We start from the raw sequence: 72,089 nt of genomic DNA on the forward strand, positions 1-72,089 counted from the left end.
AAGTGACATTTTATTAGTTAATGATCTTAATTCAATGCCCAAATTCATCTTAACTTCCTCTTCTCTTTCTATTTCCTCTCATCTTGATTTTATTATACTCCTATTAAACCATTCTTGTAAGTATTCTTCATGTATAGGTAAGACTTTTTCCAATGTTTTTGAGATTTTCAAAAATATGTCATCTAATTTGATCATTATGTTTGACAACTCTAGTTCATTTTTGGGGCTTTTAGGAAACTATAGTAGGGTTGGAGCCTCCTTGCTACTACATTCCCCTTAAAACCTTCTTAAATTTTCATAGTCATCGATACCCTATTTTATGTTGGTTATTATATGTTATTCTTTCTCCAAACATGAATGTGCTTTCTTTAGTGTCTTCCACTCAATTTCTAGATTCTCTTTCTCTTTGTCCTTAACAACACCCACATTGGTGTGCTCAATAGCACCCTCATTAGTGTGCCCAATTCCCCTCTTCTTTGCATTTTCTATCCTTTTGTGGTGTCTCTCTTCTCTATCAATAATTTTCCTTTGTCTTCTCTCCTCATTGTTTGGGTTGGCCATTGTCATTTTTTTGTGCTAATACAATTTTCTCCTTAATCTCTTGTGTATTTATCTTATCTCCTTTTTCCATGGGTGTTTTTGGTTTGGGATTACATTACTCATTTATTCTTTCCCACGGTAGTTATCTGGCAACTATTTTATTGGTCACATCTCTTCAAGAATCCCTTTCATAATTTCCCCCCTTTTCATTCCTCATCCCCTTTGTGCCTAAAGCCCTCTCATAAGGTAGAATTCAAAAGGACGATTTTGTATATTATCATATCCTTTTCATCTTCTTCTTTTCTTCTTTATCCATTTTAAGATTTTAAATTTTGAAAATTCATCTATTGTCCTTAGTAAGACCTAACTAGGGTCCTAGTAATAGAATCAATGTTAGCAAGAATTTTGGGGGGACACATACCAAATTTATGAGCCCCAATGAATTTATTAGAGTTGTAGTTTATACCTAAACTTAGCCCTATTAAGGGAACAAGGAATTAGATCTAGAAATGAGACTAACTACTTAACAAAATATAAATAACATACCATAACACATCATATATGAAATCCAAAAGTATTTGTATTATTTATATTAATTTAGTATATCATATACATCCTTATAAGTCCTTATATACTTTATATACATTCATATTATATTTATTCATATACATTTATCTATGTCTTTGAAATTACATTCTTCTATCATATTTTATCTCTCTCCCTTTAACATTTGAATCTTATGATATACTTATATCTAGGGGATGGGATGTGACCCATATCTTCCTAATCATATGCTTTGCGAGATTGATGTAGTAAGATGTAGGAGGGTCTCCCAAATCATGTTTGACTATTCCTCTTCCCTACCAAAATTAATTACTAGTCACAAAAAAATAAAAAAAATAAAAATAGTGATGGCATTACCAACAAACTAGTATCAGTGAGCAACATCCTAACAATAGCAAATTCATTCACTTTAAGTAGCAATCAAAATTCAGACTTCATTAAAAGTAGTAGTAGTGGTATTTTAATTGATAACAATTAGCAAGTGTTTGTATTTAGAAATGGTTCCCAATCATATGTCAATTCATCATAATTCTTCCTTCTGAGCCATTGTGAGTTCTCTATTGAATCTTTTGACAAAAGTTTTTTCACACTAGGATTTTGACTATGTTTTGTCAAAATCAACAATTCATTAAAATTACACATGTTTTTTCCTTTTTCCCTTCAACGTCATTGATTCAACTATGCACAATACTTCTAACAGTCAAGGATGGTAGCGACGATGGTAGCGGTTTGCAGAAGGATGGAGGTGTTGAAGGTGATAGGGATGGTAGGAATGATCCAAGATAGACAATTAGTTTTCCACCCTTTGCTGGAACTGTCAAGGATGCTAGAACATAGAGCTATTTTGCGGGCTCTCATGATTCAGGGCCTTAGGTGGACTTAGGTAAGGAGTTGACTTTTAACAATGGTATGTCCCCTCCCGAGGGGGATTCGTGTTCTGGTGGGGGGCCTGGTAACAAAGCTCAAGATGGTCTTGCCTTGGGGCCCAGCGGTAGAGTTTCTGTCTCTAGCAAGAAAACGTAGAATTCAAATTTGAATTTGGGCAAGAAAGAGGCTGGGGGCAAATTACCTTAGGTTTCTCTCTTTGGGGTTAAACCAAATGGTAAATCCTCTTTTCTCCCTATTACGGTTTCCTCAGATCCTAGTAGTGGTTGTGTTTCAATCTTGGTCCCTGATCCGGTCATTAACCATAACATCCCTCTGATGGCTTTATCTTTGGTTGGGAAGTTTATGGACCCAAGGCCTAATATCGAAACTATTAGAGAGTTTGTGAGAAATAAATGACATTTGAAAGGGCAAGTGGAGGTAGTGGCCTTGCCTAAAGGTTTCTTCTCCTTCTCCTTTTCATGTGAAGAGGACATTGTTGATGTTCACTGTGGCAAGCCTTGGGTTATAGGAAAGTCATCGTTGGATTTAAAGAAATGGACTCCAAATGGCATTGAATCTGGAAACTTCTATGAGGTTGTTCTAGTTTGGGTTAGGCTTCCTAGGCTCCCTATGGAGTTTTGGAATGAGGATGTGTTCAGAGGAATTGCGAGCTCTTTTGGGGAGTTATTATCGATAGACCAAATGATCGCAGCTAGGAAGAAGCTAGTTTTTGCCAGGATATGTGTAAGCATGGCTCAATCCATCAATCTTCCTTCTTCGATTGAGATTCTCTCTAAGCTAGGGAAATGGGTTCAATCGATTGAGTTTCAGACCCTTCCCTTTGTTTGTTTTATTTGTAAAAAGTCGACTCATTGGGCAAAAAATTGTCCGAACAATGCTATGAAATCAAAAGGAAAGGCAACTTTTTTTTGGAAAGCTATGAGGGATCATCCAAAAGGAAATAATCCCAAGGAGACTTAGAAAACTAAAGAAGTGGGGGATGGAAATAATTTTATCCTAGAGGGTGGAGGGAACCTAAAGAGGTAGATAGAATTCCCCAACTTGAAGAAAAATAATTGGAAGCGACTCGATGTGAAAAAGGAGAAGAGAATGCTAAAGATCTAGCACAAAATGTAGAGAATGACCCTAGCTCTGCTAGAAAAAAGGACAATAGAATAGAGAATTATCATGAGGAGATCCCAAACTCTCCCATCTTGTCCTTGAAGGAAGCATTGAATAGACTGAATGATAAGATGTCTTCTCACTCAAATGAATTAATTAGCTGTGTTAAATTTACATATGCCCCTGATGCCCTGGAGTGTATGGGGAATGCTTCCCAACACACATTAAAGGAGAAAAACCAAAGTCTAATACTTGAAAAAGGTAATAGATGGAAATTCCACAGGGAGACATTATGATTCGGGCCAGGAGAATTTGAGCGTAGAAGAAACATATTATGAGGACGACATTGGGTTTAGTACAATCATCAAGAAGAAAAGTTCCAAGAAAAAGCCAACACCTAGAATGACTACTAGAAACAGAACAAGAGCTTATGTGGGACCAAGAGGAAGGGTTGGGAAGAAATATTCAAGATGGCACAAAGAGCAAGATAACAACCAAGATATTTTAGATGGGATACAATGAACTATCCCTGAGATTTGTAAGAATCTAATCCCTAGTAACCAATGAAGATAATATCTTGGAATATGCGAGGGCTAAATAGCTCTCATAAACAAGAAATTTTGCATAATTTTATTAGAGATCATAAACTAGATATTGTCTTAGTTCAAGAGTCGAAAATACCAAAGGATAGAGTGGAAAATTTGAATTTCTTCACCTCTAATGGTGTTCATGGTAATAATTCTGAAGGAGCTTTTGGAGGAATTGCTTCATTTTGGAATCTTAATATTATTAGTGGAACCTCTGTTTGAGAAGATTCTAATCACGTTGCTACTAAATTTCACCATGTTAGAGATAATTTTAGCTGGATTCTTTCAAACATTTATGCCCCAAATAGTAAATCAACTAGAAGAAAATTCTGGAAGTCTGTGGCTGAATTTAGGGATAAATTCACAAATGATGCCTAGATTGTTATGGGTGATTTCAATACCCCAATCAATGATTCATAAAATTTTGGTGGACCCCAAGTGCAGCTGGATAATAAATTGGATCTTATGGAATTTATAAATAATCATGGTCTGATTGGTATGGAACTTAAAGGCGCCTCCTTCACCTGGACAAATTGAATAGTTGGCAATGACCTTATACAGTCCAGACTTTATCATGCCCTGGTCTCTAACGATTAGTTGTGTAATTATTTGTGTTCTCTTTCTGTGCTTTCAAGAATTGGTTCTGATCATTATCCTATTAGTTTTGTTGTTGACTCTTTTTCAAGGAAAAGGAATTTCCCCGTTTAGATTTGAGAAATTGTGGCTTTCTCATCCTTCTCTTCATGATAAAATCAAACAGTGGTGGAATATTGGTGCTAATGGTACTGCCATGTTTAGAGTTATGAAAAAGTTGGGAGAAGTCAAGAAGTACATCATAAACTAGAACAAGGAGTCCTTTGGGAATATATTTGTCAACAAGACTGCAATCTAGTTGGAGTTGAAAGAAATCCAAGATAAAATCTAGGAGGAAGGTTATAAGGATGATTACCTAGCAAGAGAAAATGATATATTATCTAAATTCCATGACATTATCTCTAGGGAGGAGGAATTTTGGAAGCAAAGGTCGAGAGCTAATTGGCTTGCTTCTAGTGATAGGAATACCAAGTTCTTCCACCTTTCTACAATGAAACACATGGCATCCAATAGAATCAACCATAATTTTAGAAATGGTAGCAAGTTTGAATCTGAGGATGATACTAGTTGTGAAGCAGTCTTATATTTCAGTAACCTTTTATCTGTTGACACGAGACTGATACCTAAGGCTCAACAGTGTCTTATTGATGTTATTCCTTGCATTCTTAATGAAGAGCATAACAAAATGTTGTCGGCTATTCCTTCTAGTCACCAAATTAAAAAAAATGTTTTCTCTTTTGAAGGCAATAAGGCTCCTGGTCCTGATGGCTTTCCAATGTTCTTTTTTACAACTTTTGGGACATTGTTGCTGAAGATGTTTGTAATGCAGTGAAGGATTTTTTTCGGAGTTAGAAGAATTTTAAAAGATATTAATGCTACATTCATTGTTCTTATACCCAAAACTCCTGGTGCTGATTTTTTTGATGTTTTTTCATCCTATCAGTCTATGCAATTCTTTTTATAAGATCATTTCCAAAGTGCTCAAGTCTAGGTTGTTGATTGTTCTTCCTCTTCTCATATCCTCCCAGTAGATTGGGTTTGTTCTAGGGAGACAAATATTAGATTCGATTGTTACTGTGCATACAAATATTCATTCTCTTGTTGAATCTAAGAGACAAGGTTTTTTGTTGAAGTTGGATTTGTCGAAAGCTGAACATAATGGAATTTTCTTCTCAAGGTCTTGGTGGCTTTTGGTTTTGGAGATAAGGTTTTGGAGCTTATATGACAATTAATTTCTATGACCAACACTTCTATTATTGTTAATGGTTCACCCTCTCATTTTTTCAGTCCTCTAGGGGAATAAGACAAGGGGACCCCATGTCCCTCATCCTCTTCACTATAATAGCGGAAAGTCTTGGAAGGTACTTGAAAAATATGGTAAGAGATGGTTGTTTAAAGGGGCTCCACCCCTCATCTGACACAACAATCTGTTCGCATCAATAGTTCATTGATAATACTATATTGCTAGGAACTTCTACAATTGGAGAGCCCAGAACTTTCAAAAAAATCCTCGTCACCTATGAAGAAGCTTTAGGATAGCTCATTAATTAAGTTAAATTTTCCCTCTTTTTCTTGAATACTCGAGTTGAAAGCCAACAAAGAATAGTTAATGTACTGGGGTGTACACTTGGAGACTTTCCTTCAATCTACTTGGGTCTTCCTTTAGAGATTGCACTGCAAGATTCTTTCTGGATGTCTCTAGTTGTTAGATTTAATAAGAATCTTGCTAGCTGGAAAGGTTCTATTCTCAATTAGGTTGGGAAAATTCAGTTGTTAAAGGCGACCTTGTAGAACCTTCCAGTCTATTCCCTGAGCCTATTTAGAATCCTAGCTAAATTTGTTGATTTAATTGATAGTATTCAAAAGAGATTCTTGTGGTCAGGAGTTGAGAATAAAAAGAGAATTCCATTGATTACTTGGAATGAGGTGTGTAAACCAAAGAAATTGGGAGGTCTTGGGTTGAGGGATATTAGATATTTTAGTGAGGTGCTCTTGGCAAAGCTGAAGAGGGGAAAAACCAGCAAGGTGGCTTCAAGTGGTTAGTGCACAAACACAACACTAAAATATATTCAAACATGAAACATGCATAAAAACACATAAAAATATGAAGATAATGCTTATACCTTGCAAACCTTTACCTTCTCCCTCGGATTGAGCTTTGGTGAAGTTGAATAGCGCCCCTCTTCAACTTGATTGGATGGGCTCCTTCTTGATGGATGTGGAATGCTCTCCAAATGCTCAACAAGGTAAGTGGATTATTGGATTGGATTTGAGTGATGGATAGGAGGATTTGGATTAGAAGATTAAGGATGCATGGATTTGATAGAGGCTTATGAAGAGGATGAGAGAATAAATAGGGAGCATGGTGATGCATGAGAAGTAGATCTAATTTATGAGGAGAATAGGCTCCAATTTATAGATTGGAGAAGGCCAATGGAGGGCCAAGATTGATTTGATTATGAAGGGTTGAGATTGATTTTAGATAGAAGGCATGGATCAAGGGTGCCTTGGGAAAATAAACAGGAATATAAAATTCCTTGGGAAAAGGGGGGAGAAATTTGAATTTCAAATATGAGGAATTAAAAATTCCAAAATAAGGATGCATTGAGGGATTCAAAGAAATTTGAATTTCTTTGAGAGACTCGATGTTGATGTGACATGAGTGGGAATTAAAAATTGAGGGATAATGATAATCATGATTATGAAAAATTCTAGAAGGATTAATTAGGCTAATGAGATTAGGAAAAGTGATTTGTAGGAATCACATGACTAGGTTAATTAATTTAAAATTAATTAACTGAGTGGGTTTAGAGGAAATAATTATTGGAGAGGACTTTAGAAGAATAGGGGAATAATTAATTTATTTGATAAATTAATTATTGGACAATAGTGACAGGATTAATTAAAACAGATTTAATTAATTCTGAGAGGGATAAGGATAATACAATTAAATTAATTAATTATGTTGATAGGCTTAAATTAATTAAATATTAATTTTAGGTGTCTACTTTTTGCCCCTCTTTGATATAGCGCAGTGAAATGATATTATATCAAAGAAGAATAAAACATAGTGGAAGAAAAGGATAAGGACTAGTAGCATGATGCCCTAGTCATGAAATGAGGAAGTAGTGGTATGCCCCTTCAAGGGGACATGCGAGTTTAAAGAACATAGGTGTGCTCTCGAAAAGGAATTAGAAGAATAAGTGATGAATATAATGAAAGAGGGAAGTAGGATAAGTTGGAGTGTTGTGAATGAAATGAGACAAAGAAAGAATAAATAGATTGGATTTCTTGTTGAGAAAGTATAGAGAACAAACCTAGATTTGATATTGCCCTGGATAGTCTACACCACTGATTATAAGAACCAGGATGATATGAAGATCCGAGGTGTGGATTGACGCTTAGTTAAACAGGAATGCCTTGCACATAATCATGCAAGTGTTGATAAACACTAATGCAGGGTTGTCGGTTCGTACAAGGAAGACCTTCAAACACACCATGCTATGAAAACTATGCCCCATTATATACTGGCCAAGACATACCAAGATATAGGATGATCAAGGCAGTCCTGAACAAGTATAGTCCTGGGACACAAGATGAAAAACAAAGTGAAAAACTCAAGCATGCAAACAACATGCACATGACCAATTGACATCTCTTGCCAAGAGTAGGATATGGATTTGGATAAGTTGTCGGACTAGGGAAGGATACATCCCGATGGGCAGGTGATGGATTGATTGGTGGATGAACAAAAGACAAGTTGGATGTACAAGATCTGCAGATGAGAGGATCGTTGCTTAGATTGGATTAGAAAAGTATGGATGGGTTCTTGGATTAGGCACAAGTCAGTGCGAGCTCGGGTAGATGGGAAAGCTCAGTTTGATGGATTGGATAAAATTGGAAGAAGGATAAATAATTATATAGGATGGAAAAGGGGGATGGATGATTGAATATGATTGGATTGGGGATGGGATTATAGATTGAATTGGAAGAGTTGGTGAATATTGACTGGATAAGATAGAATTGGATTAGAAATTGGATAGGATAGGGTGGACTGGTGGATAGGATTTGATTGAATGGAACCAGTGACAAGGGAGAACCAAGGATTGGTAAAAGGATGGATGAATGGAAGGAGGAAGTTATTATTTGGGTAGATATGGATAGGAGATGGAGGAATAAAGGATGAAGGGTAGGGTGATGGAGACCCAAGGACTATGCTACAAAGGAGTGCAATGCCCCACACTAGAGGTAGTGGAATTAAGGATGGTGGATAAATATGTATGAGTTTGAAGGATAATATGTAATGGATATGGATGGTAGAGGATTAAGGCTTGTGTTTTTCAAAGCATGCACACATATACATTGTTTTGCCTCTTATATGATCAAGATGAAAGATAGGAATGGAGGATTCATTTTGATAGGATGAGGGATATGAGATGGAGGATATGGATAGGATAGTCAAGATCAAAGATAGGAAAGAAGACTGGAATTAGATATGATGTAGATGGATGGGAGGATTGTGTGGATGAAGCTTGCCCCCAAGTGTAGAGTGCAAGGGGATGAGGGGATTACACATGACGCTTGTTTGCCAAGTTTTCATCATGGTACTTACCCAAGGCACCACAAGAAGTGGTTTTCACCATTGGATGAAATGATTTTTCTTTACTTTTTCCTGGTTTTTTTTTTTGTATTTTTCTTGATTTTCTTATTTTTTTGAATTTTTGGAATAGTTTGGATGGATAAGGATGAGGATGAGTGGATATGGAAGATAGTGGATGCGTGAAGGAGGAAGGGGGGACTCAAGCATCTAGTTCCATAGATGGTATCCCTTAGTATTTATTTGAACTAGAGGTATGCTCATAGATGTTGGTAACAATAATTGGGGAGATGAAATGGATAGGAGATGGAAGATAAGGATTTTGAAAGGATTGGACTAACAGAATGGGATTCTGAAAAATGGATGGGGTTTTGAAAAATTTGTGGAAGATCAACATTGGCACACACCTTGAAGGGTGTTGGAGTAGTGGAGGAGATTGTTTTGGATTAGATGGAGGGTAGAGTGTGGATTTTGGGAAATGAGGACCCAAAATAGAAGAAGGGGATGATGGAGTTGGGATGGTGGATTTTGGGACATAAGGACCCAAAATGGATTTTGAAGATGGAGGAGTGTTAGATGGAGGATTGGAGGATTTATGAATGGATGGAGCTTTTAGATTAGCAAGTTTGGATTCCGATTTTGATTTTGCTTTGGGATGCATTGCTTCTTTGGGAATCCACATAGTTTTTGATTTTTTCTTTTGGGGCCTTTGTGGCCTTTTTTATTTTTCTTTCTTTTGGATCACATTTTTCTTTTGAGCATGTCATTTTGAGAGGACATGTTGATCCTTTGATTTTTGTGGATTTTGAGCTTTATGATTTTTAGATTGGGCATACAAATTGCTTGCAATAGCAATGGGATGGGTGCATGAGGATGAAGGATTGATGGATTTTATGGATGGGATGGTGGAAAGTGAGTGTTGGGAGGCATCCAAGGATGTGTGCCTTTGTTTATCTTTCTTAGGGATTATTTGAGCTGATGGAGTGGTGGATGGAGGGATGTAAGGACCCAATATGGATGGAAGGGATGGAGGATTGAGCATCAGAACATAGGGGCCCAAAATGGATGGAAGGAATGAATGGTTTAGCTTTGGAACATAGGGTCCAAAAATGGATGCGGAAGATGAGGAATAACAGGATTTTGATTTGTATGAGAGAAATTTGGATTTAGGAGGAATAGAGGATGTATCAACATCTTGAGCATTATCTTGAGGACCTTCATTATTTCAGAAACAAGATGCAAGTCCTTTTTGAGGGGGATGAGATGTGGAAGGAAGATTAGGATATTTAGATGGATTGGGATCATGACATGGAGATGAAGGGATAATTTGATCTTTATTAGGGAGGGTATCATGAGATGGAGTGGGAGGGGTGATTGGATCATGAGATGAAAGAGGATCATGCGATGATAGAGGAATAATATGATAATGAGAGGAAGTGGATGGGATGAGATCATTAGATGGAGTGGAGGGAGATGCATCATGAGATGGAGAGATTTCTATGCTAGCATGCTTTGGAACAAGCTTTTGGCATGTTTGGAGATTTCTATGCTAGCGTGCCAGAATGAAGAGGGGAAAAACTAGTAAGGTGGCTTCAAGTGGTTAGTGCACAAACACAATACTAAAAGATATTCAAACATGAAACATGCATAAAAACACATAAAAATATGAAGATAATGCTTATACCTTGCAAATCTTTACCTTCTCCCTTGGATTGAGCCTTTGGTGAAGTTGAATAGCGCCTCTCTTCAACTTGATTGGATGGGATCCTTCTTGATGGATGTGGAATGCTCTCCAAATGCTCAACAAGGTAAGTGGATTATTGGATTGGATTTGAGTGATGGATAGGAGGATTTGGATTAGAAGATTAAGGATGCATGGATTTGATAGAGGATTATGAAGAGGATGAGAGAATAAATAGGTAGCATGGTGATGCATGAGAAGTGGATCTGATTTGTGAGGAGAATAGGCTCCAATTTATAGATTGGAGAAGGCCAATGGAGGGCCAAGATTGATTTGATTATGAAGGGTTGAGATTGATTTTAGATAGAAGGCATGGATCAAGGGTGCCTTGGGAAAATAAACAGGAATATAAAATTCCTTGAGAAAAGGGGGGAGAAATTTGAATTTCAAATATGAGGAATTAAAAATTTCAAAATAAGGATGCATTGAGGGATCCAAAGAAATTTGAATTTCTTTGAGAGACTCGATGTTGATGTGACATGAGTGGGAATTAAAAATTGAGGGATAATGATAATCATGATTATGAAAGATTCTAGAAGGATTAACTAGGCTAATGAGATTAGGAAAAGTGATTTGTAGGAATCACATGACTAGGTTAATTAATTTAAAATTAATTAACTGAGTGGGTTTAGAGGAAATAATTATTGGATGGGACTTTAGAAGAATAGAGGAATAATTAATTTATTTGATAAATTAATTATTGGACAATAGTGATAGGATTAATTAAATTAGATTTAATTAATTTTGAGAGGGATAAGGATAACACAATTAAATTAATTAATTATGTTGATAGGCTTAAATTAATTAAATATTAATTTTAGGTGTCTACAAAAGCAGGTTTGGAGGATTTTTTCAAAGAGAATGGAATGGAATTCAGTATTACACAACAAATACTTAAGTCAAGTTACTTCTTTCAAGGAATTCATCACCTCTGATTATTTGCCCCGTGGATCCTATCTCTAGAACATCACCATCAAGGTTAGAAGTCTTGCTGCTAAAGGTGCAAGTTGGAAGCTACGTAATGGTTCTAACATCAATTTTTGGGGAGATCCCTGGATTGGAAATGAGCCTCTTTATCTCATCTCTTCATTCAACCCCTTTAGAGAAGAGTTATTAGAAGATTTGGTCACATGGTAGTGGATTATTGGAAAAATGGTTGCTGGGTTGATCTAGTTCAGATCAAACCTGAGTTATGCCCTCTTCAAATCCTCCTGAATTCAACATGTATGGACCATTCAGATGATCTGATGGTGTGGAAAGCTAATCCTTCTGGTTTGTATTTGGTTTATTTTATCTTTGCTATTTTCTCTCAAAATCATAACTCCTCAAGCCCAATTTGGGCCAAGGCTTGGATTAAAAACCTTATCCCAAAGGTGAATATCTTTACATGGATTCTTCTCCAAAACAAGATCCTTACTATTGACAGTTTATGCAAAAGGGGATTACATCTTCCCAACATCTGCCTCCTTTGTATGGCTGATGCAGAGTCTGTTTCCCATCTTTTTATTAGGTGCCCCTTTTCTTAGGAAATTTGGGGGAGATTGCTTCAATTATGGGATCTATGTTGGGTCTTCCCTTCCTCTATGCCAGATTTGTTCGTTCAATGGAGAGCTCCTAGCAAAAATAAAGTTATCAAAAGACTTTGGTCTTATACCCTTCCTCATCTTGTTTGGGGCATATGGAAAGAGAGAAAAAATACATTTTTTAGAGACTCTGCAATATCAGTTGAGACTGTGAAGGAAAATTTCAATTGTCTTAATAGCTCCTAGTTGAGAAATGAGGTTCAAAGTTGCACTGATTATGATTATAAGGTTGCAAATCCTTGGCAAATTCAAATGGATATTGTCAAAGTTTTCAAGCCAATAAGAAAGCAACGTGATGGTACTTGCTGGCATGAGCCTGCTTCGTGTTGGGTAAAAACGAACTTTGATGGGGTGGTGAAGGGTAACTTGGGTCCTACTAGGTATGGGGGAGTGATTAGGGATAGTAGTGGCAATTGTATTTATGTTGTGGCGCTCCCCTTGGGTTGCCATACAAACCACATTGCTGAAGCCATTGGAGCCTATTGGGTCCTTTCAATTGCTAAAAAGATAAATTACACTAAGGTGTGGATTGAAGGGGATTCCAAAAATATAATTCAGTGCCTCAAAAAAGAAGTGAATCCTTCATGGAATATTGCTAATTGGATCGACTTATCTCATAAAATTATTGACTCTTTTGATAAGTGTAAAATTTACCATACTTATAGGGAAGGTAATAAACTCGCGGACCATTTTTCCAACCTTGGAGTTAAAGCCCATGATAAAATTATTTGGTGAAAAGGGGACCATCTGGATGATGAAGCGAGGGAGTTAATAAGGCTAGATAGCCTTACCAGTCGAGAAGTTAATGTGCCATGATTATTTCTAATTTGGACATGACTCATTTTGCAATGAGCATTAGTTGTGAGTGTTGTGCGAGGGATAAATCATAGGTATTATGCATTTATTACTATTCTAGAGCCTTCTCCTCACACGTTTTTTGGGCGTGATTATATTCTTATTGCATTCATTCTCAGTTTGGGGCCATTTCTTGTTTGAAAAACTCTTGTGCTTCAGCCATTTGCAGACTTCTTTTTGGGCATAGTGGTGGTATTCAAATAGGTGGGGATCTGAAACGAGTGGAGCCTATGGACTGTATTGTGCTGGAAAAACAATAAACTATATGGAGAATCCTGGAGAAAGGTGGTTTCACCACCTACATTAAAAAATTGCATGGGGTTAAAGCCAAGGTGACGAGAGGGTTTGTTAGAAATTACAATAAGGGGCCGATTACCCTTCTTGGAAGGTAAATTGTAGTGAATGAGGGCCTTATTGTAGTTGTCACTGGTCTCTCAATCGACGGGGCAAAGTTGTACAAAGACAAAAAATTCTCTGAAAAGGCGGCTAAGCTTTTCCCAAAAGAGGAGAAGGAGAAGAAAGACCTAGTAAGATACGAGACAACTAACTATAATACTATGAAGATTAAGACCATTTGGGGCGATGTCCTACTCTCGATGGGCGATATACCAGATCTTTTGCTTATCATTTTGCACTCCTAAATCACTTTTGGCACAAGGTGAGAATTTATTTTCCCTTCTTTCTTGCATCCTCATTGAATGCTAGTATCACTGAACATAAGAAGGATTTTGTCAAAAACCATGTCTTGCATGAAGGTTTTATCCTTTTTATTTTTAAATCTATTAAATCTTTGCCACTTGTGTCTTCCTCCCCTCTGATGTTAATGTCGACTCTAATGATTCTCAGTCCTTGAAGGATGATTACTACACCAACATTGATGATGATGACTTTTCTCCCACTGCGTCTCCTTCGAAAACTAAAGGGAAAGACATTGCTACCAAAATCCCTAAATCTAAAAAACATCATAGTTCCAACTCCCCTTCCCCTATCCAGAATCTTCAGTTGGGTGGGAAGAATGATGGATTTTTGGTTGATAAGTCTTAGAGCCAAGGTAAGCTTCCCTCCTCTTTGGCTTCTAGTGAATCTTGTCTTGACCAAAACATGGAGAGTTGCCAGTCCTTTCTGAGTACATTTGATCCCTCCTCGCATTTTCTCAATTCTGAGAAGGAGACTATGATTGATGTCCTGGCCTTAGCCAGAGATGGGGCAGTCAATACCTTTAAGATCTTTAAGTGGATTTTCCATGAGATAAAGGATATCTAGCTGAAACAAAGAGCTGACAATAGCAACTTGGAGATAGTTAAAGATAAGGTTAAGAAAATGGATAATGCACAAGTTTCAACTAAGAATAGCCCTTGGTCTAACAAGGAGAAGGCCTCTGTTATCAATTTCCTTAAGACCACAATGGAAGCTTTTGATAACTTCAAAAAAGACTATGAACTTAGGATGGCTACTCAGGAAGAGAAAATTGCAAAAGATTAAGGAGTCCATCAAAGTTGTTGTTAAGACTAGTCGTGGTGTGATTGGTGCCATGTGGAAAGCTTCAAGAACATGATTTACAACCTTGAAGAGTAGTTTTAGCTAAAAGATGTGGTGGATGTGGAAAGCAATAATGAACAGGACATATCCATGGGCCCCAGTAAAAGGACAAGAGGCAATTTGAAGAGAAAGGCAGTGAGACCTCCTCCTGAGTTTTAGAAGCTTAAGAAGATCACCAACACTGATTGAGATCGAAAGAGAGATGGAACATTCTATGAAGCAGCTAGAGTAGTGTTGGTTTTCTGCTATCCTTGTGCTGGTTCTAGTTCTATTGGTGTTTTTGTGTCTGGTTTTATCTGTTGGTATCTGGTTTTGAAATTTTGACTTGTTTAGTTAATACCTCTTTGATGCAATGTTGCTTTTTGTTTTTCTATAGGGCTAGTTGGATCTTGTGGTCTTCTTAGGCTTAATGCCTTGTTAAGTCTAGGCCACTCTCCGCTTTTTTGTTAAAGGGTTTCAGATCCCTTCAAAACCTAAGTTTGCCTTAATAAAAAATAATTCATTAGATATAGTTCCTAATTTTAGTGACCTTTACTTATATTTTTCATAAATATATCAATAATAGTTTTAAAAAAGATAATTTGGTAGAAGTGGTGGTGTAGCTCATAGTGAAAGGATAGGATTGAAGAGGACTTTCTTCAAAGTGTTGAGCTTATATGTTTGGGTTTTTTCAATAGTCGGTGTTACAACGATAGTATAAGGATATTTTTTTCAAAAATGACTTGCAATCGAATTGAGTAAAAATGGTCATTTCAAAATAATTTAGGAATTAAAAGAAATATAGGAAGTATTTTAGAAGAGATAACCTTGCCAAAAATTATGGTGAATTTAAAGAAACATGTGGTTTCAAATAAATTAAAGAGAGTGTGCAGATATCATTGGATGAGTTCATCAAGATGCACCACAATGGACTAGGCTTGAGAAATATGGAACACAAATTATTCTTTAAAATTCCTCCCCAAAAGATATTTTTGTGTCATTTTTGAATCTTACATGGAGTCATATTTTATGCTACAAAATGGGCCTTAGTGTTTCAACGATGCCAATTCTTTTTATGCATAAATGACACCCCAACTTTAATCCATTTGCATATGTACCTTACAAACATCCCATTTGGATTTGACTATATAATCTACCTTTGGAATACTAGCCTATCAAGAGTCTTAAAAAAATTGGAAATGGTTTAGGAATCACTAATTCTATATGGAGATGGTTGAAGGAAATTTATTCATTTATTTCAAGGTTAAGGATAATCTCAATTCATGATATTTTGAAGTAGATTGCTTAATCTCTTCATCAGGAAATTATATTCAATTAGTGAAGAATGAGGAAAATAAATTATTTTCCCCCAAATGTAGAAGCAAGAAAGAAACGAAATATATTTGTTCCAAAAAGGAAATAAAAGCCAAAACATGGAGATGGGTGCCTAAGCCTAAGCCAAAAATAATTTGAAGCATTAGGATGAGATATTACTTGCGAAGGAAACTTTTGAAAATTAGGCCATATGTCCCTAAGGACCATTCCTTTAAAACGACAATCATTCATTTTTTATATGCTCTAATTGAAGAAGATGTATAAAAAATTAAGATGACTAAAAAAGTTCAAAGAGTGATATGGATGATAAACTATGAATATTTGATCTTATATGCATTAGACAACTAGCTTCCAAATTACTCTCTACCAATGGTCTGTCAAGAAATAAGCAAGGAAGAAATATTAACAAACAAAAAAGGGAAGATTTTGTGATGAGCAATGTAAAACCAACAATAAAGGAATATGAGGGGTGTAAACATCCCTAACAAGTGGTAATTAATTAAACACCTTTTTGATAATATGTTAGTTGATATCATTATATTGTAGGACAATTTTTTTGTTGTTGATGTGTCTCTCTTTCTTAATTATTATAGAGGTTGGAAAGGGACTTGTGTGGATGCTACCAATGTTGCTAGAAGTTTCTTAGTTCCTTGATGTCTCATTTGAGTTAGTGTTGATCTTTCTCTTCCAATTGGATGTGCATTAAGGTTAGTAGTTGTCTTTCTATTTTATCTTTCTTTTTATACAATGTTTATGGTTCTAAAAAATATAAGACAAAATACGAGTTTGGAATGAAATAACCTCCATCTACTCATTTCATACTAGAAGACTTATCCTTGATGATAAATTTTATGCAATTATATCAAGGGGTATCTTTCTAGTGATGTTATAAAAATTCTCCATTCACTTTATAAATTTTTTCTATCATATATGATTTTAGAATTTTTAAAATTTATATCAATATTTTTTTAGTTTTAGCTATATATTGTAAATTTAGTATTCTTCGTTAGAAAATTATTATGAGACTACCAACTTCCTGAAATTATGGAGTTAAAGTATTAAGTCCATGATTACAAAATTAATGGTATCCCTTATAAAATCTAATAAAAATTCTTAGCAAAACTTGCTAAGATATTTTAGGAAGCCACCTCTATGGGACCAATATTTTCAATTAAATTATTTACAACCATTCAATAAAATTTTGTTTTTAATTTGAATAAAAGCTTGTAATATTTTAAACCTAAAACCAATGCCAAGAACCATGTGGCGTGATGGTGCTAAGGTCACATGTACCTAGCGATCCCTTCCATACAAATACATAAGCGACCTAACTCTTGTTTGTTTAAGGGGATTAGCCTCTGAAATATAATCAACAATAAATAGGAAGGTAGTGGATCATAATTGCTAATGCAACCCACACTTACCCCATCCTCAAAGTTTCTCTGCATCTACTTCCTTATATACAATCATTCAAGGTCGTTTGCATTGACCTAGTGAGGAATCACATCACAAAACAAGACCAACACTTGAAAACAAAAAGATCCTAGTTTAGCCACCCAAAATCATAAATATATACAAAAAGGAGATTCAACTCCAACAATAATGTAAACATATGTGTGCTCACTTGCAACACTAAATAAAACATAATTGCAATAGGTACGTGAAAGAGTAAATTCAAAAATAGTGACAGAACTAATACAATCAAGATAAAATAATTTTTTTGGCCCATATAAGCAAGATAAAAAGACTCCAATAGTCGAAAGAAATTTGGCAATCCTCAAAATTACATATTACGTAACTACCTGAGTTGAAACTAGCCACTAAATAAGGAAGGAGAGAAGTCACATCATGACTATCATGACATTCCTTCATTTGTGCAAGTGGTATATGTTCAACCCAACAATAAGAATAATAACTCTAGTTGAAGTCTCAACCCAAAGTTTGGACATTCACTTGGTAAAGTCACTATTTCCATAGCTAGTGTTCATTTGATTGTCAACCCAGGGACGTAATACTTGAAATGGGTTTGCACTATATATGCACTAAGTTCCTGCAATAACTACTCTGCATTACTGCAACAACTAACATTATGCGGAAAAGATAAGCAAGAATTGAAACTATTGAAAGGCTATAGGAAAACTTCTGCATAAATTCATAAAACAATACTGGCTATGTTCAATGCTGATAAACATAAATTACTCTGTTTTGGGTTGGCTGCAGGAATAGTCAGTGGATCTATTTTCAGTGGTTGCAGGAACAGTCAATGCAAGAACGTCTACTGCAGCTAGGGAAAGAAAACTAATCTTAACAACTGCACAGGAACACTCACCAAGTGGGCCCCCTTGGGTGAGTGATTCCAGGCTTCCCAAAAACAACTCTAAATGCTCAAAATAACATATTTTTATTCATCGTTCTTTGGAAGTCATTACATAATTCAATATGAAAACAAACTCAAAAACACTTGTGAAAAATCCTCTACTCTTCTTTTTCCCTTCTCTTTCTATCTAACCTCGAGAGGAGATAAAGAGCTTATTTTTAAAAGAAATCATCTACTGTAGACAACACAAATCACACCAAAGAGAAGAGGCAGATAATTGATCGAGAAAGGAGATAGTTGGAGTTATGCTACAGGAAATGCAGATCTAAACGGAACCACAGTCATAACATACTGTGGCGGTATTTACAACTTCAATGTCCACTTAAGTTAGACATCGGTAGTATGGCTTGATTGCTTCTCCTATGCCGTTCCTTACTCTTTTCAACATTTCTACTGTTCGATCCTTCAGTCATCTTCTTGAGTATCTCTTCCTGCAACTGGCGTGATAGGCTAGCTTCCACTGCATCATGATTTATTCCCTACACTTCAAAAAGAAATAACATACAAGAACATACATACGTATTTTATTTAATCAGGACATCTGTTAATTTCACATATGATATTGCCCTAAACAATCCGCATGGCAATAGGAATAAATGACATGGTTGCAAGAATAAATTGGCAAAGACAAAACATGCTTTAATAGTTTCAGACTAACATCTAAAATACATATAGTAAACTTCTGAAACATCATTACTACTATGTAAATCAAAATACGAAAAAAGCTAAAGAGTTCTAAGGATAAAAATATGACAATGTCTCAACTCATCATGCCCCCCAACTTTAAGATCTTGTTGATCCTCCAGCAAGTGGAAAATTTCTAATTCTTGCACTAACTCTTAGGTCACCAATGGTTCCTTGACCTGTTCCTCTCGAAGCTAAATTCCAGTAAAATCCTTTCATCTTTTCCAACCTGGACCATTTGGCTTCTTCTGTAACTGCTTCATAAGGCTTATCTGTAGTTTTACATCCCAATAGTGGCCACATAAGAATAGGAGGTTGAAAGATCAATGGTAACCAGTTATTGGTCTTCTCTCTACCCAGTTGTATATATTTGGGGGCTCTTTGCATAGCTACCTGGAAATTTGGTAGTGAATGAGGCTCTCCCTAGTTCAATTCTTCTAGCAAGTTATTCCAGTGCTGAGTTAAACCATCTATTATAGCTGCACTGTCAATCTAAACTAAATGCTCATATACCTGGTATATTTCTTCCCTCATCGGCAGTACTAGATTCCTAACATCATGCCTTACCAGTAATTTATGCCATTCATAATAAAGAACTCTTGGCTCTTTTGCTTCCTTTCTCAATGGCAATGGACAATCAAATTCAAAATCCTTGTATGCTCTGACTTGTGCCCCCATGTTGATCTCATTTTGAATCCATGACATTAAAGATTTTATATGGATATCACCTATATATAGCAAATGATTCCACTCACTATTTGAAGCTACAACATAGTTATGTAAATAAAATTCACATAACAAATTTTTCACAACTATTGGAGAAGTCTGGTAAGCATCATAAAATTCCTCAGGGGTTTCTAAAGAGGGGCTCAGGTCCCTGACAATGCGGTTCAATTTGAAATTCAAATACCGCTCCCTTAAATGCATAGCATAAACCCTTGGTGGTGCTCTGCATTGCATCAATTCGGGGACCATACTAGTGATTGTATCAATTTTAGCCTCTAATTCTTCAATTTTGTTATCCCTCTTTTCAATTTCTCTTTGTTGTTTGTCAATAACCCCTTGCAACCTAGTCCTCTCTATATCCCATTGTCTATAAAATGTTAACACAATAGATAAACTTCTTAGGGATGATGGAGGTCTAATAGGTGTTACCTTAGGCTATGGAATCTCTTCAATAGGTTCCTCAAGCTGCTCTGCCACATATGCAAGATTTGATAGTCTATCTACATCATCTTCCTTCTGGATTTAAACATCTATAGGGCTCCCTTCTTCTGATGTTTCCACTGAAATAACCTCTGTCGAATCACTTGTTGGATGAGCCTTCCGGGTCTTACTCTGAGTTCTTCTCACATAAACCTTTGTAGTGGCTGCAGGAATGGTTTCTATCTGTGGCTTTGCTGCAAGAGTTTTTCTTTTTGACCTACACCTCTTGGCCACAGGAGAAACTTGAGTTGCATGCGGCTGAACCATAGGTTCTTCAACTACATTAATTATTTCCAATTCCTTCCCTTTTCTGTTAGAAGATGATGATTCTCTTTGAAGAGAAGTGGAGTGTTGCTCCACATTTGTCTCAACCATCTCTTCTTCCATAATAACCATAGCTCTTTCAGTGATGAGCAATTCATTCTCTGCAGACACTATAGGAGAAGAGGGTTCTTCAATATTTTCTTCTTCAATTGGTGGATCATCTGCAACAGGAGCATTTTCAACCCTAAACTACAATATGTCTTCAAATACCCCCCATTCCATCTATGAAACATCTCTAAGAGAACGTTCTACAAGCAATTTAATCAAACCATGATGGCTGACATAACGATTTCCATTTTTCCATGTTTCTTTAGCACTTATGGAAATGAGGTGGTATAGAAAATTGGGGACATTCACTCTCTGGCCATGCCATAGACGACTAAGCAATTTAAAATGTGGTGAATGTAGATTTGAATACCTCCCTTCGCAAGTAATGTATTTCATTACATATAAAGCCACCTGGGGCCACTCTGCTGGTAGGGAAACCCTCCTGGTTCCTTGCTTGTCCACCGTTAGAGGTCCATCTATGGGAAGTGTAAACTCTGCTCTGGTGCTTCTGGCGTCTTTTGATTCTAGAAACAATTCTCCTTCCTATGGCAACCCTGTAACTTCAGCTATTTGTTGCTCCGTAGCAATGACCCTTAATCCTTTAACAATAGCCTCTCCTTTGTTGAATGAATGCATAAACTTTGTGGCAATTGCTTCATTATAATCCCTGGTTTTCAGAAAGTAAATAATCCAACCATGCTGCCTATAATAATGCTCACAAAGAGCATCCTGCAGCAATGCATCATGGACTGTTGGTTCATGGCGAATTGGATCTCCACCCATTTCTTACTTTGTTAGTATAGCAAACTCTGCAGCTGAGAAACAAAGAACCAAAATATCCTACAGATTGAAAATTGAAAATTCCATACATATCTCCAAATTTGGTGGTAGAGTTTATTACTTCCTTGTGTCAAAGAATATCTTGTTAAAGAAATGATGGCAAGCAATCAAATCAAGGTACCGAAAAGGATGAATAATTACCAATTTTGGAAACCGAACCATAAAACACCCCGCAACTTAACTTAGCACTTGTCCACACAAGCTGACAAGATTTAGGGGAGTGTACGCGAATTTAGGAAAGGCAATAATCATAATGAAATCATAAATGCGTAATTAAAATAAAATACAATATGTACATACTTGCAGTCGTACGAAAAGGAAGGCGAAATGAAATGAAATGGCAGATAAGAAAATGAGATGGGATGACGTGGATGAAAATTTTATTTATGGAGAAGAATATTTCCATAAGACATGGAAATATTTTTATGAAATGATGCAAGAAGAATTATGAAGCAGCAAGCATGCTCACTGCAGTGGCTGCAGGAACCTTACCTCCATTACTTTGGTCAATTGTTGAAGGAACTTGATCAGTGGCTACAGGAACCTGATCAGTTGCTACAGAAACCTGTGTTTGATCCTTCTTAGCAAATTGCTGCAGGAACTCCTCTTTACTGGCCGGCTTATGATAAAGACACAATCAGTGACCATTCACCAAAAGCTTAAACCGAACTGGGTCAATTGTGGTCAAACAAACAACTCCATTATTGAAAACTTCCTCAATCTCACATGGACCTAACCATCTTGTTTGCAAATTTCCCATAGTATCTTTATATTTGGAGTCATACAATAGTTCCCAGTCACCGGCTTTGAAATTTTTCTCTTTGATATATTTATCATGCCACTTTTCTCTTTGATTTTGTATTAGTTCTGTCTACTAGACAACCATTTTTCTCATTTCATCCAAAGCATTCAATTGTTGAATACGTTCCTTTTGTGCTTCAGAAAGTGTCGTATTTAATTGCAAAGCTGTCCTTAGAGTTTTATGCTCAAATTCAATAGGCATCATTGCTGCTTTTCCATAAACCATCTCAAAAGGTGTAAAGCCAATTGGTATTTTCTCTGTATGCCCAAATTGCTTCTGAAAGCCTATGAGACCAGCCTTTTTTATGAATAGATATTGTTTTGGTAAGAATAGCCTCAAGCTCCCTATTTGTAACCTCTACCTATCCATTAGCTTGTGGATGATATGGAGTAGATTTTATGTGCCTTATATTGTATTCATTGACCAAGGCTGCAATCAATATTGAAGTAAATTGTGGGCCTTAGTCTAATACAATTTCCCTTAGTACTCCATATCTTGTAAATATCTCCTCATAAAGAAACTCAACCACCTTATTATCTCTTGCATGTTTCATGGCACGAGCTTCCACCCATTTTGCTACATAATCTGTACATACCAAAATGTAGGATTTGCCATTAGAAGGTGGATCAATTGGGCCAACAAAATCTAATCCCCATTTATCAAACGATGCAACTAATATTTGTGGATATAATGACATCTCATCAGATTTAGTAGGTCTCCCCATGCGCTGGCATCTATCACATTTTCTTGTATACTGTGTTGCATCCTTATATAATGTGGGCCAATAATATCCTGAATTTAGTATTTTGAGTGTTGTTCTCTTAGAAACAAAATGTCCTCCACACGGCTCATCATGACATGCATGTAGGATATCATATGTTTCATATTCTCTTACACATCTTCTCATGACTTGGTCAGGTCTAGTATAAAACAAACAATCAACAATCCATGAGAAGTTAAAGCTTTTTTCTACTAACAACCTTCTTTCTTTAGGAGAGAAATGAAGTGGCATTTTAGCAACAGCTAAATAGTTGGCAATATCAACATACCAGGGAGTGTGGGCTTGTATAAGGAACAAATGTTCATCTAGAAAAGCATCATCTATTGCTGTAGAATCTTCCTATAACTGAAGTCTTGAAAGATAATTTGCAACCACATTGGACTTCCCTGGTTTATCTACAACTACGATATCAAATTCCTACATCAACAATAACCAGTGAGCTAATCTACCAGTAATTGAAGGCTTATTCATGAGATATCTGATTGCGGTATGATCAGTATGCACAAATATGGGATATCGTGTGATATAGTGCCTAAATTTGTTGAGTGCATATATAACGGCTAACATTTCCTTTTCAGTGACTATGTAATTCAACTCAAGTCCCTGCAAGTTCTAGCTAATATAATATATTGCACTTTCCAAGTTATCAATCTTTTGTCCTAATATTTCTCCTATTGCATAATCAGATGCATCTGTATGAATTTGAAATGGTAAAGACCAATTTGGACCTTTAAGAACTAGTGCTTGGGTCAAAGCATGCTTAAGCTTCAAGAAAGCTTCATTGCATGAAGAGGTCCATTTAAATTCCATATCCTTGGTAAGTAGTGAATATAAGGGACTTGCAATTTTGCTGAAATCTTTGATAAACCTTTTATAGTATCTAGCATGACCAAGGAAACTTCTTATATCTTTTTGCTTCACCGATGCATTGATATGTTGAATGAATTCAATCTTTGTTGGGTCAACCTATATTCCTTTTATAGAGATATGATGACCAAGGACTATTCCTTCCTACATCATGATGAAGCACTTCTCACTATTTAATGACAAACTATAGTCCTCACATCGCTGAAAAACTTTTGTCAGGTTCCCCAATGCTTGTTCAAATTCAGAACCATAAGTTGTAAAGTCATCCACATAGATACCAATTGTTAGGGTTTCAAGCAGATCCGAAGCAAATATGAACTAACAATTATATGCAGATTTAAATACAAAAGATAAAGAAATAAAATAGGACACAGATAACACAGAGATTTAACGTGGTTCACCCAGAATGGGTTACGTCCACCATACACAGTCATCCAATCATTCTTATTATCCAACAAAAATAGTACATCAACCTTACAATGCCTTAAGCATCCCAGTCACTCATAACATGCATTTTTAGGGCAATAAACAAAGTCGGCCTTTTTAGGGTTTTATTACAATGTCCGTTTTCATCAACAAAAAATGGCAAATTTTTTTTCTCGGGGGCTGCCGCCCCCGAACCCCTGCCCGAGGCCCAGCTTGGCCCCGGACCCCGGTGAGGATACGTGTTGAGTGTACAGTACTTTGCTGATCAGTCACCACATTTCAACACCTTTTCCTATATGAAAGTTCAAATAAAATATCTTTTTCAATTAAGATGTATTTACCTTCAACCTTTGATTCTGATTCTTCTTTCTTATATTGAACTCGCAAGATGTATCTATCACCCTTTTTCCTTCCATCATCTTATTTTTGAATGCTTCTTCTTTTACTTCTTCATTTATACATTTATTACTTGTCTCCCAAGGTTCCTTGTATGTAAAACAAAGCCTTTTTCTTCTAAGTTCATTTTTGGCATTATCTTCCATCCGTGTAATAATTGCACTTCTATTATTTTATGTAGGCACGGTTGTATGAAATGACTTCTTCTAGAATTATTTCACAATTTTGTTCTTCATCTTTTTAGTACCTTGATTATTGTAGTTTCCTTAACCTCTTTTTTGAGGTTCACTCTTCCTTTCATGTTCTACATATTGCCTACAAGATAGTTTAAATTTGATCTCTTCAAGTAGGGAGTTGCAATATGTATGCCATCTAATAATTTTTTTAGGATCAAGACCTTTATAATTTTCATAGCATGTCATATTGCATTTGTTCAAATGACATATCTCTCCCAACTACTCTATAACTTTCATGCCATCTTGCAAATTTTTAAGTTTATTCACCAAGTCAATTAAACATTAAAATGTTTTTTTTTCATAATTTAAATTTACAACTTAATTTACCGTATAGGTTGGCAATATCATGCTTCGATAACATTGTAAAATGATCAATAAAATATTAATGATGCTAGACGCTTGAGTTATGTCGAGTTGTGTTGTCATTGATGTCAACCTATCTAGTGTTGGCATTGATGTCACTTGGTGTGGAGAAAATGTTGTAGATGGCTTGGAAGTAAGTGTTTAGATGTTGTTGTGTTGTCTAGTGGTGATGTTGAGTAAGTATGAGGCATTTCTGGAAGGGCGGTGTAATGGAAATCTCAATACACAGGAAAGAGTAGTTAATGTCTTTATGAAAGAATGCTATACATTTCTTTGGTTCTTATTGTTCATGGCTTGTGGTTATGGATAGAATGTTATGATAGATATGCATATTGCACTATCAGGTTTTCGGGTCCTCTGTTAGTTAGATGATGAGTTGGTTGTTTCTATTTTTTGATAGTGAGGTTGTGTGTCAGAATTGGTCTAATGAATGCTTGGAAGTTCTCGGATTTATGGATTCAAGTGTTGGGGCTTGGAGGACATGTTCATTTGGTTTGTGCAGTGTTCTAATTCAGTTTTCTAGTGCTCATTTGATTGGCACATAAAGTTATGTTTCTCTTTGTTTGACATGCTCAATTTTGTTGGCTTTTGGTCAACTCAATTGGGTTATCTTATGTGGATCATGCTCTTTTGGTCCAAATATGTATTGAAGGTTGAGTTTGGATGTTGATATGGGTCTCATCATGGTGTGTGTAGATCTATATTGTGTATTTTACATTGGGGGATGTTTTTGGGCCAACTTGTTAATGTGCTTTATTGTTTATCTATGTGTTTCATTTGATGTCGAATTTCGAGGATGTGTTAGCATGTAAGATTCATTGGAATCATTTTAGAAGCATGTTTTGTGATGTGCTTTGATCCCCTCTATCTCCTGAAGTGGATTACATTAAGTGTTATTGGTCCGAGTGGCCTAATTTATGTAATATTGTATATTCTATTTATGGCTGACCTAGTTGAAGGTTTTAATGAATGATCCTTTACAAATAGATGTGCAAATGTATGAGTTGAGATATGTAATATGCATGAATTATTGTGAAGTGGATATTGTTGGTGTATTATTTATTCATGTTGGATATAATTATACTTTACTTAAGTTTACTTAGGTACATGCTGTTAGGGTTCCCATAGATACTGAGAGGGGGGGGGGGTGAATCAGTATCTGACCGATAATGAAATTTTCTTAAAACAGAACATGCAAAACATAAAGTAACAGTATACCGGTATGCAAGAATTAATGTAATTAACAGAATAAAAAACATCCACATGAAAAGAACACCATAACACAAGATGTTTAACGAGGAAACCCAGTGTGGGAAAAACCTCGGTGGGATTTGTGACCCACAATATTCACTTACTGGCCAATAAGAGAATATTACTTACAATAGGGGCCTGCATATGCAGGAAGGCCAACTGCCTAGAGCACACTGTTGAATAAGAAGTCACACTGACTTACAATGAGGATTATACAAATCCAATATTTTGTACTGCTTTACAATAGCATCTTCAATGCCAGATTCAGTACTGGTTCTTGCTCTATTCTTTACATATACCCTTGATCTATAATTCACACATTAGGTCTGCCTAATAATTTTCTTTTTGCTTCCTATACATCTCTTACAAATGTCTACAATGATCTCTTTTATATACAAGAGTCATTTTACAAATTGCCAAGTCGGCTTACAATAATAAACAAAATATTACATATCAAAAATCCTGTCGGCCTCTGTGTCGGTACCGGTGCCAGTGTAGAGTGGTCTTGCTGATGCTGGTGCACTGTCTTGCTTGAATAATGCTTTGCCCGTAGAATGTCTTGCTGGTGCCATAGGATTGCAAGGTTGCCTGTGTAATGCTTTGCCGGTATAATGTCTTGCTGGTGCCATAGGATTGCAAGGTTGCCTGTGTAATGCTTTGCCGATATAATGTCTTGCCGGTGCCATAGGATTGAAAGGTTGCCATCAATGACAAAACCTTCAATCACACACAATGTCTCATTGGAGTGTCCATATGCCAACACATGCATATCGTAGTAGTTTTGATATGAGACACTTAGAGAGAGGTGCATACATTGGGAGTGTGTATGTAGGAGAATTTACACCTTTTGTGGTCTTATCTTGTTGTTACACCCCACCTTCAGTGGGTGATCCACCTCATGTGGAATATTTTACTATTTCTCCTACCTACCCTTACCTACCCTTGCATCTCATTGAGCCACATGTCATCATTGTGTTCTCTCTTGTCTCTTAGCCTTGCCTTTATAAGCAGACTCATCTACATTGTATGTAACTTTTGATGATCTAGTTGATCAGTATATGCATCTTGATTATAATACAGTTTATTCTTATCAAATATTTTGTCTCTTTTGTTCTATTCAATGGGTTCTTGATCATGGCTATTTTCAATAAATTCTCACATGGTATCAGAGCCTAGAGGTCTTCATTGATTAGTCTATTTGGAGACATTTTGGAGGTTTCAATTTCGGATATGGGGAGTTGCTCATTTTAGGTGCGTCCTACGATGATTTTGACCTCACCGTTGAGTTTGGGAGGCCGTTTCCATAAATTTAGATTATAAATTTGCCTATATTGGGTAAAAATCGATTTCAGGGTTATGGAGGAATTTTTTAGCCAATTTGGCTAGGCGGTACATATTTATTAAAAAAAATTATGTAATTTTATGCAAATTTTATTTTAATTTCATAGTTTTTAAATATTTGTGTATGTTTTATTGAAATATCAAAAATAAAAAAATATATTCTTTTTACAGGGGGGTTTCCCCCTTGACCTCCGTACTCTGTCGCAGAATTTGTTTGTGGGCACCGTGGCCCGTACCTTCGCGCACTTCCTCTTCCCCTATCCTCCATGACTGACCACCCTCAGACAACCCATGATCACCCGCTGGCTACAGATTTTGTTGGGGCCCTTGCTTTCACCACTGTCCCGGTAGTCGGCCCCTCTAACCATAGGTGCTAACCTCCCTTCTCCGTCGGTGTCCTCGCCTCCTCCCAACTTTGATAGCTTGTGGCACAACCTGCAACTTCCAGCCACACGATGACATTCCATTAGCTGGCATCCACCCAGGCAACACTGACCAAAGAGCCATGTGGCCTACACAGATTCGCCCACGATTTGCACATTCGGAAGCCACCTTGGTAGACACACGACGTATTTTTGCACGTAGAGGAGGACACGTGGCACACACCCATTTGGCCATGTATTGTACGGGTACCCCAATTATCCACCACACAACTCTATCTATTTCAGCCACCTCATTGTATTGATCTGCCACATAGACAACCACGTGTTCACCAGGTCATCAGTATGACTTGTCTAGTCAGCAATCACATTCAGCCCTCCACATCATCTTTTATATGGTACACGTCACATGCCACATCAAATTTTTCGTACTGCGACATCATTGTACGAAGCACATTATATTTTGACACGTCTCCATTTTCATACATTACGAACAACTTAGCAGGGGGTGCGACAACAGATGAGGGTCAAACAACCATCAATTTTAAGCTCTTGAAGTGCTAATGTTAGCCTGTGTCAGCACCTTTTTTGAAATTTTTGGACCCCCTCACCATTTGTTTTTTTGATTTTGCAGTTCAACTTCAAGAGGTCGTATCTTGCTCATTTTAGCTCCTTTTTTAGTACAATTTTTTTTTATTTGGGCTAATTTTTTGTGCTCTTCGTAGTGGTGGAGGAATTTTCTAATTTTGATGGACATATTTTTTACAATTTGTAGTTTTTGATGACTATACCTGTCTAATCCTCAATTTTGCAACTTCAGAGGCTTCGTTTGGGATCATACGACCTCCTTTTCCGGTGCCATTTTTTTTAAAGTGCATAATTTTTCGTATACTTTCATAATCTACCATCAATTTGTAGTTATTTTGAGTAAAAATTGTACTTTGAGTATTTGGTCATATTTGGCCTATTTGGTACTTGTTTTTTGTTTGGATCTCAGTTTATATCACTTGCAGTATTTGTTGGGGTCTCTTATAGCCTATTTGAGGTAGTTGTAAAGTTGAAATCAGAAGTCCACCTTGCCTTGTCTAACAAGTGGCCCATTGTATACGCACTAAGTATAAAGTGCCAAATCATCATTTTGAGGGGGGGTTTCTTGATTGAGTAATTTGGGGGGGGGGTGTCTTGTGTGAATGTGCCTCTCTCTATCTTGTGTTTTTTCATTTTGGTGCTATGGGTTCTGCTAAATTTCCACTTTTAACTCCTCATAATTATGCATCATGGAAGCTTAAGGCATGGAGTAAAATAATGGAAAAATGACTCATTCATTATGTAAATGGAACAATAATAACACCACCTGATCCTAAGACCGATCCTAACGCTCAAATTGAATGGCTCACAAAAAATGTATGACACTTGGAACTCTTAGAAATTATGTATCAGATGACCTCATTTTTCACATTGATAAGTGTACTTTAGTTAAAAAGGCTTGGGATGTTTATGAGAAGTTGTATGACCAAGTTGACGAGATTAAGAGATACAAGCTTGATAGTGAACTCATAACATTGAATCCCAAGGATTTTGATACAATCCAAGATTATGTCACAAAATAAAATGAGCTAAGAACAAACCTAAAGGATTGTGACATTGACAAAAAGGATGCTCAATCGGTTTACAACTTGTTGGACAAGCTTCCATCAAAGTATGCAACCTTTGTCTCTAGCTTTCACACCCATCAATTGGCTCAAGGTGCCTCCTACACTCCACCATCTTTTGATGCATTCATGGAGATGTTGATACTTGAGCAATCTAAGTTGACCAAGATGGGGATTCTCAAATCTTCAAAGTCACAACCTTTGGTGGCTAATAAAGGGAATCAAAGCAATCAAGGAAAAGGAAAGAACCAAAAGAAATATAAGCCTAAGCCACAACAAGATGGAGCATAATCCTCCTCTCCACAACAAGGTGATTCTACATCCTCACCTAAGAGGAAAACATATAAGAAAAATATTTTTTGTGCATATTTCAAGAAGTCAGGACATGATGAACAACATTGTTACAAGAAGGATATCGATGAATTAAAACATATTCTTGAGAAGAATGAAATCAGTTTGCCTTCTAGAATGTCTACTTCGACTTCTTCTTCCAAATAAAAGGATAAAGGAAAGGATAACTCTTTTGGGACAAATAAAGGAAAGGGACAAGCTCTTTGTGGTACTACAAATCATGATTCAGGGAGATGGCTTCTAGATTTAGGGGCTTCTCATCATATGGCATCTTCCAGTCTATGTTCTCTTCATTTGAGCCTTGCACCATGCCAAAATTTTTGATGGGAAATCATACATACATGGATGTGATTGGGAAGGGATCTATTGTCATTTGGAATAACTCCTTCAATAATGTGTTGTGTGTACCCCACTTGAAAAACAATCTTCTTTCCATCTATCAAATCACACATGGTGCAATGAGGAAAACTATGGAGTTCACACCTAATTCAGTTATCATTAGAGACTTGGAGAGTAGAGCTATCATTTCGATTGGGGTGGTTGATCATGCATCTCGATTGTACTTCTTTTCACATTTTGGTCCTATTGATATGGTTGATTCTTCACATGATGATTTATATTTTGAGGAGAACTTTGGGTACTTGAACTTGGGTGTTCTCACATGTGACCCCATTCTTGAACCTTGCATTTCATCTCCTCCTATTGATATCACACCACCTATTGCATGTGATGATGCAGATGTTGTGACAATTTGGCCTTCTTGTGAGTTAGTGCAATAGGATATTCCTTGTCTTCCATCTTTAGTTGATTGGGATGACTACTTGACAGACATTGCAGGTTTGTTTGTGGAGTCCTACAATCTAGATTTGGGAGACATCATTGATGATATTCATCTTATCTTATCTTTGATGATCCTTCTTTGATTGTTGTGAGGGAACACTCTGACCCTCTTGTGCGTTCTCTACATGTTCCTTCTTTCGAGGTTGACATGATTGTGGATACTTTTGTACAATAGTTGGAGGAGGTCTCTTTATCCTTAAAGGAGACATATGAGTCTTTGGATATTTTTCTCCACTTATCTCCACTAGATCTTGTAGTACCTTTTTCAGCAGTGTGGAGCAGTTCACCACCTTTGGAGGGGGTAACCGTCAACATCGACATGGGGACACTTGAGCAGTTTTTAGAGACTTCATTCATCATGAGTTTTTTCCTACATCTTCCCTTCATGATTGGGGAGACTTCATGGATACACCTTTGGTTTTGTTTCTTCCTAAGGGGAGGAACATTGTTTGACATTAAGCTTCAAGCTTCTACCATTGGTGTAGATTCTACATTGAGGGGGGGATATTTGGTCTCTCTTCTTCTCTCATATGGGGGGGAATTTTTCCTCACATGGGGTTTGGTCCTTCACATACTTCTTTAAGAGTTTCTTTGTATATAGTTTTCATCTCTCTTTTGGGGGAGGGTTTTTTCCCATTGGGTTTTTCTTTCTTTCCCCGCTTTATGAGAGATTGCATTGGTTTGTATGCATTTGCATTTGTCCATGGGTACCTAACATGGCCTTGTAGTTGAGACCCATCTTGTATTACTTAGTTGCATTGTAGACTTAAGTGCATTCCCCTAAGTTGCACTTAAGGGGGGTGTTGGTGTAATTATTTATTCATGTTGGATATAATTATACTTTACTTAAGTTTACTTAGGTACATGCATATCATAGCAATTTGCATATGAGACACTTAGGGAGATGTGCATACATTGGGAGTGTGTATGTAGGAGAATTTCCACCTTTTGTGGTCTTACCTTGTTGTTACATTCCACCTTCGGTGGGTGATCCACCTCATGTGGAATATTTTACTATTTCTCCTACCTACCCTTACCTACCCTTGCATCTCATTGAGCCACATGTCATCATTGTGTGCTCTCTTGTCTCTTAGGTTTTCCTTTATAAGAAGGCTCATCTACATTGTATGTAACTTTTGATGATCCAGTTGATCAGTATTTGCATCTTGATTAGAATACAATTTATTCTTATCAAATATTTTGTCTCTTTTGTGTTATTCAATGTTCTCTTGATCTTGGCTATTTTCAACAAATTCTCACAGATATGAATGATGTACAAGTAGATTTGGTGTGATAGATGTGCGAAATTCAATTTGTGAAGAGGTTTGATGATGATATCTTCAGTTGGATAGTGTCATGATACAATGGTTGATGTCAGATGTGTTTTCCATGCTAAGGGTCATGATATCTTGTTCATTTAAATTCATCCATTCCTTGTACCTTTCAAAAGACAATGAGCTCCTTTTGGTAGCTTGTGTATTTCTTTGTATCTTTCTTTAGGATATTAGTAATGCAAGTACCTTGCATCTTGCCTTAAGGTTGTACACCTTAGTATTGAAAGTCCATTCAGGTGTAGTGAACTCCTTGGTCTTGAGCCTAAAATATTCTAATTTTTTCATATTGTGAGTGTGATTCTCACTGTGGTTTTTCCTTGTTTAGGGTTTTCCATGTAAATTTGGTGTTCATCTATTTATTGTGCTTTGTAATTTCATGTTTCATGATTGCAATAATAAGTTAATTGTGGTTCAAAGTTTAAAAGATCAGAAATAGAACGTTTTAAGGTCCAGACTTATTCACCCCCCCTCTCAGTCATGTGGTGCATTGAATAATTGGTATAAGAGTGAGGTTCCTCTTAAAGAAGCTTAAATAATCGAGGAAGATCTAGAATGACATAAGAAGTTAATTACAAAGCATCAAAGCTTGATGACATAAACTAGTCCTATTGGAAGGAAATGATGTAATATCATTTGGAATCTCTATTGATTGGGATATGAGATATTATCAAGATTGGGTATATTACTCTAAGAAATGGTCCTCAGACTCTAGATGAGATCAAGGCACATGAGAATAATGAAAAGGCTAGACTTGAAATTATCATTTGCTTAAGTGATTTAGTTTTTATCAAGGTTATGGGGTTGAAGTCTACTAAAGAAATATAGGAGCTTAGTAGTGTATATGAAGGCAATTTGAAGACAAAGCAAGCCAAGTTGACAAATCTAAAGCATAAATTTGAGAACCTGAGGATGTTTGATGATGAGAATGTTGAAGTCTATCTACATCAAGTTAATGAGATTGTGAGTGAAATTAGGGATATTGGTGGAAAATTAAAAGAAAATAAATTTGTTAAAAAGTTAATTAACACTGCCTAAATGCTACAAAGCTAAGAAGTATGCCATTTAAGAAAGTCATGATATGGATAAATACACTTTGGATCATCTCTATGGCTCACTCTCTACCTTCGAGATTGATGAGCTAGATGATTTGTAGAAAGAGAAGAAAAAAATAACATTCAAAGGTACCAAGAAGATTGAAGATGAACCTAAAGCAAGTAATGATATGGATGAGATAAAAGAAAATTTGGAGAGAAGACTTAAGAAAGGAGCCATAAAATATAAAGGTAAGTTACCCTTCAAATCTTTCAACTATAGAAGAATTGGTTGTTATGCTTCTCGATGTACTTACAAGGAAGATTATAGCAAAAGATATAATGATGATAATATGAGAAACGATAGTTATAGATGGAATAAAAGAAATAAGAGAATAGATGATAGAGACAGGCCTAAGATTTTTTTTAACTCAATGAAGACCTATTCATCCAAAGAAGAAGATGGTGATGACTCAAGTGAAGAATCATTGTTTTTATCTATAGAGGAGAAGAATAATGAAAGGTCCAAAAATTTGGATGGAGAGAAGATCAGTGAAAACCCAGTGAGTATGAAGATTGCAATACATGCAAAAGTAGAACCTAAAGTGTGGATAATTGATTCTAGCTATTCAAATCATATGACAAGTGATAAAGGAACATTTATTGATTTTGAGAATTATGATGGTAGATTTGTAAATTTTGTAGGTGAGGAAGCTACATTTATTTGTGGTAAAGGAACTATTTCTAAGACTGGCGATGTTTATCATGTTTAAGGTCCGAGACATAATTTTTTGAGCATGAGCTAGATGTGCAACAAGGGGTATAGCCCATATTTCATGGATCTAGATATTAAATTAGAAAAGGAAGTTCCGAGAGATTAGTTGCAAAAGGTATAAGAACTAATGGAAATGTCTACTATGTGAAGGATAATAGTGGAAGCAGTTGTTTATTGGAGTAGGGTAGTAAATCTTGACAGTGGCACAAAAGGATGGGACATATCAACTTTGAAAATATGGTGAAGATTAATTCTACTCATTTTCTGAGGAATTTTCCAAAGATTATCAAACTTATTGATACTACGTGCAAGGAATGTTAGTTGGGAAAGAAAACCAAGAGGAAATTCAAGAACAAGGAGTATTCAACTTCAAAGCCTTTGGAATTGATTCATACATATCTATGTGGACCTACAAGGACAAGATGACTAAATTGTGAAAGGTATTTTATGTTGCTAATTGATGACTATTTCATAATGATATGGGTTACTTTTTTAAGGGAAAAGTTTGAGGCATTAGAGAGATTTAAATTCTTCAAATCAATGGCTGAAAATTAAGTAGATGTTAAGATCAAATGTTTAAGGTCTGATAGAGGTGGAGAATTTACATCAAATGAGTTTGATAAATTTTGTGAAGAACATGGTATTAGAAGATATTTTTCTACTACTAGGACCTCCCAACAAAATGGAGTTGTTGAAATAAAGAATAGGTCTATTGTTGAAATTGATAGAACTATGTTAAAAGATGCTAACATATCTAATGTGTATTAGAAATAAGCTATGCATACTATTTTTTATATTCTTAATAGAGTACAAGTAAGAGTGAATCACATAGAGACACCTTATAAACTATAGAATGGAATACCTCCTACTGTCAAGTATTTCAAAGTCTTCGAAAGCAAGTGCTACATAAGGAGAGATGAGGAATATCTAGGGAATTTTGATGCAAGGTTAGATTAAAGATTATTTTTGGGATATTCTACAAGAAGAAAGGTATACCAATGTTACAACAAAATACCAAATAAGATTGTAGAGAGTGTAAATGTCAAAGTCAATGAAGAACGAAATCGAATTGAGATTGTACTTGAACTTGAGACAAAAATATAATTTATCCCTATTGTTTTGGAAGAGAAGGTTTCTCTAGAAGATAAAGAAGAGACAAGGGAAGAAGAAAAAGAACTTGAACAAACACCTAAGACACCAAAAAAATATGTGTGAAAGAATCATTTAGAAGATTAAATTATTCGAGATAAGAATAAAGGAGTTTAGACAAGAAGAAGGCTTGTAGAAACTAGTAAACAAGTAAATTATTGTTTCTTATCTCAGGTAGAGCTAAAGACCTATGTGGAAGATAGCAAGGATGAAAGTTTGGTAAAGGTGATGGAAGAGGAACTAAATCAAATGGAGAAGAATCAAGCATGGGAACTAGTACCTAGACTAGCATACTAAAATGTGATAGGAACAAAGTGGGTGCTCTGGAGCAAGCTGAATGAAGATGGAAAGTCACAAGAAACAAGACAAGATTGGTTTGTAAGGGCTATTTACAAGCTGATGGTATAGATTTTGAAGAGACATTTGCTCTAGTGGCAAGGATGGAGGCTATAAGGATGTTTCTTACATTTGTTGCATATATGAACTTTATGTTATATCAAATGGATGTCAAGTCAACATTCTTGAATTGAGAACTTGAAGAAGTATACATTGAACAACTAGATGGGTTCAAGTTGTTAGAAGATCTGGATTATGGTTTGTGGTATAAGAAGGATGATGATTTCACTTTGAAATCATATAAAAATATTGATTGGGTCAGATGTGTAGATGAAAGGAGAAGTACAAGTGATGGTGCATTTTTCTTGGGAGACAAATTGGTCTCTTGGTTGAGTAAGAGCAGGATTTAGTGTCATTATCAAATGTAAAAGTAGAATACATTACAACAACATCTTGTCATACTCAAGTCATGTTAATGAAGAAAACTCTTACATATATCAAGGTGGTGTATGATGAGGCAATTCTGATTATATGTGATAATACAAGTGCAATTAACATTTCAAAGAATATGGTGATGCATTCAAGGGATAAGCACATTTCAATTTGGTATCATTTCTTAAGGGAGAAGGTTGCAGAGAAGGAATTCAGATTGGAGTATGTGTCTATTAAAGAATAGATTGTAGATATATTTACTAACTTAGCCTTGGAGAAATATATTTTCGAGTATCTTTGACAAAAGTTAGGGGTTATTACTCCTCATTCAAAGTAGATGCATTTATGTGGTGAATCTTTCTAGGAGGATATTAAAGACTTATCTTTTGTCTCCTAGATTGATTTGGTTGTTGCTCTCAGAGGGACTAGTCTAGTGTGTGGTTTCTTGGTTGCAAGAAAGTGGTTATAGATGGAGTGTTACAATAATGAGAATTATTCATGGAAGAGAGAATGAGAGTCAAGTTGAAAATGAGAGAGTTCAATGAAGAGTTACAAAGGGGAGAGATTTTGGTAGAGAAGTTGTTGCTCGTAGTAGTGTGCCCTTTGTCCTTGATGTCAAAGGGGGAGAGTTCAATTCAAAATTTAATGTGTTGTTTTTGTTGGTGATACAAGTATTGAAATCAATGAAAAAAGGGGAGAATGTTGGAAACTTGAGTTATGTTGAGTTGTGTTGTCTTTGATGTCAACCTTAACAAATAAACCCCACCCCCAATAAAAAATATATTACTTGTAGATAAGGTAGGTATACCTCTATATTTGTATAGAGGGATAGAGTTTGACTCCCATTTGATCTACAGATATATATTGAACACGACTCCTCAATTATCAGTACCCCCAACCAACGAGGATAGATATATATTGGCCTCCTTTATCGAATATCATTTTTTGATAGAGGCAACTCTTTCTATACTCAGACAAGGTATACAGATCAATGAAGGGACTCATGCTCTAGTTTGAAAGCAAAGACAACCCTCTTTTTCCACCCTCAAGGGGGATTAAAGAGCTCAATTTCTTTGATCTAGAGTGGGAGGAGCTTCAACACCTATGTCACTTGGTGTGGTGTAGATGTTGTAGATGGTTTGAAAGTAAGTATTTGTATGTTGTTATGTGGTGATGATGAGTAAGTATGAGGTATTTTCAGAAGGCTAGTGTAGTGGAAGTCTCAATATGCATTAAAGAGTATTTAGTGTCTTCATGGAAGAATGCTCTGGATTTCTCCTGTTCTTATTGTTCATGGTTTGCAGTTCTACATATAATGTTTCTGATCTATGTATATTGCACTATTAGGTGTTTAGGTCCTCTATTGCTTAGATCTTGAGTTGATTGTTATTGTTTTTGACAATGAGGTTATCTATCAGAACTTGTCTAGAGAATGTTTGGCAGTTCTTGAATATATGGATTCAAGTGTTGGAGCTTGGAGGACATGTTCATCTAGTTTGTGTAGTATTCTAGTTCAATTTTCTAGTGCTGGTCTGATTGGAAAGTGAAGTTATGTTTCTTTGTGTTCAACATGCTTAGTTATGTTTTCTTTTGGACAACTCAGTTGGGTTATCTTATGTGGATCATTCTCTTTTGGTCTAGATATGTATTGAAGGTTGAATTTGGATGTTGATATGGGTCTCATCATGGTGTGTTTAGATCCACATGTTGGCGACAAGGCAAAAAACTGAGAGGGGGGTGAATTAGTTTTCACAGAACTTTACTTAAGTTAAACTCAATTTCAGATCTGATTATTAACAATGAAAGAATAAATAAACACTACATCAATAACACAGATAACAACAGGATTTTTGACGTGGAAAACCTGGTTAAGGGAAAAACCACATGGTGGGATGCTACCCACAATAAGATGATACCCTGCTAGAAGTATATGATATATTACAATGGGGAATACACATGCATTCAGGCACACTACTTAGAGCTCACTACTCAAAACATAATAACAACAAGGGCTACAACCTTGGGGAAGACTCACTATCTTACAAAAAGATTTGGATTATATCCGGAAGATCATGAACTGATAGAGTATAATCTCCTAATGCTTGGTTACAGTTCTCGTTAAGCTCATATATTGCTCTGCTACACTTCTTTTACACTTTTCCTCTGCTACCAAAAGATCAAATCTTTATTTGTACTTTACACATACTCACAAATACCATAGATACATCTACAACATGCAATCATAATACTTTATACAAATCATCAACCTATATTTCAAGGCCGGTTCCCACAATACAAATTACAAAACATGACCACACACACTACAATAACACATACCGACCAAAAGTTTGGGTTATGTAAAAGGTTCGGGTTCCTTTCAAAAACCTATTTTTACTTAATCAAAACACATACCGACCAAAAAAATGTTGGATAAGACATAGTATGAACACAAATCACTATTGCGAACATGAAACACCTCAAACTTCCACGACATGCCACAATCAATATGAATGTCACATAACACCATTAGATCAATCAAAACATCATTAACATGCATAATGATCAACACGGACCACCAAAAAAAATATGGCATGATCTAGAAACATCCACAAGCATCATGAATTAACACAATAACAACTGCAACATCACCACTTACTATAATCTTCATCATCAATATACCAAACCTTAAGAACACTAACTCAACTAACCGTCAAATTGAAAGATACACTTTTGAACATCCAAATCACAAACCATCTGAATTGAGGACACACCAAAATTTCCCAAACACTTTGCTAAATCCGCAAACAAAGATATTGTGATCCCAAAGCAACGTAGAGAAAAATACAGAATATTGAACATCATTGAACAACGAAAAATCAATCACAATACTGGATCACGTAACTCAATCAAATCATCATGTGGACAATTGAAACTTCTGCTGAATCAACTAGAGATACTTATCTCAAAACCCTTTAATCTGTAGCAACTCATTTGAAACACATTGGCCAAACCAACCTACTTAATCTAACTGCAACAATGGAACACATAGAGGAATATGTTGACATCAATGACAAAACATTGTTCTAGCAAACTTCTCAACAATATCCAACAATCTCCCCCTTTGACATTGATGGAAACATATGATGTGAAAAAAAATCAATGCAAGAAAGAAAACAATTAGCTCCCCCTAAGATCATGCACACAACTCAATAAGTTTTTTTGCATAGCTCTCTCTCTCTCCCTTCGACATCAATGCAAAAAGCATATACTACACAAATCTCTCTCATAAATTTGAATATCAAAACTAACAAATCTAAACATCTAAATTACTGACTTCTCCCCCTGAGTAGCAACCACCACATACCAATCCAGATCATAAGATATCTCTGTGAAATCCACCAGATTGATACAAATCCATGCATCTTAGTTCTTATTTGAAGGGGCAATCACCCCTAGCTTCTCCCCAAGATACTCAAAAGAATCCTTTGGAAAAGGATTTTTGAATTTATTCCTTCAAGTAGACACATACTCCAATCTCACTTCCTTCTCATTCACTTTCTCTCTCAAGAAATGAAATTTTATTGATATATGCTTAGCCTTGGAATGCAACACTGAATTCTTGGAAATATTGATAGCACTAAAATTATCACAGTATATAGCAGTGGGCACATCATAAAAAAATCTAATATCCTTCAACATCTACTTCATCCATATTACCTATGTACAATTACTAGCAACAACAATGTATTCAACCTCTGCAATGGATACAAAAACAACATTCTGCTTACTCATCCATGAAACCAATCTCTTTCCCAAGAAAAATGCACCACCACTAGTACTGTTCCAGTCATCAACATCACCTTCCCAATCAACATCTATAAAAGCACTCAAAGTAAAGTCATTATCTTTAGGATACCATAAACCAAAATCAACAGTTCCTTTCAAATATCTGAAAATTCTTTTTACAACATAAGATTCTCTAGGATTAGCTTGAAATCTAGCAACAAGACAAACAACATTCATAATATTCGGTCTAGTCTGAGTCAAATAGAGCAGTCCACCAATCATAGATCTTTATCTAGTTTGATTTTCTTTTGAAGAGTCGTAATCCTTTACCGATTTACATCCGTTCACCATAGGAGTTCCAACTAGCTTTGCATCATCCAAACCAAAATTCTTCAACAACTCCTTCACATACTTAGATTGAGATATGAAAATACCTTTACCCGACTATGCAATTTACAATCCCAAGAATAATTTCATCTTACCAATCATAGACATTTCAAATTCATTCTGCATATCATCAACAAAATTCTTGCACAAACTATCATCTCCACCAAAAATAATGTCATCAACAAATACCTCAAGAATCAAAAAGTTATCATGATCAATCTGGAAATACAAATTACTATCAACAGTACCTTTATTAAATTCAAGCTTCATTAAATACTTATCCAATCTGGCATCCAAGCTTTGGGAGCTTTCTTAAGTCCATATAGTGCTTTTTTCAATTTGCATACCATATCTTTTTGATTTGTCAACAAAAATCCATCCGATTGCTCAATGTAAACTTCTTCTTCTAGCTCACCATTAAGAAAGACTGAATTGACATCCATCTGATAGACTTTGAAATATTTGTAAGCAACATAAGCAAGAAATAATCTAGCAACTTCAATTTAGCTACCAAAGCAAAAGTCTCCTCAAAGTCAATTCCTTCCATTTGAGAATAACCTTTACAAACAAGTCTAGCTTTATTCCTAACAACTTCACCTTGTTCATTCAATTTATTCCGAAAGACACATTTAGTTCCAATTACATTTTTATCATTAGGTTTGGGAACAAGAATCCATGTATTATTCTTTTTAATCCGATTCAACTCTTCTTCCATTACTTTAACCCAATTTTCATCTTTACAAGCTTCATCAACATCCTTAGGTTCAATTTTAGAAGTCAAGCAATACTCTTCAACAATTCTTCTTCTAAGGCTAGAAATTCCTACTGGAAAAAACTTATTCAAGCTAGGGACAGCTTCATAAATCTTAGCTGGCTGGTTATGGGAGACTTCAATACTCCTTTGAGAGAGCAGGAAAAATATGGAGGAAGCCCCCCTCAGCTGGAAAGTAGGTTGGCCCTTATGGATTTTATTAACTCTCAGGCTCTCAATGACTTGGAAATACAGGGATGTAATTATACTTGGACTAACAGGAGAATTGGTAATGATCTTATCCAAGTTCATCTTGATAGGACTCTCATTTCTGATGATTGGTATAGCCATTATTTCTGTTCTCTGTCGGCCCATATTCGGGTTGGATCGGATCATTTTCCAATCACTTTCATTGTTGACTCCATAAATAGAAGGAGAAACTTCCCCTTCAGATTTGAAAAAATGTGGACCCTCCACCCAGACATCAAAATTAATATTCGGAAATGGTGGATTATTCAAGTTGAGGGAACTGCTATGTATAGAGTTGTTAAGAAGCTTAAAAGTGTAAAGGATAACATAAGACTCTAGAATAAATCTAGCTTTGGGAACATTTTTGAGGCCAAAAGCAAAGTCTAGGAAGAACTCAAAGAAATACAAACTCAAATCCAGAAAGATGGTTTCAGAACTGTGTCCATTGCTGATGAAAATGAGACTCTTAAAAAATATCATGATATCATTGCCAAAGAGGAAGACTTTTGGAAGCAGAGATCTAGATGCATCTGGCTTAAGGAAGGAGATAGGAACACAAGATTCTTCCACATGTCGAATATCAAGCATAAAGCAGTTAATAGGGTATCCAAACTCGTGGTGGATAACGAGGAGATTATCAAGGAGGATGAAATTAGGAATGAAGCTAAAAGGTTTTTTTCGGAACTGCTAAAGAGGTATCATAGGTTGGATGTTGAAGCTCAATCTTCTTTTCTTCATAACATCCCTTTTCTCATTGATGATCATAAGAACACCTCCCTTTCTTCCATTCCTTCTAATTAGTAAATAAAAAATGTTGTCTTCTCCTTCAATGGTAACAAAGCGCCGGGCCCAGATGGTTTTCCAATGTTCTTTTTTCAAGATTTTTGGGACATTGTCAGGAATGATGTTTCCAATGGGGTCAAGGAAATTTTTGGGGCTAGGAAATTTTTGAAAGAAATCAATGGCACTTTTTTGGCTCTCATTCCCAAATCTCAAGGTGCTGACTCTATGGACAAATTTAGACCTATCAGTCTTTGTAATTCCTTTTATAAGATTATCTCTAAGGTTCTAACTTCCAGATTGCTATTTGTCCTTCCTGCTCTTATTAATCTCCAACAAAATGGTTTTGTCCCTGTTCATCAAATTCTTGACTCTATTATTACTGTCCATGAGAACATCCACTCTCTTGTTAAAGCTAAGAAGCAGGGTCTCATCCTAAAGCTTGATCTCTCCAAATCCTATGATAGGGTTGACTGGTCTTTTCTCTTGAAGGTTCTCAGGTCTTTTGGTTTCTCCTCCAGAGTTTTGGATCTCATCACCCAACTTATCACCTTAGCATCTTTTGTTGTCCTTATCAATGGTTCCCCTTCTCCTTTTTTCCAAGCTTCTAGAGGTCTAAGGCAAGGGGATCCTATTTCCCCCATCCTCTTCATTATTATGGCAGAATGTTTTGGAAGGAGTATGGAAAATTTGGTTATGCAAGGCTCCTTTAAGGGTCTCCACCCTTTCTCTATGGATCTTGTTTGTTCTCATCAACAATTTGTCGATGATACTATTATCATGGGGGAATCTAGTATTTCTGAAGCTAAAATTTTGAAGAGTACTCTTTGCAAGTTTGCCTCTGCTTTTGGTTAGCTAATCAATTGGACAAAAAGTGAAGTTTTTTTCATCAAAACCCCAGATAGAAGACAACAGAGAATCAGTAGAATCCTGGAGTGTAGGATTACCGATCTTCCTGCTAACTACCTTGGTCTCCCAATGGGTACTGCTTCTCCTGACTCCTTCTGGAGTTCTCTAGTGGACAAATTCCATAAAAAGTTAGCTGGCTAGAAAGAGGCCCTCCTAAGTCAGGCTGGAAAGCTCCAACTTCTTAAAGCCTCTCTGCTAAGTATTCTGATATATGCTCTTAGCCTTTTTAGAATCCCAGTTAAGTATGCCGATGCTATCGAGAAAATTCAAAGAAGATTCCTCTAGTCTGGGGTTGAGGACAAGAAAAGAATATCCTTGGTGGCCTGGGACTAGGTCTGTAAACCAAAGAGCCATGGAGGTCTGGGCCTGAGGAGGATACGAACCCTAAATGAAGCTCTTCTGTCCAAACAAGTCTGGAGAATATTTCATTTAGATACCGAATGGTGTAAAATTTGGCAAAGTAAGTACTCTCTTCAGTCCTCCTCCCTTTCTTCTTTTATCAATTTAGATCTTAGTATTAATGGTTCCCACATATGGAATTATGCCTCTAAATGCAAATAAAGTATAGCCAAAGGAGTGACCTGGAAAGTTGGTAATGGTAGGAAAGTTAAATTCTGGGAGGATCCTTGGCTTTTTGATAAACCTTTGATAGAAATCAATGAATGGGCCCCCCATGCTCCCTCTTGTATAAGATCTTTTGGCTCCTTAGTTGCTGAGTACTGGGCTAGTAACAAATGGCAGGATGTTGAAAGCATCCATCCAAGCCTTTCTAAGCTCAAGATCCAGTTGTCTACGGTATGGTTGAACAAAGAGGTAGACTCCCTGATTTGGAATCATGATCCCAAAGGTACCCTAATTGTTTCCTCTATGTATTGTGTTCCTGTCCCCTAATCCTTTAGGTAATCCCTACTGGTCTAAAGTTTGGATTAAAGGCCTTACCCCCAAGATCAATTTCTTCTTCTGGACCATCCTCCATAATAAAATCTTGACCCTTGACAACCTAAAAAGTAGAGGCTTTGCTTTCCCTAATAGATGTGCTCTATGCCTTCAGGAAGAAGAGTCTGTGGACCACCTTTCCATCCACTGCCCCTTGTCAGCCTCAATCTGGGAAAGTTTTCTCAAAAGTTTTAGCATTGCCTGGGTGTTTCCCAAAACTATTAATGATCTATTTTCCTCCTGGAACATAAAATGGACTAACTCTTTTTTGAGATCTTTGTGGCAGCTCTCTCTTCCTCACATCCTATGGGGACTATGGAAAGAAAGAAATAATTGAATCTTCAGGGATGTCTTCCTCAATCAGGACATTGTGTTCCAGAAAATCCAATGGGCAATTCAGGAAAATATAGGGATTATTGAGGGTCCTTGTTTTTCGAACAACTCTTTGGAATCAAATATCTTAAGGGTGTGGAATATGAAGAGTATCGACAGTCCTAACCTCAACCATAATAAAAGGCTTGAAGCCAATTGGCAAACCCCCCCTCATGGTTGGTTCAAAGTTAATTTTAACGGTACTGCCAAAGGTAACCCGAGTCCTTCAGGTTGTGGAGCTGTTCTAAGAGATGACAAAGGAATTTGCAAGGAAATGGTAGCTGTCCCTGTTGGAACCCAAACTAACCATAAAGCTAAAGCTATGGCAGCTCTCCAAGGTATCCTCCTAGTAAAAAAATGGAATTGTCCCTACCTATGGATTGAAGGGGACTCAAACAATATTATAAATTGTCTTAAGGGGGTCTCAAAACCTTCATGGTCGATCTACAACATAATCATCTCTGCTATAGACCTTATTAGCACCTTTAAAAAAAGCTACATTTCCCACATTTACCGGGAGGCCAATGGCTCTGCTGACTGGGCTGCCAATGCAACGGTTAACAAAGAAGCAATTACCACGTGGACAGGAGAACAAGGACTCCCCGAAGATGTCAGGGAAATCATTTGCAATGATCGTTATAGAAGTACTCCAAAAATACTTGATGGACAGGATAATTATGAAAAGAACTGACTTGAGTACCGTGAGTCATTATAATAATGAGATACCCATTCATTATAATACCAATGCCATAAGTTACCATGCTTTCTAGGTAACTTTGATTGTTTCAAAAATCTCTCTGGCTAATTTGCTCTGCAAGTTTCAAAATTCGGTGTTGAACAACGACAACATGGGTGGTAACAAGAGGCGATATGAACCAAGTAGTTGTAAAGAATGGAAACAGAAAGAGGAAGTTTGGGGTATTTTGTAGAAGGGTGGCTTCTCGAAATTCATCGAGAGACTCTACAGTCGAGATGACACGGTCACCAGTTTTTCTATAAAAACTAGAAAAAGGGAATGCTGAAAATGGGAGACCAAACTGTAGAAATTGATGAAGATTTAATTGCTCAAGCTACGAGCCTCACAAGAGAAGGGTGAAACTTCTATAGAGATATGAAAGTCAGTAGGGAAGCTATTGAAAGATACTCGGATACCAAGAAGGAGAAAAAATGATCGGTAAAGTTGAGCAAAACCTACTACCTACCTAGGGCTTTTGCCAAACCCTAGCGGGAGGTCCTCTTTGTTTTAATGCGTTATATCACTCTAGATGGTAGGTTCACAAAAGTTTATGGTTATCACTTTGTTCTGCTGAATCACTTTAGGCACAATGATAAGGTTAACTTCCCTTATTTTCTTCTCTATTTGATGAATGCGTCCCTTAAGGCCTACAAAGAGAACCCACTGGGTGATACTGCCATGCATCAAGGCCTTATGGTCCTAATTTATGACCATCTTAAGGCCAACCAAATTGATCGGATGCAACCCTCTGTGGATTTTGAGGATGAGGGGCCTGACCCTACCTTCTCAGAGGAAGAGTCTGAAAGTGACCCTTTGACTGACACTGAGGACAACATGGATGTCTCGGATTATGAAAGTGGGAAGAAAAGGAAATACATCAAAACTAGACCTTCATTCTCTAAGGGCAAAAAGCCTAAAGGTAGACCCCTGATTAGCATTTCTTTGGAAGAGGAGGTTTCAGACGACTCTAAGGAGGAGAACCCTCAAAGGCTGCTGAAGAAGAAGATAAAAGCTCACACCCAGACTAGGAAAAAGCACAAGAAGAAAGAGGAGATTGTTAAGGAACCAGAAGCCCACAAGCAGATAAGGGCCCTGGAAGCTGATCAAAATTTGGAAAAAGAGACCATGGAAGAGGCTCTTAGGGTTGTTGACACAACTACCACCTAGCACACCCCTAAAGAGGAAAAGGCAACCCCTGAAAAAGTTGAACCCCCCTCTAACCCTCCCTCTGAGGGTTTGCAAGGTTTCATGGAAACTATGGAGTGGCTTATTAATGGTTACAAGAAAGCTGTGGATGAAAACAAAAAACTCTGTAACAGAATCTCGATCCTAGAAACCATCAATACTGGGGAAGGGAAGACCATGGCCAACTACATAGAGGACCTGAAAAACACCATTTCCAAAGCCGAAGACATAAGAGATGCTTTCAACCCTAGGTTTGAAAAAATTGAGAAGGATTTGCTGGAAAGGAAAAATCTTGCTGACACTAACAACCACACCCTCTCGGAAACTGTTAGCAAAATGGGTAAAATTGAGGAGTGTCTGAAGAACATTGCTGAACAGAGCCTAAGCATCCTGAAGATTTCAGCTAACAACACCAACACTCTCATCAACAAAGAAGATGAAGAAAAGGAAATCCTGGACATTGACCCAGAGACTGAAGGAACAAGGGAAGCTCAAGGCCCCAGAACCCGTACCAGAGGCAAAAAGAAGGACAAAAAACCTAACAAGGATCTGGAAGACCTTAAAGCTATCAGGGCCACTTATGACGAGCTAGTGATAAAGGCGGATGACCTGTTGAAGAAAATTACTGTGTAGTGCCTTCTTTGTTTCTTTGCTGTTGTTTGTTTTGTTGTCCTTTCGGTTCGCTGGCTTTTTTGCCAATCTTTTTGTATGCGGTTCTTAAGCACTGATCTTTTTGGTGTCTTATCTTAATATCTTGTGTTAAAGGTTTCGGGTCTTGAAAACCTATTTTTTTAATTAATCAAAACAATTCTTCTTCTAGTCATCACACCTTTATTCTTATCACCTTTAATCTAATTTTTTGAATGATTTAGTCTTACATACCTAGGAGTCTTAGGATTTTCCTAATTACTGGACTCTTGAACTCTATCTTCTACACTGGTACTTGTACCTTCACCTTCATTCACAGGCTTTTCCGGATCAATCTGATTTTGATTCTGGGTTTACACTTGCTTTTCTTTATCTAAACTGACATCCTGATCATGTAAATGATATCTGCAAGTTCTGATCTATCTCATATTGCTTTCATCAACCTTCAAATTAGCACTCTCAACTATCTTTCTCAATGTTTTATTATAACACCGATAGGCCTTACTCTTAGTAGAATAACCAAGAAAAATTCCTTCATCACATCTAGCATCAAATTTTCCTAGATCTTCATCTTTTCTAATATAGCATTTACTTTGAAAAATTATGAAATATCTAACAGTAGGAGCATGACTATTTACCATAACTCATAAGGAGTCTTACCAGTATTCTCTTTTATGTGCACTCTGTTAAGAGTATATACATCAATACTCACAACTTCTCTCAAATAGATATATAGAACATTTCCTTCAATCATCATAGTCCTAACAGCTTCCCGAATCATCACGTTCTTCCTCTCCACAGCACCATTCTGTTGAGGGGTTCTAGGTGCAAATAATTGTCTCTTTACCCCATGTTCTTCACAAAATGCATTAAACTCAGTGGAAGTGAATTCACGACCTCTGTTAGATCTCAGACATTTCAGCTTCAGTCCAGTCTCAGTCTCAACCATAGATTTGAAAATCTTGAACTTCTCCAATGCTTCAGATTTCTCCCTTAAGAAAGTAATCCACATCATCCTTGAATAGTCATCAATCAACAACATGAAATACCTATCTCCCTGCAAACTTCTCACTCTAGAAGGACCACACAAATTGATATGAACAAGATCCAATAATCCATTAGAATTATACTATTTGATTTTGAAAGTAACTCTTGTCTGCTTCCCTAACTGACATTCCTTACATACCAGATCAGTAGGATTTACCAACTTAGGAATATCTCTCACTGATTGAGTACAGCTTATCTTAATCATGCAATCAAAATTCACATGACACATCCTTCTATGCCATAACCAACTTTCATCAACCTGAGCAATCAAACAACTTTTACCACCAACATTCAAGTGAAATATATTACCTTTAGTCTTTGTCCCTGATGCAATTTCAATTCCAGAGCCATTTAGAATTTTACACTTGCCATTCTTGAATTGCAGATCATATCCCTTGTCAACCATCTATCTAACACTTAAAAGATTATGCTTTAAACCTTCAACATATAAGACATCATCAATATTATGCTTACCATCAAGACAAATAGAGCCTCTACCACAAATTATACCAGCTTTGTCGTCACCAAATCTTACTACACTATCATATTTTTCCAAACTCACAAACTTACTCTTATCACCTATCATATGATGAGAGCAAACATTGTCAATAACCCATTCATCTTTCTATTCAATTTTAGTAGCCAAGACTTTCTCCTCATTAATGCAACTAGTAGAATCAGTCGTAACCAAATCATCTTCCTTGATAGCAATGAACACCCATTCATCTCTTGAATTTCCCTCATCAGAATCGTCATCTATCACACCTTCATCAGCATCATAATAACATTTATTCTAATATTTAGGCTTATATGGTTTAAATGGCTTCTTAGAAACTCTTTCTGGACATCTTGAGGCAAAATGTCCTATCTTGTTACATGAAAAGCATTTAAGAGGCAATTTACCTTAATACTTACCGACACCTTTAGGCAATCTTCTAGCAATAATTTCTTCAAGCTCCTCAAGTTCTTTTTCTTCTTCTTCAAATTCTCTTATTTCCTTCTCATATCTGGACACCTTGTAGAACTTTCTCCTAGATCATATCTTTACTTCCTGGAAATAGTAGCTTTGAATGCAATTTCAAACTTAGGAAGGGATTCATCAAATTCGCTCAACTCAAAGACAACAAGCTTACCAATCAACTTGTCTCTAGTCACATCAGTCACCATCTGGATCTCCTCAATAGCAACAACTTATGTTTATAAGTAGAAGGTAAGGATCTCAACACCTTAGCATCATTCTTTGATTCATCCAACACTCCATTGGCACATCTGATATTTAGCACAAACTCATTCACTTTATGCATAAAGGATGTAATATTCTCATCTTTGCCCATCTTCAACATCTCATACTTTCCCTTTAGGCATTGCAACTTAGAAATTTTCACATGATTGTCACCTTCATACAAAGTCTCTAGCTTCTTCCAAATCTCATGAGCTGTCTGCAAATCCATCACATTAGTCATCTCAGAGTTAGTCAATACACTCAACAAAGCTTCCTTCACCCTAATATTGTATTCAACTTCTTTAATCTCATCCGGAGATGAAGGATCATTCCAAGGAACATTATACACATTCTTCGTTATCTTCCAATAATCTTCACTGATGTATCTTAAGTGACACTCCATCTGGTTCTTCCATAGAGAGTAGTTCATTCCATCAAATCTCAGACTATCCTTCGTGTAAGTATAATTTGCTATACCAGATCACCTCAAGCGAACAAGATTCTTTCAGAGGATATAGCTCTGATTCCAATTGTTAGAAACAAGGAAGAAAATTGAGAGGGGGGGAGGTGAATCAATTTTCACAAAACTTTACCTAAACTCAATTTTAAATTTTATTATTAACAATGAAAGCATAAATCAACACCACATCAATGACACACATAACAACAAGATTTTTGACATGGAAACCCGATTAAGGGAAAAAATACACTAGGAGCTACCCACAATAAGATGATACCTTGCTAGAAGTATATGAAATATTACAATGGGGAATGCACATGCATTCAGGCATATTGTCTAGATCTCACTGCTCAAAACACAATAACAACAAGGGCTACAACCTTAGGGAAGACTCACTGTCTTACAAAAGATTCAGATTATATCCGAAAGATCATGAACTAATAGAATAGAATCTCCTAATGCTTGGTTACAGTTCTAGTTAAGCTCATATACTTCTCCGCTACACTTCTTTTGTACTTTTCCTCTGCTATCGAAAGATCAACACTTTATTCACACTTTACACACACTCGCATATACCATAGATATATCTGCAACACGAAATTACAACAATTTATACAAATCATCAACCTGTATTTCAAGGTCGGCTCAACCCACAATGCAAATTACAAAATATGACCACACAGGCTACAATAACACATGCATACCAAAAAAATGTTGGCTAAGACACAGTATGGACCCAAATCACCACTGCGAACATGAAACACCTCCAAGAATTACGCCTCAAACTTCTGCAACATGCCACAATCATCACGAATGTCACATAACACAAAGAACACCATCAGATCAAGAAAAACATCATTAATGCACACAACAATCAATGCAGACCACCAACACAAATAGGACAGAATCTAGAAACTTCCACAAGCATCATGAATTACCGCAACAACAACTGCAACATTACCACTTACTAGAATCTTCATCAACAATATATTGAACCTTAAGAACACTAACTCAACTAATTGTCAAACTGAAAGATATGCTTGCAAATATCCAAATCACAAACCATTTGAATTGAGGACACACCAGAACGCCCCAAACACTCTGCCAAATCCACAAATAAAAATATTGCAATCCCAGAGCAATGCGGAGCAAATTCCAGAACACTGAACATCATTGAACAATGAAAAATTGACCGTAATAGCGGATCATGTAACTTGATCAAATCATCATGCAGACCACTGAAACATTTGCTTAATCAACTAGAGATACTTATCTCAAAACCCTTTAATCAACAACAACTCATCTGAAACACACTAGTGGAACCAAATTACTTAATCTAACTGCCACACTAGAACACATAGAGGAATATGTTGACATCAGTGACAAAACATTTTTCCAACAAACTTCTCAACAATATGCAACACCACATTGTGTATTTTGTATTGGAGGATGTTTTTTGATCGATTGGTTATTGTGCTTTATTGTTTATCTACACTTTTTTTTTTTATATCGACTTTGGAGGATGTTTTAGCATGTGCAATTCATTGGAATACTTTTAGAAGGATGTGTTATGATGTGTTTTGATCCCCTCTATCTCGTAAAGTAGGCCACATTATGTGTTATTAGTCTGGGTGGCCTAATTTATGTAATATTTTATATTCTATTTATGGATTTTCTAGTTGAGGGTTTCAATGAATGATCTTGTAGGATAAAGAGAGAAGAACCCAACATCTTATATCTCTTGACCTAGTGTGGTTTCTTCCATTCCTCCATCCACTCCTAGAGAAAAGGAAGTAAATAAAGCAATGTTGAGAGATCACCAACCTTCTTCCACACAAGCTTTGACTTGTAACAAACTAAATCGTAGTATAGGAGAATACCATCGAAGGCGTCTCATGAGCTTGATTTTCAAAATTCTTCTTCTTCCAAGAAGTCAAATGTTGATTTGATCCCCTTTTCCCATCCTTCACTCAATATTAGAGAGGAAATTTATCTTGATCCATGATGAATGCTCAAAAAATTACATTTTAAATCTTAGTTTATACTTAAAAACTCTTTGTATTTTGTTAATTAATGTGTTTGGCAGTAGACTATATACTTGCATGTTTACTTCTTTTGCTCTAATACTATACTAATTAGAAGGTATATATTAGAAATGGTATTTTGTATTGAATGTATTATTTCAATGGCTAAATCAATGAAGAAACAACCATTATCTAGAATCTTTGTTGTTATGTTCTTGTCCTACTTTTATGGATATTGTTTTGGATATTTTAAAAAGGTTGTTTCAGTACATGGAATCATGAATGCCCTGTCCAACAATGTCAAACTCCTGATTATGCTTTGGTTTCTCCATCTGGGCAATGCAATGGTTCTCTTCAGTTCAACTTCATTGGTCGTCTATGAAACTTCTAGTTTCATTTGTAATAAATAAAGCATTGTAATTAAAGACATTGATTTTTATATAGTTTAGTTGCAACCATTACTCATCTAGGTAGGTAATGCATCATTTGAAATTAAAATAAGGATATATGCCTATATTGTTAGACAATTCAAATAACCAGAAGATAACTGAGGGGGGGGGGGGGGTTAATCAGCTGTCATAGATTACTAGAACATTTAGCAATTAAAAATTTAATACCAAAACCCAAAACATTAATACCAGAATGCTTAAACCAAATATCGGAATAATAGTTAAACCAATTAAGCATAAACAATATTCAGAGAATAAATACCATCCACATGACACCAAGATTTATACGTGGAAAACACGGTAAAGGGAAAAACCACGGTGGGAAGCCTACCCACAGTCAGATAATACTTCTGCAGTAAGTATATGAATTACAATTGAGGGGCCTGCACTTGCAGGAAGGCCAACATCCTAGAGCACACTACTCATCACAAAAGGAGTCTCACTGACTACATAGAAATCCATACTACAATCCAGAAGAATGAATGAACTACAAAGATAGCATCTCCTATGCCTGAGCATAGTTCCAGTTAAGCTCAATACTGGAGGACTAAATCCTCTTACATAAACCCAATTAGATCTCCAACGATCAACCAAATCCTCTACCTGAATGATATTACATTATTCACATATTACATATCCATATCCATATCCCATTCCATGACCATGATCTACAATGAGATCTTACATCATATATATACAAACCCTTGACCATAAACAATCGGGTCAACCACCAAACAATAAACCAATTACATAATTACAAAACATATAGGCCTTAGACAAAACAAATAATATCCAACTCATAAGACATCCTAGAAACACATCGAAAGGTCCAATCCACACGTTACATTAAGTCGGTCCATAACCTAGATCAACTAGGACCCAATATAGGTCCATACACGCTAAAGTAATGATCCCAATCTACCAAGTCTCGAACATGATCACCATCAACATCCTGAATCCATACTAGAAGATGCACCAACACCACTTATGCATATCATCAAAGATCTTCAACAAAAGCTCTACCGGTGAAACCCTCGCTGGAACCACAAACCAAGCTTCCAAGCAAACAAGATAGCATCTGATCACCAGACCAAAAATGACTAACTGAATATGAACATGAGTAAGCCAATTTCATAACTAAATCATACCGGAGCATACCGGATCATGTCGGATCCAAACCAATCATAAACCACTCAACCGAGACCAGAAAAGTGCCCGGTAAAGCATCCAAAGCAACTAGTATTGACATCAATGACAAAACATCAATGAAACACATAAACAATTCCTCCAAATGACCAACAATCTCCCCCTTTTGCATTGATGGCAACACTAGATGTGAAAAACTGTTGGTAGTGGGCCATCGTCCCTCGCGGAGATTCGCAACATGGTTTAACAACCTCCTGTGGATTCTATAAGTCTAGTGGTTGCATCGGGCATTGACGTTTTGATCTTTTGGTGTAACAACAACCCTATCTTGTAGCAAGTGGTATCAGAGCTTGGTCATAGGTTTGAATCACGTAGGCCGCAATGAGAGATGCTGGGAGGGGGATTGTTGGCAGTGGGCCTGCGTCCCTCGCGAAGATTCACGACATGGTTTAACAACCTCATGTGGATTCTATAAGTCTAGTGGTTGTATCGGGCAATGAAGTTCTGAAACAAAGACCAAACTCCCCCTTTGAATAATATCTCTGTAAAGCTCTAAATTACACGTATATCTCCCCCCCTAATGTACACAACTCCTTAAGTTTTTCACATCAATATCTCCCCCCCTTTGACATCAATGCCTGAAATCTGACAAAAATATCAAAGCAAAAACATAAACCACTGAATCACAAAGATAACTACTCCCCCTGAGCAGTAGCATCCCCACATCAGTGCCATAATGAATAATATCTCTGATAATACATATCGGTCTGATGCCAAAAAGCATCAATTAGTTCTCTATTGGAGGGGCAAAAACCCCTAACCTGTCTCTCAAGTACTCAAATGATTATTTAGGCAAAGGTTTAGTGAAAATATCTGCAATCTGCTTTTTAGTGTTCACATAAACCAGTCTAAATTCATTTTCTTCCACCTTCTCATTCAAAAAGCTATACTTGATAGATATGTGCTTTGTCTTAGAGTGAAATACCAGATTCTTTGATATGTCAATAGCAGTAGAGTTATCACAGTGAATAACTACCGGTCCAGTGCAATGTACTTTGATATCCTTCAACATTTGCTTCATCCATAAAACTTGTGTACAGTTAGTAGCAATAACAACATACTCAGCTTCAATAGTAGATAGAGAAGTACATGTCTATTTCTTGCTGATCCATGAAATCAACTTCTTTCCATAAAAGAAAGCTCCACCAGAAGTACGTTTCTGGTCATCAACATCACCAACCCAATCAAGATCTGTATATGAACATAAAGTAAAGTCATCATCCTTAGGGTACCATAAACCATATTCAGATGTACCTTGCAAGCATCTAAAAATTCTTTTCACCGCACTCTCATGATTTTTTCTAGGATCACTCTGAAATCTAGATGCAATACAAACAACATTCATTACGTCAGGCCTAGTTTGAGTCAAATAAAGCAGACGTTCAATTATAGATTTGTATCTTGTAGGATTTACTAGTGCAGAAACATCTTTCCTTGTCAATTTCTCACTTGTAACCATAGGAGTACTTACCAGTTTAGAATCTCCCATACCAAATTTCTTCAACAATTCCCTTGCATACTTAGTTTGATAGATGAAAATACCTTTATCAATCTGAGTAATCTGCAAACCTAAGAAAAAATTAATTTCCCCACTCATAGACATTTCAAATTCCTTCTCCATATTCTTAGAAAATTCCATGCATAACTTATCTTCACCTCCAAAAATATTGTCGTCAACAAAGACTTCAATAATCAGTATATCATCATCAGTGACCTTATAATATAAATTATTGTCAGCATTACCCTTAGCAAAACCAATCTTCAAAAGATATTTATCCAACCTTGCATACCAAGCTCTAGGTGCCTGTTTCAATCCATATAAATCTTTCCTTAACCTGCAAACTATGTGTGTATCATTTGAAAGAGAAAAACCATCAGGTTTCTCAATATAAACTTCCTCATCAAGATCCCCATTCAAAAATGCACACTTAACATCCATCTGATAAACCATGTAGTTTTTATGGGCAACATAGGCAAGAAATAATCTTACAGCTTCAATCCTAGCTACAGGTGCAAAAGTCTCACCATAATCAATTTCTTCCTTATGAGAATATCCTTTACAAACCAATCTAGCCTTATTCCTTACAACTTGAACATCCTCATTCAATTTATTCCTAAGAACCCATTTAGTTCCAATAACATTCTTATTTTTAGGCCAGGAAACTAAAGTCCATGTGTTATTCTTCTCAATCTGATCTAATTCTTCTTCCATAGCTTTCAACCAATATTCATCTTTACATGCTTCAATTAATGATACCGATTCAACAGAAGAATTAAACATACCTCATTAGTTGCCAGTCTTCTTCTTGTCATCACTCCATTGTTCTTATCCCCAATAATTCGATCTTCTGAATGATTCAATCTTACATACCTAGGAGTTTTCTAACTCTTTGTTCCTCTTCCTGGTTCTTTAGTAATTGTAGAATTTTCTGATACTGCTGAAGTAATTGGTTCAACATTTTGTTTTGGTAAAGATGCTACCGGTTTAGATACAATCATTTCCACTGCCGGTTCTTGCTCATAAACTGATTTGACTTCTATTCAGCTCATCCATCTTGACATTAGCACTCTCCACAATTCTCTGCAATCTCTTGTTATAACATCTACATGCCTTGCTTTCATTAGAATAACCAATAAATATGCCTTCACCACATCTAGGATCAAATTTGCCAATGATATCACCTCTCCTGATATAGTATTTACTACCAAATATTCTAAAACAGTTAACTATAGGTGTATTGCCAAACCATAATTCACAAGGTGTCTTACTGGTTTCTCCTTTGATATGTACTCTGTTGAATGTATAAATCGTTGTGCTCACTACTTTTCTCTAGTAGATATGAGGTAGACTAGCTTCCATCATCATTGTTCTAGCAACATCCAAGATAGTTATGTTCTTCCTTTCCACAACTCCATTCTGCTGAGGTGTCTGTGGAGCAGAAAATTGTCTCCTTATACCATGCTTCTTACAAAAGTTATTAAGCTCATCGGATGTGAATTCTCCACCATGATCTGACCTCAAACATTTAATCTTCAATCTTATCTCCGTCTCAACTTTAGCTTTAAAAATTTTAAACTTTTCAAAAGCCTCATATTTCTCCCTTAGAAAAGTAACCCACATCTTTCTCGAATAATCATCAATGATTAGCATGAAATATCTATCACCTTGAAAACTTTTAACTCTAGCAAGGCCACACAAATCAGTATGAATACGATCAAGAACATCATTAGATTTATCTTGTATACTCCTAAAAGAGGTTCTAACCTGTTTACCTATTTGACATTCTTTACATATTGGATTATAGAGCTTCACAATCTCAGGTATATCTCTAACTGCCTTAGTTGAACTGATCTTCACAATGCAATCAAAATTCACATGACACAACCTTTTATGCCATAGCCAACTCTCATCAATTTGTGCAATCAAACATGTCTTTTTATTGGAATTAAAATGAAATATATTACCTTTTGTTTGTGTACCGGTTGCAATCTCCAAACTAGATCTGTCAATGATTTTGCATTTTCCATCCTTGAACTATAATTGAAATCCCTTATCCACCAATTGTCCTACACTCAAAAGATTATGCCTCAAACCTTCAAAAAAATAAACATTATCAGTATTGTTATTACCATCCAATGATATAGTTCCTTTTCCTTTGATCATACATGCTTTGTCATCTCCAAATCTAACCAGACCGCCATCAAATTCTTGCAAAGATAGAAACTTCCCGTTATCTCTAGTCATATGATGTGAACAACCACTGTCAATTACCCATTTATCCTTGTCTTCAATTTTAGCATCAAGTGCCTTCTCTTTAGGTACATTTTCTTCCAGTGCTGGAACATCTTCCTTGATATCCAAGAACACCCATTCCTTCCCATTGTTGGAACCACTAGCAGAGTCTTCTTTTGGTTCATCATCAGAATTAGTAACACCTTCCTCATCCACTATGTAGCATGATTTGTGTCTGTTTTTCCTATACTTATACTTGTTCTATTATCCAGGGTTAGGCTTAAATGATCTTATCACTCTTTCTTCAAATCTTAAATTCCTTTAAGGACATATAGATGCAAAATGGCCAATCTTATTACATGCAAAATATTTAAAAGGTGCTTTTCCTTCATACTTCCTACCAGTCCTTTAGGTACTCTTCTAGAAAATAGTGCTTCAAGTTTCTCAAACTCATCATCTTCTCTCTTCATATCATCCAATTCCTTTGCATATAAAGCTTTCCAATCTTGCTTATCGGTTGATGATGCAGATGCATGAAAAGAAGGTTCAAACTTTAGAGCTCCAGAAGGTCCAAATTCTTCAAGCTCAAAAGAAGATAATTTCCCAACCAAGGTATCTCTATTGACAGATGTATTAGCCATTGTTCTTAGTTCATTAATTGCAGTAGCCTTCATCTTGTAAGCCGGTGGTAGGGCTCTCATAACTTTAGAAATAATTTCATTTTCACTCAGAGTTCCACCACAACATTGAATTCCCATAACAATCTCATTTACCCTTTCCATGAATGTAGTAATCCTTTCATCTTCTTCCATCTTTAGGTTTTGATATCTCACCCAGTAACCATCAAGTTTAGCAATCTTCACAGTAGGGTCACCTTCATTAAGAGTTTCCAATTTATCCCATATAGCCTTTCTAGATGATTTTTCAGTTAATCCCATTATTTGCTGATTAGAAAGTGCACACAAGAGGGCTTCTAGTGCTCTACAATCATTCTCAAGATCCTTATCCAAGTTTGCCAGAGGAGGATTGCCAGATGCCAGATTATGAGGTGTAACATCATTCTGTGTGATCTCCCAAATCTCCTTACCGAGACATCTCAGATGAGTCTCCATCTGAATCTTCCATACTGTGTAATTTGTTCCATCAAGCCTATGAATATCTCTCCGAAAGATAGCTCCAGATGAGCTAGATGAACTTGAACTGTTAGTCGCCATAGGATCTTCCTCAAGCGGTTAAGCTTTCTTTAGAGAGGACCATAGCTCTGATACCAATTATTAGACAGTTCAAATAATCGGAAGACAACTGAGAGGGGGAGGGGTAAATCATTTGTGACAGATTACCAGAACATTTAGCAATTAAGAATTTAATACTGAAACCCAAAACATTAATACCAGAATGTTTAAACCAAATACTAGAATAGTAGTTAAACCAATTAAGCATAAACAATATTTAGAGAATAAATACCATCGACATGACACCAAGATTTATACATGGAAAACCCGGTAAAGAGAAAAAACATGGTGGGAATCCTACCCACAGTTAGATAATACTTTTGTAGTAAGTATGTGGATTAAAATTGAGGGGCCTGCACTTGCAGGAAGGCCAATAGCCTAGAGCGCACTGCTCATCACAAAAGGAGTCTCACTGACTACATAGAAATCTAGACTACAATCCGAAAGAATGAATGGACTGCAAAGATAACATCTCCTATGCTTGAGTATAGTTCCGGTTAAGCTCAATACCGGAGGACTAAATACTCTTACATAAACCCAATTAGATCTCTAATGATCGACCAAATCCTCTGCTTGAATGATATTACATTATTCGCACATTACATATCCATATCCCATTCCATGGCCATGATCTACAATAAAATCTTACATCATATATATACAAACCCTCGACCATAAACAATCAGGTTGGCCACCAAACAATAAACCAATTACATAATTACAAAACATATCGGCCTTAGATAAAACAAATAATATCCAACTCATAAGACATCCCAGAAACACATCGAGAGGTCCAATCCACACGTTACATTAAGCCGACCCATAACCTAGATCAATGAGGACCCAATATAGGTCCATACATGCTAAAGTAATGATCCCAATCAGCCAAGTCTCGAACATGATCACCATCAGTATCCTGAATCCATACCAGAAGCTGCACCAACACCACTTATGCATATCATCAAAGATCTTCAACAAAATCTCTGTCAGTGAAAGCCTCGCTGGAACCACAAACCAAGCTTCCAAGCAACCAAGATAGCATCCAATCACTAGACCAAAACCAACTGAATGAATATGAACATGAGTAATCCAATTCCATAACCAAATCATACCGGAGCATACCAGATCATGTCGGATCCAAACCAACCAGAAACCACTCAACCTACTGGGACCAAAAGGGTACCGGTAAAGCATCCAAAATAGCTAGTGTTGACATCAATGACAAAACATCAATGCAACACATAATAAATTCCTCCAAATGGCCAACATATATATCCCTCTGATCTTAGTAGAAGATAGTTAGTTAGCCATCAGTTCTCAAAATCTTGTCAATTTCTTTTGTAATTTCCAAACTTTGTTTTACTCCCTTTTGGGAGCCAATTTGAATGCAAGCTAGAAGTTGATTTTAAAATTTTGGTGTTAAAGGATTCCACTAGATGGAGAGAAGGGATCGCTCAACCAAAGGGAGGTGCTCCTGATTTGTTTCTTTATTTCAATTTGTCTTGTGTTTATTTTTCAGTTATTTTCTTTCAACAAGTTCATATGTGAAATTAAAAACCAAAAATCATTCCTAATTAGTAGTTATCATTCATAGATTACTTTCAGTAGCACTTAAAGTTAAGTAATTATTTTATGGGTGTTTCTATTTATGTTTTTATCTAGTTAAGTTTGAATTCATGGAATAGATCAATTGATAATGCATTTCAGTTTTGGATTTTAACAACAAGTGACAATGGTGATGGAAGTATTGATTAGACACAATCTTTATTAAGTAAATCCATGGGATTTAGTTTTACTTTGAATGTTCTTTAGAATATAATTTTAATTCTCTGCAAGCGTAAAGTATATTTCATTTCCAACAAAATAGAATAGAACTTTAATTTATGCGTTGTAGATTAGATTTAATTACAACCATATTTATAAGATTCCATGAATTGATCATGATCTAGTTTCTTCTTATATCACACTAAAGCCACCAAAGTTTATTCTTAGGATAAGTTAAGAATTCTCAATTTTATTTTTTGTCAAATTAGAATAACATTTTCAACATAGAACTTAGTAGATCTCGAGAGCTCCTAACAAAGCTTGACCGAAGTGTGAGTCACCGTTTTCAGTACAAAACCCCCCAACTTGAATACATCCTTATTGATTATACCTCTAAGACACACATGGTTCAACAAATAATAAATCAAATGATGCGAGTTGTGACATCAATGATCTCGCTCATTAATCCACCTGACAAAAGGTTGAAGTTGTTGATACAAAATTCTTCTTCTTCTTCATCTTCTCCTCACATGAGATCGCCAATTGTGATTAAATTGGATGATGATGTTGATAATAATGTTGAGAGTACTAATGATTCTGATGATATGTATGAATTTGTTGAAATTAATCATGAATTATCTTCAATATTTTCAAAAGTTTTAACTCTAGCTCCTACTGACACACAAAGTGATTCATCATTAGAGCATGGTCCTTGTTTGACACTAGCAATAGCTCTATCTACTGTACTAGTTGTGGCTCCTTTTTAACATCTTTTCCACCATCTCTAAATGATGTTAAGAAAGATTGGGAGGTAGATGATTTGTTGGACTAGCCCACTCGTGTAGCAGATTCTTTTGTGTGTTTTCTTACATATAATGTGATCCTTGTAATGTGATTGTTGACACTTTTTTCTATTTTGTTAAGCTCTCTTTAGATGACCCTTGTTTCTCCATTGGTACAAATAAACAAAGGGACCAACCCTTTCATAATGATCCTTTGTTTGTGTCTTACTTTTGAAATTTGTATACATGTTACGTTATAAATGTGATCTTGTTGTAAATGTACTTTTGTGTTGTCTACTTGGGGACTATGCAAAGCATATCTCTTCCATTTTGACCCAAAAAGACTTGTGTTGTTCACCTTATGTGCTCTTCTTTCACTGTGCTTGTAGTTTCACTATCTTTGGGGGATGAGGTCAATTTATAATAATTGTACTTGATATATATGATTTATCTAATGCACATACCGACCCTAGATAGTGGATCCCTTATGTGCTCTTTCATGTCTTGTGAATTCACCTTTTATTTGCCTATGTTTGGGGGTATTTCATTGTTGTGACTTGTGTTGGCAAGATAAAGGACTAAGAATAGAGATTACTCAAGCTACTACATATGGTTTGTGGTATTGAAATAGATCTCTAGCCAGCTATAGGAGGTAGATTCCATCTTAGGAATTGTATATAAAATTTAATAAATATCCAGAAGAGATAGAGAAGATATAGGAGAAATAGATGAGATAGAAAAGATTAGTATCCAAAACATGTAATGTATAATTTTGTTATTGATAATATAATATAATGATGTTTTTGCTAGTCCACATATATGTGTTGTCATTGTTCTTTATGGATGTTGATGGTTCAATGGTTTATTGTCTTTGTTTACTTTTGCATATACTAATTTCCCTTACTATGACCTATGGAGCATAAAGACTACAATAAGATATATCTTGGGTTACAAATCTCTAGATTGTAGTTTGCCCATTCCTCTTGCTAATAATGGTTCTTCTATCGGGACCCTGAAGCGAACAATGAGAAAATTTAAAGTAGAAAAGGAGGCAAAGTGGCTGAAAATTGATTTGTGTTATACCCTAAGGGCCACCTCCATGAGGTAGGGTAGGTAATTAGGGGACAATAAATGTAAAGAGGGGCAGAATCTGAAAGGACCTTTGAGATGGTGCGACTGTTCAAATTATGGGGGATGAAAAGATATATATGTAAAGAGATGAACAATACTCGAACCAAGTAATATGGAAAACGATAGACTAGAGAAATGATTATGGAAGAAATAGATACAAATACTAGTGAAAAGAAAGCAAGATAAACTCAAGAAAGCGAGGAAAGATGGTGAAAAATATTAAAATAAATGAAGAAGAGGTATAAAGATCAAGTTGACAAGTTGACAGAAGAAAAATTTAAAGGGACGAGTTGCAGAGGAGAAAAATAAAATTGTAGAGGAAAGTAGTCTTAATCCTAGAACAATATTAGAAGTGTATGAACTATAACCAAGTATTATTCAAATATCATCTCTATAATTTAAGTGATACTTTGAATAGCCACCACCCTTGGACTAGGAGTCATCCACTCTTCCAAATACATTGAATACAAATACATGTGAAAAAGAGTTTGAGAGAATTGCACATATAGAAAAATTGTGAAAAACATACGCAATGGACTGGATTATTTTTGGAGAATATAATTAAGTGATTGCTTGGGGAAACCCATGAAGCACTACACCTATGAATTCAAGTAATATTGGAATCCAAGGAGGGAACATCTCTGACGTAGAAGACACAATGAGTAACATATAGAAGATGCCCATCTTTGAGAAGGACATAGGCAATGCCACATAGCATATTTTCTTGTTGGAATCTATATTGTAGAGTAGAAATAAATGATGCGATTGTACCAAACTATTCAATTTCATTGGATCACTAAGGAATGATTCATTGAAATGGTCACAAAACATACCTTCAAAATGATATGGAATGACATGAGGTATGGATGTCATTTTTTGAGACTTCTGATAGTTTGAAGCTTCCAAGAGAGCGAGTAACTAAATTGCGAGAGTTATCCCAACACGAGGACAAATTAATCATTGAGTTTGATAAGAGATTCAAATAAGTTATGTAAACTAGAGGAAACCCTCAAAGACAAGAAAAATGTGGAGTTGTTTATTTGTATAGTGACCCATGAGTTGAGAATTTCCCTAGAAGGTAAACATTTCACTACATATTTAAAATTGGTGACTTTAGCTTGTCGGATAGAGAACCAATCATGGTGTAGGGCTGAGAAGGAAAGGGGGAGCAAAAAGATAGAAAAAATATAGTTAGAACTATAGAAATTGCGGTTATGGCAAGAGATCATTGAGAAGGAAATATGACCTCAGAGGCCAAACATATGATGTTCATATTGTGGTAGAGAAGGTCATATGAAAAATGAATGTCCTGAGGAGATTAGAGAAAAGAAGGTGAAGGTGATAAAAGTTAATTTTCATACTATTTTGAAGCTAAACTATGTGTACTGTGGCACTTATGGATGATGGGATGACCATGAGATGGAAGAGTACCCTTCTCACCTATTATGCTTGAAGGAGAAACCAAACTATGGCACTTGTGGATGATGGGACGATCATGAGATGGTAGAGTACCCTTCCCACCTATTATGAGTGAAGGAGGAACCAAAATATGATAGGGATATGGCCTATGTGAAAGGATTGGTAGAAAAAAAGTTATATGCTTAGGATAATGGATATAGAATACCTCCATGACAACAAAACTAGAGAAATTCTGATGCAATTAAAAAATAGAACCCTACAACAATAATGGATTGTACCATAGAGGAAGAGGTCGAGGTCAAGGCAGAGGACTAAGATCAAATGCTACCTATTTTAAATAAAGTAAGATAGGTCATTACACAGTTGAATATTGAGGGATAAGAGGAACATGTGGATTTTGAATTCAAGAGGACCATGATATATTCAATTGCAATAAGGAAAGACAACATCACAAAAATGAAGCACCATCAACACAGAGTGATCATCCACAAAGCTTGAATACACCTAGGAGGGTTAGACTCATCTAGAAAGTACCAAAGACACCTTAGGGAGAAACATGAAGATTCTAAATGGTTGGAAGATACCAAATTTACTTTAGATGAAAGCAATAGCGAACAAGATGTATCTTTCATGGAACCTAGACCAAACAAAAAGAACAAAGATACAATATTAACTAGACAAGGGACAAATATTGAGAAGAAACTAGTAGTGACAATTGAAGAGGAGAGCTCAGAAGAAGAAGCATAGTTATACCCAACTAAGGAAAAATGTGATCAAATTCTTGAGTGAACCCGAAGGATAGTGGAGAAAGAGTAAACCAAGGAGAAAGTGAAAACCGACCACTTCATTGGTCAAGAAGTAAAGATTCTCAAGTAGATGGTGTAAATGGTAGAAAAATTCAATCTATTGTGAAGTTGAAGCAATTCGATAAATATTGAATAAGAAAGTAGTATTTCAAGTTAGATCAATTGGGAAGAATTGGAAGACAAAGTCAATCATGATAGATCTAAAGATTAATCACAAGATGATTGACAGAGTGATGGTAGATCTGGGAGTAGACATAGACCCATTAACAAGAATAATATGGGAATTCTTGGAGAAAACAACACTTGAACCAACCCTTTAAAACATTAGTTTGGCAGATAGAACCCTTATGAAACATGTTGAGGTGAATATTCATGGGATCAAATAGTTTGTGAATTTGAAGTAGTGATAGTTAAGGAGACTTTTGACTCATTTTATGCATTGCTGGGATTGAGGTGGTTTGTCAATGCAAAGAGATTAATAGATGTCCAAAAAGAGGAAATTTCATTTGTAGATAGTAGGAAGATAGTGCATATTCCTTTAGGAAAGAGTCTAGAAGTAACTTATATGAAGTGAATGTGACAAAATATAAAGATGTTGATATAAAATCAATGCCATAGCTACGATTCACTAACAAAAGTGAAGAAGAACCTAATTTAGAAGGAGAAATTGAGATGAATGAAATAAATAAGACCATAGATAGTGAGGCAATACTAGAAGCATGGATGAATGAGAAATTAGAGGTGTATTCCTACAAGATATTTGCCTCTTGAAGGGTGTTCATGATTAGAAGACTAACTATAGAAGATTCACTAAAAGAAGACTCAAGTGGAGAAGAAACATCTAAGGAATATTCAATAGAAGATGATTCAAGCAAAAAAGAGATGCTAGAAGGTATTTGCACCAATAACATAAGCGACTAAGAAGAGGTATCTCACCAAGGTGGCTAAATTTCAAGAGGCATATCTCACATCAAGTTGCCTAAGTATTCCAAAGTTGGAGACTCAAATGCATACATTGAGCTGATTGAGAAAATACTCATAAATGGACACTAGTAAGAGATCTTGAAGCATAGACTTGTAATGATGCATGTTGGTTCAACATGCATAAGAAGACTATCAATTGTTGGGAAGCTTTCAAGATTCTAATCAAAGTAACATACTTACTAAAGAAAGGAGAATAACCAAACGTACCAATGTATGATGGTGATCTCCTACTACAAGATCCTCTAGACATTTACATTCAATGTTGGGAGGAAAGGTATGAGTATGACAATAGGATCTAGCTCTAGTAATTCTATTAGACATTGACATTGGTAGTGCCAAATAGGTACATCAATTAGGAGCAGAGAAGAGAAAATAGAACATTGGAAGAGGTAACTTTAAACTTTCTTCATGCATTTTCTTTCTATAGTGAAAATATATAATCCATCCTACATTGTAAAGAATGAGGTAGATCATATTCAATTCGATAGAGAATGAGGAGTTGGGAGTACCACAAATCCCATCCCCACCCCCCAAATAAGAAGGTATTTGGAAAATATTGAATGGTTAGAAATGCAAGAATCTAGAAGTAGACAATGCCATGCAAACCAACAAGATGATTAGGTAAGGAAGGACTTGGATATAAAGATTGATCAATTTGAAAGGGAGATAGAAGAATCCACTAAGCATAAAGGAAATTATTACAAAAATCTGGTGAAATTGAAGGAAACAAATATTATGATAGAATGCTATCCTAAACTGATAAAGATAGGATATTATTGGGATGAAAGGATATTAGCATAAGTAGAGGCGACCCTATTAGAATACCAAGATTTTTTCCCTAGGACATTTACAAAAATGAAAGGAATCAACGAGGAAGTAGGCATGATGAAGATCCAACTGAAGGAAGGAGTTAGATCATTCTAGAAGAAACCTTGTAGACTTAATCCAAACATGAAGAAGAAAGTGAAGAAAAAAATGGATAATATGGTACAAATTGAAATAATCAAACTAGTAGCAGACGTAGATTGGATAATCTCTATGGTAATTCAAAATAAGAATATTAGAGAAATAAGGATATGTATATACTTTTGAGAGCTGAATAAAGCTTGTATTCATGATTCATTTCCTACTCCATTCAGATTGGAAATTCTAGAATCAGTGGTGGGGAGAGAAATAAATTCATTTACCAATTGATTTTCTAGATAGCACCAATTCATAATTAGGGAGGAAGATCAATCAAAGAATACTTATGTGATAGAATGTGGATTCTATGTGTACACAATGGTGCCTTTTGGATTGAAGATCACTCTTGCAATATTAAGCCAAATAATGATCAATACTTTCAAGGACTTCATACATGATTTTTTGGAGGTTTATTTGGATGATTGGACAATCTATGCATTGGTGAAGGACCACATATAAGTACTTTTCATGATGTTGGATGAATATAGAAGCATGCATATATATAATTGAATTCAAATAAATGTATGTTTGGAGTACCTTTTCAGACCTTGTTAGGTCATATTATATGCAAGGATGGATTGATGGTTGACCCTATGAAGGTTGCTTTGATACTAGACCTACCGCCACCTAAGAATGCACTAAAAGTGAGACATTATTGGGATATACTAGATACCATCATAAATTCATGAAGGGATATGATAACATTTCCACACCATTGGAGGAACTATTAAAGAAGAAGAATGGTAGAGGTATAGCTTGGAATAATGAAGCACATAGGGAATTTGATACTTTGAAGCAGAAGATCACAAAAGCACCCATTTTGACATTCCCAAACTAGAATACACCTTTTCAAGTTTATGCAGATGCTTCTAGAATATACATAGGAGAACTGTCGGCCCAACCTAAAGGGAACAAGAATTATCCAATTTCATTTACAAGTAGGAAGTTATCTGTTGCGGAGAAGAACTACACTACCATAGAGAGAGAAGCATTGGTCATGGTTTATGCGGTGTAGGCAATTTTTTTCCGCGGAGATGAACTACATTACTATGAAGAGAGAAGCATTGGATATGCTCTATGTGGTACAAAAATATAAACATTACTGTTGTCTACACCATTCACATTCTTTATTAGTACTTGCCATTAGGCTAGTACTATTGCAATCGGTTGCATTCAATTTTGGTTAACTCATTATTATTCAATTGCATTTCCACCAATTAGAATTATGAATTTTTTTCTTTTGATAATTTTTTTTCAATTTCTAAAAAGTTAAGATGAATGATTTTTAAGTTTCTAAATTATAAAAATTAATTTTCTCAAATCTAATTGGCTAAAATTTTTACATCTTATTACCAAATTTCACGAATCCACTATCTAAATGAATTGTTTTAGGCAAAGTTTTAGATACATTAACATAATCTTTAGTTTGTTTAAATTTTCCTTTCAAATTTATTTCACACATCAAATAAATAAATATTTAACAAATATTTTAACTCTATATCTATATTTTTAAATTTATTATATTATATAAATAAATAAACATATATATAATATAAAATTTGTCCCTAATACTATTGTAATGAGTTCTATATTTTACAAAATTATTTGAACTAATTGCATACAAGTAATTTTTAGGTTTCTAAAATTTATTTCCTTATTCTAAAGTCTAGATGAGTATTTTTTAAGTTTATTAGTTAAAAAAATATTTTGCTTCACAATGGTTGAACAATATTTTATTATCAATTTTTATCTATATTATTAGACAATATTTAGTCTTTCAACTATGCACTATGTTGATCTATTCACCAACACTTGGTTATTATTTTTGAATTTTTGACCACCATCTATGCTATAAAAAATGGCATCATGCCAGTGCAATTCTCTTGGACATAAATATGCCCCCTTTCATTCAATAGAACATAGCCGTTCAAATTAAAAGAATTTTTTTCTGCTATCTATCTGCTAAATTTTGTATTGTTTTAAGTGCTTTAATATATTTATATTTTTAATTTCTTTCCTTTCATTAAGAGCCTAAAGTTCAAAAGAGAGCACTACCTATGAAATTTTAAGCAATAATGATTTATAAATTATCTTTATAATAATATATAAATTACTTTTTTTAAATATATAAAATTAACTGATAATAATTATTATTAAACTTAATTTCAAAAACATTATAATAATAAAAATTAATATTACAAACACATGTTTAAGGGGATGAGAAATTTCAAACTAAAAATAAATTATTAAACATGTGTCACATAATGGTAAGTACATACCTTTATAAATATACATTTTCAAAATTTATAGAATATTTGTAACAATATATCTAAATTAATTTTTTAATATCAATTTAGAAATCTTCATTTTAATTGTAATATTTTTTATTTTTTATTTTATTTTGCATAAACTTTAAAACTACTCAATCTTATCATAATTTAACATATTATATGAAAACATATTACATTTGCACCATCTTATGAAAAAAAGTTATTACAAACATGCTAATACATTTTAAGTAATAATGATTTATAAAGATCAGTTAATTTATTATATGCCACCATTAAATTTAAATTAATAAAAAAATATTTAGAAATATTTATAATTATATATTATGTTATGATTACATTTATAATTAATAATTATAATTAGGATTAAAAATAGACTTATAACAAGAGTTAGTGTTAGAATAAGGGTTAGCACCAAAGGTTAGAATTGAGGTTCAAACTATTTTTAAAATTAAGGTTAGAGTTTTAGATTTAGGATTAGGGATAGAGTTATGGAAAAAATAAGATTAGGATTGTATTTAATATTATAATTAGGTTAAGTATTGGGGCTACATTACAAATTAATGTTAGTTTTAGAATTAGGGTTATGGTTACAAGAATTTGAACTAGGCTAGACATAAGACTAAAATTAAGATTAGGGTTAAAGTTAGATCAAGGGTTAAGGGTTGTTAAATTTAGAATTAAAGTTATAGAGATGAGTGTATTATATAATTATATGATGTTAGAGTTTGAACTTATTAATTATTATTTTAAAAATTAGAATAATTATGCAATAACTATAAATGTTTAATCAATAAAACACCTTCAACTTTGAATTTCAATTTGCTCATTACATACTACAATTGTGGGCACTCTCTACTACATAGTTGCAATACATATGCTTGAAACAATATATTATTACTGTAGACACCTAAAAGTTGCACAACAAATTAAGTGAATTTTATTCATTTAATTATCCCCATTTCTTTCAATTAATTAAATTGAGATTTAATTAATATACCTCTTCTTCTAATTGACCATTAATCAAATTAAATAAATTTGATTAATATTTCTCTTTTTCTATCTAAGCCATTTTAATTAAATTCACATTTAATTAATATCCATATTCTTCTAATTGACCATTAATCAAATTAAAGATTTGATTAATATTTCCCTTTTTCTATCTAAGCCATACATTTAATTAAAGCCCACTTTCTAAGCCATTTTAATTAAATTCATCCTCCTTTCTAAGCCATTTAATTAAATTTACATTTAATTAAAATTCCCCTTCTAGCCGTTTTTAATTAAATTTACATTTAATAAAAACCACCCACTTGCAAAATTAAAAATCATATTTAAATCTATCAAAAGCAAGTTGCAACCAAAATTAAAATAAATTAATTTTATTTTAATTAAATTCTTTTTTACCTCACCCACTTGCAAAATTCTACATCTCCCACTTGCCTCCTAAACCTCTTCTAGAGCCTTCTAGATTCTTCTGAACTCTTTTAATTTGAGGAGGTCACTTCTCAAATTTGGAGGAAAGTCTTCTAAATGCATTTAAAGCTTTATCCATTCAACAAGCTAACTTGTTGAGTTCCCCCAAATTTGGAAGGACTCTTACAAATTTGTCCCCAAAGTCTTCCTAACCATTAATGGTTAACTCAACCTTCCCACATGGTTAGAGACTTTCTCTCTAACTTAACCCTCATCTAACCTAAGGGTCTCATCAAGCACCAATGGCTTTGACCCTAGTTATCCTATTAACCCTTGGGTAAAGGCTTTATCCATTGGTTATCCACTAACCTAACCACAACCTTACCTCCTAAGGTAACCTCCATGTCTCCTTAGGCATTTAATGTCTCTTACATCTTCTCTCAATCTCTCTCAAGGTGTCATTTGTCAACTTGGGATTGGATTGAATCCCTCACATGGATTGATAACTTTAAATCCTAGCCCTTGTTGATATTATTCAATCTCAACCCTCCATTGCCATATTTCCCCTATAAATAGAGCTCTCATTCCTCATTCTCCATATCAAGTCTTTTGTGCATCTAAATCATAGTCATTTTGCAGGTTAAGAAGCTCTCTTTGTCATCTTCAAGAATCAAGCATTTATCTCATAACATTTTAGTTTCATTTAGCTTAAATGCATATCCTTTTCTAGCTTAATTAACTCATCTAGTAACATTTAATCTTCAATTTGGAATTAACCTACTTTCATATCTTCATCATCTTGAACATTTAGTCTTGCATCTTGCAATTCATCTTAATCCATCAACTTAGCTTTCACTAGGATCATAGTTGTATCCATTTTGATCCTAGAATCATTTAAATCTCGTTCTCTAGGTTGTCATCTTGAGGATCAAGCTCTCTTCCAAGTGAGGGCCACCTTGAATCTTAGAGATCTTTAGAGATAGAGTAGCATGAAATGATTTTAAAGAGTTTTGATTCATTAACTTGCTTTGTTTTGTTTTGATTTCTAACTCTAATGCAATGTTTCATGTGTATGTTTGAAGTGTTCTTCTCTATTGTAGGCTGATACCACATTCCAGGCATACAATTTCAAACTATTGTTGAAACCCATGTCCAAATTGATATGTTATAACTCATCTATTAACTAAACAATTTTTTACTAAAAAGGCAAGTACTCACCACTACGTGGCACTTGTTGATCATGAACCATTGAAGTATATACTAAATAAACTAGTCTCACATGGACTCATATGTTGATGGTTGTTGTTGTTTCAGGAGTTTGATTTCAAGATCACGGTGAAGCCAAGAAAGAACAATCAAGGTCTAGATTACCTATCTATAATAGAAATCGGGGGAGAATTGGAAGCCCAAGGAGAGAATTTACCTATAGTACATCTATTTCTCATTACGATAATACCAGAAGAGCTAGAAGACATTAGCATACTACTTTCTACAATAGAATTTACCAAGGATATTTCACCACAAGGTAAGCAATCATTAGTGTGGATGGAAACACCATACACATTGGTTGGAGGAGAGCTATACTATTTGAGGAGAGACAACATCTTAAGGAGAGTGGTATACAAACATGAAAGACAATCAATTTTGAAAGAGGCTCATGAAGGAATTGCAAGAGGGAACAATGACAAAGAGACTCAATTAGGAGATGCCAATAAGGCTAGTGATAGTGCAAAATTCATTTGAGAAGTGGGTTATAGATTTTATTGGGACAATTGGTCAGTTGATACGAAATTCAAAAGCCAAATTCATCATCACTAGATTGGAGTATCTGATAAAATGCGAGGAGGAAAAACCAACCAAGGATTCAAAGAGATTAGATTTCCATAGTCCATTGTAATTCATGTGTATGCTTTTGGATTCAATTGTGTAGGATTTCTTCTTGCATCAATGTTTTGGATCACACTTCGTGATCCATCATTAGGATGAGAGAGTTGTAGGAGAATTTTTTTATTTATGAAAGTGATCCAAAATGTTGATGCAAAAATAAATTCTACATAGTTGTATCCATAAACATACACATGGACAACCAAGGATTATACAACACTGACTACCACAAGGTTTTTGTTTGAGAACATAATCACAAGGTATGGATGTCCTTTAAGTATTGTGAGTGATGAGGGGAAGCATTTTTTAATAACATGATAGAAAAACTACTTTAGAATTTCATGATTCTACATAATAAGAGTTCACTATATCATCTACAAGCTAATGGGGCGAGTGAACCATTGAACAACTTAAT

Source organism: Cryptomeria japonica, chromosome 6, assembly GCF_030272615.1.
Source record: "Cryptomeria japonica chromosome 6, Sugi_1.0, whole genome shotgun sequence".
NCBI classification, from domain to species: domain Eukaryota; kingdom Viridiplantae; phylum Streptophyta; class Pinopsida; order Cupressales; family Cupressaceae; genus Cryptomeria; species Cryptomeria japonica.